This window comes from Nuphar pumila, chromosome 17 (genome assembly GCF_984573655.1).
Source record: "Nuphar pumila chromosome 17, dmNupPumi1.hap1.1, whole genome shotgun sequence".
Taxonomy (NCBI): domain Eukaryota; kingdom Viridiplantae; phylum Streptophyta; class Magnoliopsida; order Nymphaeales; family Nymphaeaceae; genus Nuphar; species Nuphar pumila.
Genome location: NC_143265.1, coordinates 1,723,182 through 1,784,129, shown reverse-complemented (window position 1 = coordinate 1,784,129; position 60,948 = coordinate 1,723,182). Strand labels below are relative to the sequence as shown.

Here is a 60,948-nt window from a genome sequence, read left to right as displayed (position 1 = left end):
ATTTAAAAGGAATTGGCAGACAAATCTCTTATTTCACGATTCTACCAATTGTTTTGTCCCAAAAACTAAATGTAAGAATTGGAAACCTTGATTTTATTACTACAGTTCTATCCAACCTGCTTTCCAAAATCTAAAAATTGCAAGATATCAGAACAAGCAAAGATAGCTTCCCTGAATTCAACATTATAAATGGTGAAACTCTTAAAACTTGGAAAATAAACAGATTCTGAACATTTTCATAAAATAAACTCTCAAAACTCCATTAAATTATGCTCTTAGTGAACATCTAAAAACTGTTTTGTACAAAGCACGTCCAAAATTTCAGGGCCAGTTCAGGATGGATAGAGACTGGTTTTCTTCTTTGACCCCTGATCTTAAAGAGTCCTGTGTAAAAATACAAGTTATGTAACCTAAAGACAGCCCCGACTCAATAGGAAGAACTTTGGTCTTGATACCACCACATCTCATTTCATGTCAAAGAAACAGGGCTTGGTAAGGTACCTGCACATACACAAATAGCAAAAATACAGTTGTATTCAGGAAGAAACAAAAAAGAAAAAAACAGGTCCGGAGCTTTGGTCAGGCATCCTCATCACTGCCATCTCAAAAATGGAAGGTCTGAGTTCACCACTAAAGCTCACTTTGTCTAGGACTATCACAACAAAGTCAGAAGCCACACATCTACAATTTATCTGGACTGGGCAGAAGTTACACATCCACAATTCATCTGGACGACCGATGTATTGACCCCTCTCAGGGATTGCAACAAATGGCTGACATGCTAAGTCCAACAGGACCCAGAAACTAATTTTAAAGATGGTAACAAAGAAGTAACAGTTGTAGCAGGGAGATACCTGATAAAACAATCCCCAGCCTCGCCTCTTATATGTACTTCATGCCTGCAATGCGTATTTGCCTTGCGGTCATATATTGCACCAGGGAATAAGTCAACCCCAGCACTGCCAAAACCCTCACTGTACTTATGTCAGTAATTATTAGGGAGGGCAGATTGAGGGGCACGGTCAATAACAGAATGGCATCTGTCTGTTTCGTGAAGTCCCACATGAAGCGGTTGAAGAGGATGTGATTAGGCAAAGTAAGGGTGAGAAGGGCCACATTTTTCACAGCAAAGAGCCACCCTGGCCCACCAATCTCCAACCCCCATCCTGCATCTTCATGCCATACTTCTTCCCATACCCTGTAGAGAGCAGTTAATACCAAGTAACCAGATATCACAGCAGTCACTGGAAAATAACGCTGCCTGTCCCCAAATCCCGTGAAGTCAGAATCCTGGTTTAGAAGCAACAAAATAGGTGCCAACAAAAATATGGATCGGTTTGATCCACCAGTCAAATAGATGCTCAAGAGTAGGCAGGTGATGAAGCAAAGAATTGTAGCAGCATTACCAACAGCTGGCATCCATGCACCCTCAGCAGCCAACTTCTTCACTGTGAAAGATGGAGCAGCTGAAGCCCTGCGTTGCTGTATGAGCCTGAATTTTGGATTGAAACCAGTGTTTCGGCTTGCAGGATTATGCAAAACGTCTCTTTCATGAACTTTCTCTCGCAACAATGAAGCCAATTCGAATTTTATCTGCAATGCAACTAACATAAATATGGCTGCATACAGTCCCAAAAGCGATGCTCGGGCTCCTTCAATGGCCAAGAGGGTAGCAATTTTTTCTCCTTCACCATCAAGTAAACTAACCACCCGTAGCTGACCCTCTAACAAATATGTCACAGGAAACAGGGCTACGAGGAGAGCAAAAAGCCATGGTAAGAGGTGAGTGCTTGATGCTGATGGAAAGTGTGTAAAGACCACAAAAACAGATGCACATACAACAGTAGAAACAATCAAAGCATGCAGAAGGGTCGCCTGAAGGAAGAACTCTGCACAGATGTAAATGCCAAATGTGGTTCCCACACCAACTGCATAAAATGCCCTCAGTTCCACAATATATTTTATTGGAATAATATCAGTAGCTGCTGCAAGTGCAAGTATGATCGTTGTGATCAGCAACCACTTTGGCCATGACGGCTTCACTGATATAAAACCATAGATTGAACTGTCATCAGCTGATAAATGAGCGGCTCTGATAAGCTCTGATCTGAATGCTAGGGATAATGGAATAGGGGGCTGCAGGAGAACAAAAAGTAGGCCAAGAGCCACCACTAGCAGAAGAACGCGCTTTGCTAACTGCATGGTATCATATTGCAAAGCTGTAAGATACCCACCCAATTGATGCTAAAAGGAAAAGGTTAATGGATACATAAAGATACAAACAAAAACATTTCTGACTTCAAGACTTATGGATGTCAATATGGAATTGCCAATGGCACTGTAGCAGTGAAAATTAATCAGTTAACTTGAAAACAATGAACAATTAATGACAAACTAAATCAGACAATTCAATTTTGGTAGGAAAGCAAGAGATGAGCCCATGATCTCTCCTCTCTTATCTGAGATATAAAGTTACACCCGTGGACACAAATGTTTTGCACAGAACCATTGCAAATACAATAAATGATCAGGAGTTGCATGAGACAAAATTGGGAGAGGCTATATGGCTCGCAGAGAATTAACCAAAATACAAAGAAAAAAATGCAAAGCATACATATTGATCACCTGCTTCCCAATAGTCGGAGGACAAGCTTCCAACCAAACAAATAACCATTTCATGCAAATCAACCCCTCAGGCTTCTGTGCCTATTACGCTTTGCTAAGGAAAAAAAGGACTACCTGATTTAATCTGCTTTACCTTTTTACCAGATCTTGTGATGTTTCATTGTTTTCAAGGATAATTCCATAATGATTGGCCACAGATTCAAAAATTCCACAAACTTGACCATCATTTACTGATACCATAAATATATATATATATATATATATATAATGAAAACTAAGGTGTGACTCGAGATTTTCATGGCTTTTTTTTTCTTAAATCTGACTGTACGGATGCGACCTGGTTTTAAAAGAACCGGCTCTTGAATTATCTGATTGTGGTGCATAAGCAATATCTTTTTAAGGTTTGAAAATCGAAACTCAGAATTTTTACAAATATTCAAGCATCCAAAATCATGTTTTTTTGTCGGAAAAGCATGACCCAACAGTCAATTCCTAGAAAAAGGACCATGCTGAACACATCTGCAGGGTCAGACGTGAAAAAAAAAGTATCGGAAATGCCTAGTTCACATCTGCAGGGTCAGACGTCCTATTTTTATTTATTTTTTACATTTTAAATATGTTTTTCTTATTTCTTTTATATTTTTCACTTATTTATTATATTATTTATTTATTTATTGTCTAAACATGATATTTTTCTTACTTTTTTTGTTATTTTTTATATTTTTTAAGCCCAGAGATTTTTCCTAGATTTATCACCAAAAATATAGTATCACGAGAAATAGCCTCGATGAGATATAGCCGACACCGATATATATATATATATATATATATATATATATATATATATATATATATATATATATATATATGAGTAATGCTACAGTGCTCTGGGAGCACTTACACCCATAGTGACAAAAGTTAAAAACGGCAAAATATCGGCAGTCAAAAACCTGGGAGATTTTGAAATTTTTAATAAATCTTTGCATTTTTCGGCAATAAAAAATAAATAAAAAACAAAAAAATATTTTTATAATAAAATATAAATAAAACACATTTAAAAATAAAAAACTTGGGGGTTTTCACAATAAATATCTGCTAAAATGTAAAATATTGCGATATTTGTCACGGTTTGAAAATCTTGCAAGAAATTGCCGTTTTAAACTTTCAGGCAATTTCTAAAAATCTTGCGAGAAATTGCCGTTTTAAACTTTCAAGCAATTTCTAAAAATCTCACGATATTTGTCACTAAGCTTATCCCCACCTAGTCGAAACCATAGATGTAAATTGCATCTTCTCAATCAAACTTCATAGATGCATTCAACATGGTTTATTTGGTAAGACTCGTGCTTTGGATTGTGTTTTTTTATACAAAAATAAGATTTTTTAAAGTCATGAATTTTAGTACATTATGAGCCATTGATTTTCAAAGGTCTCAAAAAACCACCATGTATGTCACAATCACGTGATTCAAAACTTGCTTTCTACTAAAAACATGGAGATCATATCCATAGAGTCAGATCAACAAAAAAGCTCAAGAAATTTGGAAAATTAAATCTTCTATTAGGTGGGAGTAGGTGCTCCCAGAACACCCTATATATATATATATATATATATGATAAGTCTCTGGTGCGGATGTGCTTATGGTATCAATGAGTTGTAATGAGCAAATATCTTATTGCTCATGTTTTTCTACGCGAATTTAACCATGTCGACACAGGTACTGGTACCTGGACATGGCATTTGTCGTGTCCTATATTATATTATATTATATATTTTCAATATATAATATATATTTTAGATATATAATATATAGTTTAGATATATAATATATAATTTTTAGTATATATTTAGCCATGCCTCCATACCAAGGTTGCCAAACTAGGAAGCAAAAGCGGGAAGCGAGGCATTTTAAAATTTATAGGAAGCGAAAATCAAAGTATCAAATTTGAAAGCGAAATATAAATAAAAAATAAAGCAATATGGTAACTGAATAGGAATCGAACAAGCAAATAAAACCTAAAATAAAATTGATTATTCTTATATTTCATGATTTTTCAGTAAAAGAGTTAAATTTTTGTTAAAATCTAACAATGATGGTTACCAATTTAAAGAAAGTACATGGGAAGTGAGTGAAAGCGTGAGAGGAAATATATGAAAACCTGAAAAGAAACGTGAGAAAAGCATATAGGAAACATATACCATGTGTGTGGAAAGCATAGAAGAAACATTGGGGAATTGAGATTCCCATGAAGTTTCGAAAGTGAGGAGTATCACACTTCCGAAGCGAGTTTCCGGGATGCGTGCTTCCCACCTACCTAAGAAGCTACCAGTAACTCTGCTCCAAACCCACATTTTTTGGAATTGTCGTGTCATCCCTCCATACCCATACCCGCACCCAGGTGACATAGGATATAATCTACATGGTTTGTTTGGTGAGGAACAACTTTTGAACCATCGGACTCTAGTGTGTGAAGGATTTTCGAGTGAGTCAAAAATCAATGGCCAGGAATGCAACAAATTTTCATGACTTGAAAAAATATTTCTATGTTGAAAAACCACTATCCAAGGGCCGATCTCTAACAACTTGACTATGATGAACACATTTGTAGGGTTAGATTGGGTCAAAATAGCTTGCACATGAGTTTTAACTCAATATATATATATATGCAACAATAAAGTCAGACAACCAGCTACCCAAGTCAGAGTAACACAAAATACTATTCCTAAGTAAACTTGATCCCAAGACTTAAAAAAGGAGTGCCTTCTCCAACCATATTACACCTGAAACATCATCATAATTATAATTATCATCATGATGCATGTTTCATGGGGTTGGACCACTATGGCATGATTAAACAGATGATTATTTATGTGATTTATTCTGAAACTTGCAGCCACACAACCCAATGTATGAAAACACCTTGATAGACAAGCTATTTGATATTTTATCAGCTATAAAAGCATATTTTGAGATGAACAATCCCCAAGAACATTGAAATCATGATTGCATACAATTCATCCTTGTTTTCTCTAATTGGATATGGTGGTTGGTGGGCTCCCAAGAGTCTTCTAAGGTATCTGGATATCTTTTACTCTAACAAACACGAGCCATGGTGAGCATTTCTTAAATTAAGGGTTCCAAGCTGTTCACATCCGAATCTGTATGATCTACCCACTTGCATGCAGATTCCAAAGCACTTTTCACATCCAGACGTGAAAAAATCCCTATTCTCACTATGCTACATTGATTGAGACAAGATTGCTGGATCCCCTAGAATATTGAATTCATGATCACTAGATCAAGTCTGCCTAAAAAATGAGTCATCAGGCTATATCAAGAATACGTCTTGATATTCTGCACTCATTAATACTTCAATAACTTAAAGGATTTATCTAATGAGGTAGAAAAGCCTGAAACATGGCAAAATAACTTGAGGCGATCGAAAAGAAATGGTTTTCGAATCATTAATGACAACAAATGCAAAAACATGATGCTTGTACATAGTTGTACCTGTGCATGAGAGAAATGAAAGGCAACAATTGGTATGCAAGCCAAGCCTGTTACAAGAATACACGTTCCCAACAGTAGACCATCAGATGGTGGTCTTCCCATCCACCACTGCAGAGCTTCAAAAATTGTCTCCCTGCACAACCAAGCAGACACAGCAATAATACCAGCATGCGTGAAACCTTGCCATACTGCCATTCTAGAAGCTGATTTTGACTTGTCACTGCAAGACAGGAAAGCCAAACAAACAGAAAATTAAATGAAAGGGTCACTACGAGGATAGACTTAGCTTGCCACATCCTCCAAAGAAGAAACTACGAACCAGACTAATGCAGAAACAAAATGGAGGTTAAAATCTAATAAAGATATATACCTGTAAAGAAGAAGTGGAGGAGAGATGGCCAAGAGAAGGACCAACGAAACCCATACAACAGATGTTGAGGTAAAGAAAAGCATTACCAGTTTTGATGAATAGATACATGTGAGAACCCAAACTGCCTTTGGTCCAATCCTGTGGTCCAGAGACAATCTCCTCACTAAAGCCAGGCCACAGACTGATGTTGTAATAACCATGTAGCTGGGATACGTCACTTCATCATCAAAGCCAAAATAGTACATGCTAGAATAATTATATATTCGGTTCTCTAGGTAGCATAATAGAATTGCATGGCTGACAAGACCAACTTCTGTCACAAAACGGAATTTCAATGGTAGAAGAGAAAATCCTGGAACAGCCATGGCTAGGATGATGCCAGCAACTACCAGCTTACAGAAGGATTGAAGTGCCATACCAGCCAACCAGATACTAAGCCCCCAAAAGTTGTGCTTAACAAACCATGTAACAGTGAAACTAGCCAGGAGGACAGAAGTAAAATATGATGTTAAGCTCTTCTTTGTAAAAAACTGAGCAAGGAAAAAGCCAGATATTGCAGGAATTGGTAAAAGCTGCACAAGGAGAAAAGTGAAACAATGTCACTGTACAACCCCAAGGTCACCAATCAATATAAAAGTGGCTTCCAAGATGTGACCAAACAAAAATAGCCCATACTCAAAAGAGCATTAAGCCTCTGTTTCAGAGCCTCGCATTGAGATGGAAACACCATTTCCATGTGTTGTCAACATAAGGTTTTGCCAAAATGTGGTGTTGAGGATGGAGTTATAAAAAAAATCTGACTGTAAATGGTGTTGAAATGTGATGTTGGGACAGACAAGTCCATTCCCAGTGCAGTGTTTTGGCAACATCTACTCCCAAACAGTTAGAGAGCACGAGAGCACTGGTGGAAACCACAACACACCTCAAATTCAAAGCTTCCAGACAGAGTCTAAATTACAAATTCAAGATGCAGAGTATGCTAGCATAAATAACTTCAAATAAAATACTAGCAGGGGTATCTTCACCTACATATCTGATTATCATATTGACAGCAGGAGATGATTCATTAATTTGCTGACAACAGGCATGTTTATAAGTGGAAAAATAGCTGGGAAAGCTTGAAGTCCAAGGGAAAGATAGAATCTTCGCAGCTAATCTCAGACATGCCAAAATTTTCATGTGAACATTTTTCGCAATTGGTACAATTTCTCCACGTAGGAAAATTTTCTCCACCCCATAAACAGTTTTCCACCTGTACCTTCCAGGTTTTTAATATGATCTTCCATATAATTTTTTTTCCTATTATTTTTCTTTTTTCAGTTCCAAATGAGAACCAAGAGTGCCATCAAATCATGTAAGAAAAAAATGAAAAGAATAAATCAAACCTACATGAAGTCATGAACAACTTGAATGGTCCCTTTATGAAATGAAGTTCACATATTAGCTTTTAACCTATGTCACATAAGTGTGGGTGCAGATGCGGGTACGACATGGCAGTTTGGTTGCGAGATATATATATATATATATATATATATATATATATATATATATATATATAGAGAGAGAGAGAGAGAGAGAGAGAGAGAAACTGAAATATGTTTACCAACCAAATATGTTTGCTGGTATGAACGAGATTCTCATAGTTTTTTTTGCAAAATCTAACCCTGCAGATGCATTCGGTGTGGTTCATATGCTAGGAATCGACTGTTGGATCATCATAATCGGATTAAGAAATGTAATTTTTATGCTTGAATATTTATGAAAATTCTAAGCCATTGATTTTCAACCCTTAAAAGATCCTTTTTATACATCATAATTGGATGATTCAAGAGTCTGTTTCTATAAAACCAAGCGTCTAGATCACATCCGTACAGTGAAATTTTCGAAAAAAGTAAAAAAAAAAACTATGAAAATCTTGGTTCATACCAATATTGGTAATATTTTCAAAATATCGCGAGAAATACTGATATTTTAAGGTAGCCAATATTAAAGGAAATATCTCGTGATATTTTCAAATATCGCGATATTATCATGATATTTTTGGAAAAAACTCTTTTTTTAATATTTTAAGTTTGCATTTCCTACTATTTTTTTGTTTCTTTTATATTTTTAAAACCTTTAAAAAATGTTTTCTTATATTTTTGGAAGAAAAATAATGCAAAACTTATTATTTTCTTATCTTTTGGTTATTATTTATATTTTTTTCAAAATTTTAAACTCCCGAGATTTTTCAACTTTTGAAAATCTCTCCGAGAAATACCCTCTCCGAGATAATACCTTGAACAATATAGGTGACTATATATATATATATATATATATAGTGTGTGTGTGTGTGTGTGTATCTATGTATATACTATAGATAAAACTAGATCTGGTTAGGGTTAACTGAGTCCAGTTTTAGACAGAAATAGGCCCCAGTACAGTTGACCGCACTTGACACTGCAGAAGCCATGTCCAAGTGTTTCATCAATAAAGCATTTCTTTATTTATTTATATTTTTAGATATTTTTTTATAATTTTTTTAAAGTTTTAAAAAAATATTTAAGGCTTACGCCTCGCCTCAAGTTTTAGTGGAGCGCCTCGCTACGCCTCAACGCTTTTCACAACACTGGATACCTTAGAAAGAGACAGAGAAACTCGACTTGAGGCTCATAAGAATGGCACGATCTTCAAGATTGGATCTTTGGCTTTGATACCATGTTAGAAATCATGGGTTCTGTCATTCAATCACAAGAACAAATAGAGAATAGAGAGAAAGAACGCAGTCGTTGTAGAAAACCCCAATTAGGGTCTGCGGTATGAGGCTTATCATTAAGTATAAGCCGGTACAAATAGTAGGGTAGGAAAATACCCATTACACAACAAGCAAAATTACAATAGACCATTAATGAACATGTGACTAAATAAACTCGAGTTGGGTTCAGTCGTGAATGATGACTTCTTTTCAATTCCAAACTCTTAAGCTTAAAGCAATAAAGCATGAATATCATCTAAATAGGAAATTCTTGAACAACAATATGAAATTTTGAATCATTATGATTAAAAGTTAAAAATAAAAAATATAATGTAACCAATTACAAATTTTAAAAGAAAAGGCACAACCAGTGTTGTGAAAAGCGTTGAAGCGCAGCGAGGCGCTCCACCAAAAACCGAGGCGAGGCGTAAAGCGTAAGCCTCAAATATTTTTTTTGAAAACTTTAAAAAAATATCTAAAAATATAAATAAATAAAGAAATGTTTTATTGATGAAATAACAACCAATAAGAAATAGAAAATCTCAAATAAGTACTAAAAAATATGAGATTAACATATAAAAGTAACTAAAAACTGATTACATAACTGGAAAATATATGAAATTAACCAAAAAAAGTTAAAATATACTAAGAAACTGATTACATAACTGAAATAACTGGAAAATATATGAGATTAACCTACAAAAGTTAAAATATATGAGATTATTCTAAAAAATATGAGATTAACATATAAAAGTAACTAAAAAATGATTACATAACTGGAAAATATATGAGATTAACCAACAAAAGATAAAATATACTAAGAAACCGATTACATAACTGGAAAATATATGAGAATAACCAACAAAAGTTAAAATATATAAGATTATTCTAAAAAATATGAGATTAACATATAAAAGTAACTAAAAAACTGATTAGATACCTGGAAAATATATGAGATTAACTAACAAAAGTTAAAATATACAAAGAAACTGATTACATAACTGAAATAACTGAAAAATATATGAGATTAACCTTCAAAAGTTAAAATATATGAGATTATTCTAAAAAATATGAGATTAACATATAAAAGTAACTAAAAAATGATTACATAACTGGAAAATATATGAGATTAACCAACAAAAGATAAAATATACCAAGAAACTGATTACATAACTAGAAAATATATGATACTAACCAACAAAAGTTAAAATATATGAGATTAACATATAAAAGTAACTAAAAAACTGATTACATAACTGGAAAATATATGAGATTAACCTACAAAAGTTAAAATATATGAGATTATTCTAAAAAATATGAGATCAACATATAAAAGTAACTAAAAAACTGATTACATAACTAGAAAATATATGAGATTAACCAGCAAAAGTTAAAATATATTAAGAAACTAATTACATAACTGAAATAACTGAAAAATATACGAGATTAACCAACAAAAGTTAAAATATAGTAATATACTAAGAAACTGATTACATAACTGAAATAACTGGAAAATATATGAGATTAACCTACAAAAATCTTGTTGATCAAGTCTCAAAAAACTTGTTGTAAAAAAAAAATGTGCCTCAGGCTTGCGCCTTGAGGCACAGAGGGCCGCGCCTCAAGGCGAGGCACATTTTTTATAACACTGGGCACAACTAAATAGAAAATAACAATCAAGATCATAAAACAAAACAGATAAAGTTAAGGACATGATGTTGATTGCAATCCTGTACAAATTTCATTATGTCCATGAAGTGTTGTGGTGCATCCGGTGTCATGCCATGAAAACATGGGACACACAAGGTAAGTGAAATGTTCGTGTGACATATATCTGCTATACTGCCTACAGAGAAAGAATGAATAGCAGTCCTAAATTCATCTTATAGACTTGGTTGTGAAGTTTAAACACAATAACTTGATTTTGTGGACAAACAGAAAACCTCACACCTTGGGATAATGGAGATTTTATAATATCAAGGGAAATTTAACCCATGTATAAATAAAAACAATCAATTTCTTTTCTATTATCAGGATCATTAGATCACTAGATTTGAATTTATCAAACAACAATATCTTGAGGTTATCTTATTGAGGCTTTGTCCATATCATCATCTGATGATAATTATCTATGAATTCCACTTCTGCTGGCCTAGGATGAAGTTCCATGAGTCTAAAACTCGGGAAATACAATCCATGCTACTTTCCTCTGTTTTCATTTCCTTTGACTTGGAGCAACAAGAACAAAATAAAGGACTGATTTTGCTTGGATTCAAGTACCATTCTGATTGTCACTTAGAAAAATTAAATTTTCCTTTTTTCTTTTCCCCTTTCCCATAAACTAACAAGACTTTACAGGGAAAAGCATACTTTCTGAGAACATCCACACAGGCTTCTGAGATATTGTTGAACACAATATCTGCAACATAGCCCAAAAATCGGGAGAAGAGAGATTTTGTATGTAGGGTGGACAAAATAACAAACAGACTAGTAGCCTAACCTTGGCAGGAACATTTTCTCTCTCAAGCCAAAGAAGAGTAGCACAGGGCTGCAAAGTGTTCATAAGTTGCACAAGAAGCAACCTCATAGAAAATAACTAGCAGTTGAAAGGATAGGCCATTCTACTCCAAACATAGAGCAATATGGATGAGACATATAAAACCATGGCTGGAGTGGAAGATGATGTGAGACTGCACGTGAACATCAGCAGGAAATAAACATGGTTTAATTTTTGCAAACCTGCCAAATTCCATGGATCAATTGATTGAGATTAGACGATCCAATCTAGGAATGAAACCACATTTTCTGTTTATAACTGTTCATGCTTAGCATAGATAATGCATCTGGTAAAATGTAACAAATGAACTAGACGAATTTACATGTGTTTGCTGTAATATCAATTCCCAGCAACACTTTCTGTGTCATTCATTGTTTAGCTGAAGATGTAAAGTCAGTGAAAAACAAAAAACACAACTTAGAATCTTAGATACCAAGGATAGAGAAAAATAAGAACATCGTAGAAAAATAGTACAGTCAACTACAAGCCTACAAATGTGAACAGCCACACTCATCATCTAAAAGTTCTTCATCAAAGAGGTCTACTCAATCTGGATGTGCACAATTTCATACATTTTCAGAAATTATTATAAAATCAAAAGTTGATTTCAATACATTTTCTTATATATGTGATATGCTATTGCAACAATTTGGTTCTCACAGTGCCATCGCTTTCATGTTTTTTACTTCTCACTTCTCAAGATAACGACTTCATTTTTTCATCAAAGAATGTAGAAGCCAGTTTTCATATGAAAGTTACATCATTGTAGATTCAAAAGAAACTCCGCACAATTGAAGGTTCAACTAAATCAACATTTCTTCTATCACAAATATAAGGGAATTCATGCCTTTTTAGAATACACCACGAAAATGCTAATGACTGAAAGACCATTAGGAAACCTCAGTACCAAAGAGATGTAATCCATCAAGAAAAAAGGGTGGAAATAAACAGAAACAATTGAAGGGGGCATTTGAACAAAATGCACAACTCAAAGAAAAGATCGAGTACCAAATAACTATCGTCTATACCAGAAAAGGGAATCCGACTACTATGGCACCAGCCATACCAACAAGGACGGCGAGAACTGAGAAAGCTGCCGAACTGAATGCATCTCCAATCATCCCAACGGCAAATGCACCCGCCCCAGCAGCACTGCCAAGCATGGCAACCGTCACAAGAAGGTAATTCATAGGTGGCGGCACGTGCAAGTACCGGCCGAATGAGTGGAAGACCACCCGGATCTCCAAACAGATGACAACCACAACGAGCGCGATGGCGCCATTAGCAATTCTGATCCGATGCATCTCGTGTGCGTTCTTGGTGATCCACCACAATGCCCCGTTTGTGGAGGCGTACAATTGGAACAAGAAGGGGACGAAGAACAACAGAAGGAGATCGCAAACGGAGGCGGCCGATGACAAGGCCACGGAGTGATGCGATCCGAGCCTGAAGAGGACCGGCACAAAGAGCAAGACAAGCGTGTGGATGCAGCTCTCCAGGGGGCCAAGGATGAGCGCGTCGTCAGGGATCTCGCCGCCGTGGAAGTGGCTCTCCGGCCGGGATCTGAACGAGGAGCGCCGGGGGAGGGAGAAGAGCCAGTAGAAGAGGCAAGAGAAGCACATGAGGTAGTAGGCAGCGTGGTTCATCCCGACGGAGGCGACGGCCGCCCACGTCCAGACCGCCGAAGCCACGATCGGCGTGCAGGCGAAGAGGAGCCGCTCGAGTGCCGCGATGACGGACGATTGCTCTAGGATTATCCACCGGAACTGGAGCGAGACCCACACACCGACCAGGAAGATGGCGAGGGAGCAGAGGAAGAAGGAGAGGAAGAAAAGCGGCCATGAGGGGAAGGCGGCGAGCTCTCCGGAGAAGAGGACGGCGATCTGGGAGGCAATGAGCGAGAACCAGACGAGGAAGAAGGCGGGCTGCTTGAGGCCGAAGGAGTCGAGGAAGTAGGCGACGACGAGGCCGAAGGTCAGCGTCGCGACGACGGGGACGCCGCCGAGGGAGAGGAGGAAGAGGGCAGAGGGGGCGAGGGCGATGGCGACCCTGGCGTTGTAGATGAAGGCAGAGGAAGGGGAGAACCTGGAGGAGGAGCGATAAGAGGAGGATGGAGAGGGCTTGCCGGAGGGATCACCGCTGTTGGAGAAGCGATCTAGGGTTTGGAATTGCGGGGCGGCCATGGCGAGGTTCCGCGGCGGCCGAGCGAGGGATTCCGTCGGGAGGATCATCGCCGATGGCCAGAAGGGATCGGAGATCTCACTCGCAGAGAGAACTAGGGTTTAGGGTTTCCGTGGAGAGAGACGAAGAGGTCTCTTCCTCCCTCTTCCTCCTCCGTCTTCTTCTTCTTCTTCTTCTGCTTCTGGTTCTTGGCGTCTTTCTGCAAGAGACAGAGGGAGAGGGGTAATTTGGGAACGACGGTGAAATTTTGCAGGCGATGGGGGAATTGCCCAGGAAGGGTCTCTCTTTCCGGATAATTACGAAAATACCAAACAAACATGAAACGTTGACCGCGTTTCGGAACCCTAGCTGTCTCGAGTTGAGTTGTAGACCGAGACTTTGAGGCAAAGGGTTGGAAAAATAAAGACTCGGACTGACTTTGAGTTTGAGTACTTGAGGTTTTAGTCAACTAGTCTGGGTTAAGACTTAAGGAATATCATAGTCAAAGTCCTTATTCTCGAATTCACCAAGTGTTCTCAAGACCTGACTAGTAATACATAGTCAAGGGCTCGTTTATTTGTAAAACATGAGTGTCGAAGCTTGAGATTCAAAGGCTTCGAACACACCCGAATCGAGTAAAAGTGAATGAAGGTCAAGGTCTTAGTATTATGAAGTATGAGCTCAAATGACATGACCTAGTCGGTCTCGTGTACAACCTCAAAAGAAGATAAGGAATCAAGGGCTTAGCCAACTAACCTGTTGGCACCCGAATCTTGTTTGGTATATAGTCCATAAACAATCGACTTTAACCAACCTTGAGCCTAATTGAGACCTTGACAAATAAATACTTCAACTAGGTGAACTCGGGAAAGGTTCGGCCGATTCTACAAGGTGGGTCAAGTCCTCAAGACTTCAATTTGCAGGAGGTCAGAAACTTGGAAAGGTCATCCCAACCCGGTACGAATCGAACGTTTGGGGGGTATTGAGGGGACATCATCTGGCGGGGTCCACATCGTGCATTGAGCGGCATCCGTGTCTTAAACGTCAGATCTGGGTTGCCCGTAATAAGATTGCCCGCCAATGTTTACGGTGTGCTGTTAGGCTATTACAAAGCATCTCAGTTAAGAACGTCAATGGATCCGATATTCAAACCGTATCCGATTATTATTGGATGCGGATATGGTTTTGATTTTTTACTAGTGAATCCAATGGATATGTTAATGGATATCTGAATATGATTACATGTAAAAAAAAAGTTGATTTGGTATGACTTTTTCACCTTTGTTCGAATCCAAATCAGAATCCATTTGGGCAACATACTATTAGTAGGATCTGGTATTAATCACATCCGATCCGTAACCAAAACGCTTACATCCCTAATACGAGGGGTTCAAATGGATCTGTATAGACTGGACCTCTGATCCAAATTCGATGCATTAAAGCTGCCTAACTAATCAGTTGTTTACAAAAAAGTGAGGTTCCAAGTAGGGATCAACGGTAGGGTTTACCAGGAGTCGACCCGTACCAAACCCTATAAGGTTTGGGTATGGTGATAAATAAGAAGACCCGATTAAGACTCGGGCCAGAATCTGAAGGTCCAATTAATACATAGACCCGAGTATAGTTTGTGAATTTTTGTACCAGACTCGGTCCCGACCCAATTTATGATTAAGACTCACAATTTTTCAATATAAAAATGATAAAAAATATTGTTTTACCGGGTCTGGCTCATGTAGTTCTGTAGGTTGGATTAGACTTAGATCCAAACCCGATACCATACCCAAAAAATCAAAACCATGTTTGGTTCCACCAGTGTTCGAACCAAACCTGACCCATTGTCACCCCTAGTTTAAGTAGGACGCTTAACCACTTGCTTTATCTGAACCAATGTTGTCAAAATGGTATCAGTTATCCAATCGTTTGGCCAATGATTTCGGTATCAATTCTCAAGTGAATCGGCTAAAAAATAATTTGTGTTAATCAGAATGTGACACGTGTTAAAACCATTAAAATAATATTAAAATATTAATTTTAAGTACTTTTTATATTATTAAAAAATAGTCTATTCAGCTTAGTATCGTATCGATTTTCTGTCGATACAATTAGGGATGGCAATGGACCAGGGCGGAGGCAGGGGACAAAGTTTCCACCCCTGCCTCGTCTTAAATTTTTGCCCTCTATCCCTACATGGATTTTGATTTTAACCTCCATCCTCATTTCATGTCCTTCATCCCTGGTTCAAATGAGACGAGGCGAAGCAGGGCCCTATTTCTCCCTAGACCACTGCCATGCCTAAAGGTATTTTAGTTATTTTACTAATAGGGATCGGGGATGGGGTAGGGTGGGGGAAGGAGTAAGTTCATCTTGTCTTCATCTCTGCACAAGTTTTGATTTTAACCTTCATTCATGCCTTTATTCTCGTTTCATGTCCTCCATCCCCGATCCAAACGGGGCGAGGTGAGGTGGGGCCCCATTTTCCTCTGGTCCACTGCCACCCCTAGATACTATACGAATCGGCCAACAACATTGATTTGTACTTGCCTGGAGGCCAAAGATGGAAGCCCATTGATGCATGGGGGTTGTGATTACTTTATCATGATTGAGGCACATAAGGTTGGATGATTGTGTTCTCAAGCAGGAGTTTTACCTCTTAAGGAGGTGGGCTCATCTCAATGAAGGTTTTCTTTCATCATAAAAAAATGGCTTAAGATGTAAACTAGCTAAGCAATTTACAAAAAGTTACTAACTTACCAGTTGCTTAACATCTTAAGTCACCTCTTTTTTTATAGTTTATGTTTCAAAGAGACACTTGGTCCTAAAATCATTCAATTCACGCTTGACTACTCAAAGGAAGTGGCTAAAATATCCTTATCATTGATTTATTCCACAAAAGACTATAGAGCATGTTTGGAAGAGAGAAAAACTCTTATAGGAAAAAAAAGTTTTGCTTATGAGAGTTTTTTTAAGGCAGTTTTTCCTTGGTGGCCTCTAAAATGGTGAGAACCTCGTATGGTGGTCATAGGGGACCGTAGGGATACTAAATGTCATGCATATTATTTTTTCCAAGAACATGATGTGTAATTCGTGTTCTCAGCCACAATTGTAGAGAACTCTCGCTACTTTGTCTAAGGGTGGTGTTGTTAGACTCAATTGCAGTTATTGGTATATTGAGCAAGTGTCCTAAATGGATATTGATTTTCTTGTCGTCTTGGCATTAGGTATTGATTCCTAATGTTTTGATTGATGGTGTTGATTCCTGACATCAGTCGAGAGACATGTGGAGGACTAAGTCAATAAAATATAAATTGTATATTAAGATAATACTGAAAACTGCCTTGAACCTCGAGAATTTAACTTGTTTTGAGTATCTGCGAGTTTTATACAAGTGAGAACTTAAATGCACTGCATTTTAGTAGGGGCATGCATCCAAAAGCAATACTTGATAATTAAAATTAAAAAGTCATCTGGGTATATTGCATTGATTCATGCATCCCTAAATGATTAATTTAGCATGAAATTATTGGTTGTTTGAATTGAACTACTTATATTGTAAGCGTGTTCAGAATATATAAAGTTTGATTGAGCCCTCTTAAACTTATATTTGATTTGATTCATGTTATATTCTTTACTGTTGGATTTCGTGAAAGTCTCATACGAGAACTTCGATTATTACCTTATTTTAAAAAAGTTTTTTCAAGTACTGATGCACAGTGATGGAGGGACCAACTGCTGGAGGGATCGAGGGTTATGTTTTTGGTGGACCAGATTTAGATAGAGTTGGGAGTTTATTGCTTTGGGAAACTTGTTGCTTAAATGAGGACTATTCTATTAAATTCAATTCAATTTAAATTTATAGTTTGATGTATTCTATGTGTGGGATGTATGGGCAAACATGGTTTTCCAAAACCATAGATTTGATGTGTTACCCCCACAGAGGAGAGGTGACACTCATTATCTCTCTTGCCAACACTTGGCAGAGAGGGGTGAGTCATCACCTCTCTCTCTGAAAATGGGACACTCAGTAGGGTGTGAGGTCCACAGGGGGGGTACCTCCTCTCCCCCTATAAATACCCCCTCTCTCTACCATGTTTTATTTCCTCCACTTTCTCTCTTTAGATCTCTCTCTCTCTCTCTCTCCTAAAAAACATCCATTTTTCTTTCTAACCCAAGCCCTTCTCTCTAATTTTTCCAACTCCAACCTTTGTCAAAACTCAAAAAAAATCTGAAAAACCCTTCTAGCATCTTCCCTCTCTTCACAGGTGGTCTTCATTCTCTCGAAGGAGTCTTGACAGGCCAGAATCAGCCTCTGGAATGCTTCCAATAGAAGTTCTGCTTAAGTTAGTAGAAATTCTGAAAGTGTTGCGGAAGCATTTCTCAAATCTTCATAAACTAGGTTAGAACTCATATCCTTGTTTTAAAGCCTAATTTGTGTTTGTAGAACCTTCTATTATTCTCCTAGAACTCGTAAGACTTTTCTCTAGAACTTCTATGCAGGGGAAGTTCTGTTAAAATTTTTGTAAATATTTTAAGTATTTAAAATTACATAGCAGTCGTTCTCAAAAAAAAATTCTAAAGATTTTTGAAAAATAGTCATTATAGCAAAAGTTCTAGCAAATTTTTTTTAAAGATTTTTTAATTTTTGAATTATTAGAATCAGAATTCTAGCAAAAAATTTCAGATATTTTGAAAATTTTGAATTATTTTAGTAGAAATTATATCAAAAAATTTGTAAGTATTTTAGAAATTTTTTATTTTTATAAAGGGGATTCTGTAAAAAAACATAAAATCATTTTTAGATATTTGAATCAATTTTTTTAAAAAACCTCTATAAAAATATTTGTGAAGCAAAGTCATGTCAAAATTTTTACAACTCGAATTCAATTTCGAGACCTTTTTCAAACATTTGAGTTATTACAGAGGAAACTCTATAAAAAAATTTAAATAATTAAAATTATTTTAAAATAGTTTTTAGATATTTTTAAAAAAGATCTTCTTTGGTTTTTATAAGGCAGATATTATCCAAAATTTAATAGAAAAATATAATCTAATATAATAAATTTTTTACTAGAATAAATAAAAAATGTTGTGATCTTTTGTTTTATCTCAAAATGTCAGAAATCAATGTAAGTTATTATACCAAAAGCTTGTAATTTAAAATGTTAAATATATTATTGATACTTGTATCAAAATTATAGATGTGAATTATGTTTGCATGCATTAATTCATATTAGTATGTATACCTTGATCCATGTTTGAATGTTTTGAACCATGTTTACATACATTAAATATTGTTTGCAAACATCAATTTAGGTTAGTATTCCTTGAATGCTTGTTATAAAGATTGTTGTTCAATAATAAGATTAAGGTTTAATGAAACCCTACAGGCCTTGAATTAAAATGCTTGAAATTATTGTTTATGAAATGAATTATTCTAGTCCGGCTATGACAAAGGTTCGAGCAACATTTATTGTTATGAAGCATGTTGATGAATGCTTAACATGTGATTGTTGTTGAAAAATATCATTGTACTAATTTTTTTTTTGTACTAGTTGTTAAATGAATTATGCTTACACATAAATTTAAAGTGATTTTTTGCCTTCATAGGCGAATTACTTGTATATACACAACAACATTGAATAAATTGAAAAACCTAATGAAAAATGACATAATATAGTTGTAGCTTACCTTGAAAAGGGTAGGTGGTACAAGCCTCGAGTGACATGTAAAAATATTTTTGGGAGTGATAGATTTCTATGAGTCTCTTGTCACTCGTAGGTTTTAGAGATCAAGGTAAATGACTGCCCCAACTTTTGTAAAAGTTTCATGATGCATCTAAAGCAACGTTACAGTGACTCTTAGGGGAATTCTCCTGGTTGCAAACTGTTCTCTTTGGAATCCGTACACTAGTCATTTGGGATAATTAAAATACACGTGGCATAATAAACTCCCATATGGTCTCGGCTATACGATGATTAGTGGTCTATGAGTACCCACAAGGTTAATAAATATTAAAACAAAAGCCCTAAAATTTGAATACCTACTTGCAAAACAGTGGGCAATGTTGTTATTTGTATGATACTGAATACATTTATGCTTATGTTTATGACCTGAATTTGAATTGCATAAGTAGAGTTAAATCATGATTCCTAAATACGGTTTGATATCTTAAGTTACTTGTAATTGGTAATTACTTACCAAGTTGTCATAAGTCTGACCCCGTGTTCTGAAAAAATACAGGTTCAGGTAAAAGACACTTTGCACAACAATGGATATTTGACATGAGTGGTATAAAAAAATTCAAATTTTCAAGATCTCAGGATTATTTTAGGATTTGTTTTAAATTTTAATCCTAAATATTTATTTATCTGGACCTTGTGTAAAGGAACGTGTATATAATGCTTGTTTGAAATTAATTATGTCGTTATTTAATTTGTGGTTTGTAGAATGTAATCCACCCGAGGTTTTGAACCAAAGATTAAAACATTTTCTGCTATTTCCTTTAAAAGAAAAAGAAAATTTCAATTTTTTTACGTATCTTTCAAGAGTTACAAATCTCAGGGTGTTACAGTACCCCCACGGTATAAGCATGCCATTCTGAGAATAAGCTATATTCTAATAAATCTCAAACTTACCTCCCTTTCTCAAAACCTAGTATTCCTTTTCTTTTTCCCGCAACATATTACATGTGTCAAACCATTATCCTCATTTCTACAACAAGTACAATCATGGCATGAATCATATCATCTGCTAATATTTTCATAGCATGATCAAATATTAGGATAAACATGTAATATGTATCATAATCTACATGCATCTCATTGGAAGCATTAAAACTATAGATTCTTATTCTTAATCACGTAATTCAGTTGATATATTTGCATATATGAAATAATCAGCTCACATATACTTTTAAAGGACATGAAATCACATAACAAGATGCATTTATGAACAAGCTTGCATCTTATTATCTAGGGAGTTATTTGCAAATGTTATCTTACATCGAATATAAGAATTTATCCTTCACCCTGTAGTCGAGTCTCTCTCGAAGTAGTCGGATCTGTTCAGTACATATAGATTCATTGAATTTACCAAACTGACATTTCTTTTATTTATAAAATTACCAAACTACCCCTCTCAAAGATGGTTTATCAAACCTCATTTTTCATGCTGGGTGTTTCACCATAAAAATAGGACTGACAATTTTTTCTCTGCATCATGATTCCAATGCACTAAACCACACTCGATTCCGAGTTCGAGGTGAAGAGTTATATGCCTATTTTATAAAAGTAGGCAAAAACTAGGGCAAAACAATCAATTTTACCTCTCAAGCGGGCCTGGATCTGGATAACAGAATTGTGAGGGATCTACCTGACCCTCTGAGTCTGATTTACTATTCAGGATCTGATCTAGATCGGATCTAAATCATACAAGTAAAACCCCAAAATAGGTATATGTATAATTTGTTTGTTATTCTTAACTAAATAAACCATAATGGCTAAATGGTTATGGGTAATTCCCTACATGTGAGAGCTTGGGAGTTCAAATCCAACCCCACCCTCTCTCTTTCTCTCTCACACACACACACACACACACACACATATATTCTTGAATACATTGAATCTAACCCAAACCTAGCTTGGTTTGGGTTTAGCTTAAATTGAACCTAAAAGGGTTCAATCCCTGATTCTATTTTAAATTAAATAGACTGGATCTAGATTATGGTCTTGTTTAAATCCAAAGTATACTTGAGACAAAGATCCAGTCTGTGATCTCTGTCTCATATACAGGTTAATCAAACTTGATCTAGATCCAATCTAGTCAAGTTCGAATCCCAATTAGACCCGAGACAATGATCCAGTATTTGTCTTATACACATGTTAATCAAACTGGATTTAGATCCAGTTTAGTATAAACTGAATCATACTCATTTTAAATGGACCCAACTCTGATCCAGTTTGGGTTTGGTCTAAACTGGACCCAAACTTGATTTAGTCTAGTTTGATCCGAATTGGGCCTAAACCCACTGTTTGTATTAGTTTGAGATAGAAAATTGAGATAGTTGTTATGTCGATTTTCTATATATATATATATATATATATATATATATATATATATATATATATATATATATATATATATATATATATATATATATATATATAGTTTCGACCATACTCGGTCTGGGTCATACTCAGATCAAGTTGCTTTGAGCGTAGATCCACTAGACCCGGTCTCGATTGCACCCAAACAGTTTAGACCCAGATGGAGTTGGTTTGTGGCCTTTAGATAAAGGCCACGACCTCTGCTCATGGCCTCTCTCTCTCCCTCTCTCTTGGCTGAGGGTTGTCGGCAATCACATGGTTGCCAATGGCTGAGGCATGGGTACCACCCCTTGCCTCACTCCTCTTTATGGCGATAGTGCCAAACAAAGATTGAGGAATGCCTTCTGTCCCCCATCCCCCACTCTTCCTCTTGGCATCATTGGCAGCAACCCTGAGGTTGCTGGTGGCTAGGATAGATGGTGCCCACCCTCTTTTTATTTTTCTCAAGTGGTGTTGATGATGCCGGAGGTGAGACAAAGAGTCTCTCTCTCTCCTAATGTAAAAGAATGGGGAAGTGAGGGCTTAGTCGCTCTCCCTTGGTGATTCAACCTCTCCCGAACTCCCTCTCTCCTTCCTTCTATCTAACACCTTTCCCTTTCTCAGAAAATGAAAGGAATGAAAGAGGCTCATGAGTTTAATAAAGACCCACCATGAGGGGGGCAGGTTGTATGTTGCCCCCCCACCCCTCCCTCTCCCGAACACATGACCCGCCGGGGTCCAAATGAGCACCACGTTGGCGCTGATTTGGCTATCGTGTACGGAGGAATATCTTGGGACCCAAGATATTCCTCCATACACAGCCGAATGAGCGCCAATGTAGCGCTCATTCGGACCCCGAACACACGGCCCCATGTTCCGGGGGAACACACAACCTGCTCTCCATTATGAGGGTCTCTCTCACCTCTCCTCTCATAATTAGGGTCTCCCCTCTCTTCCCACTTCTCCATATGTGAGGAGAAGGGAGTTATTCTTCATTAATGTGGGGGCCTCTCCCTCTTCCCACGTATGAAGAAGTGGGAGGGGAAAAGACCGTCACGGTTTTATACATACACATGTAACGAAAAAGATAGGAAGTAGAACAAAGACACCGTACGCCTGCACATTGCATGGGAATCTCTATTCACGAGGCACTCCAGCTCCACTTTTCTACAGCTCATATCAAAATCTGGTCCCGTTTGTTTCAAGAGCCGAGAAGGGAACCAAGTTTGAAAAAGTTGACCCTTTCATGCAAAAATCACTCCCTTGGATGGGTGTGATCACATTTTTCATATGAAAAACGTTGAACGAGATAAGTGCAATCACATGACAGCATTCCATGAACCCCATAGCAACAAATTATAGACCCACTCAAAATCTGTGTAGCAGGAAGGGCCGGTAGAGCCCATTAATTTTGCGAGGTGGGGAATGGGGTGTGGTACTTGAAGCATTTGGGGCCACTTTATTATACAACTTATTGTGTAACGTAAGTTGAAGTTTCGCTTGGTTGCACCGTAGCATAGTGGCATATAAGGGCGTTATCTCCATAAAAAAGAGGAATTTACTAGCCTATAAAAACATACATATTTGTAAATATCTTCAGGAAATCAAATTTCTTAATTTTTTATTTTTATTTTGTAAAATTTAGTTTTTTTAGTTTAAAAAAATCAATTTCTTATGAAAATAAGTATGGTGGTTTTTTACCCTTTAAAACTTTTGCCACAAAGTACCATATTAACGGGAAGCTTTTAAAAAATGATGGAAGCGTGACGCCAAGTTCTTTTTCATGCTTCCAAAACTTTATGAAAAGTTTGCTTTCAGAAAATGAAAAGTTTGTGTTTTTTAATATGAAATTAGTTTTTTTTTTTAAAACATGATTTTAATGTTTTTTAATTTTATTTACTTTTTTTATGCTCTAACCACTTTAATTGCTTTTTTTTCATAATACAAGGAAAAAACCCTCCCATGACTGACATTGGTTGAACTCAAGTTGTTAAACCCTTTGAGGTCTCCCTGCCCACGGGGAGTACAAAGCAATAGCTTATCACTTTACTCTTTCACTTCTCTAAAGTTGATCATATAAAACGTTGGGTGACATTGCAGCCGGAATCATTAATCGCGTCTTAGCTGTGTCCCGCTTGAACTGAGCTACAACAAAGGGGGTGGGATTAACTATTCTGGCTGCAGTGTTAATGTCACCTATATCTGCCCTCACTGTAACATTGCTAATGTCACCCAGCGTTTCGTACGATCTGCCCTCACACTTCTTACTCTGGTAACCTGGAGTAGCACCCACTATAATTACTGGAGCATCAACTTACCCTACTTTTTCTTTTTTCTTTGTATTTTTTTACTTATAACTTGTTGCTTTGGAATTCACTCTTTAGAGATATAGTAGCCATAATGTATGTAATCAAATTACTATTTATATTTCATCACCATCGTGTTGGCATATTTGCAAAATCAAAACCAAATTGTGAATAAGTATCGGTAGACGCTATGATGCGACATGCAGATGCTCGACGTTCTCCTCAGCCTATCGATGCCCACGATGAGCCCAGGCCTTCAAGTCGATGGTGAGTAGAACCCTGAACCCAAACTGAAACTTCTAGAATGTGAGCAATAGGTTGTTGGCTGCTCCTTATGATTGCTCTCATCATGCAGTCCAACCCCTCCTTTTATAATGGAAGATAAGGGGTAGTTACTGAATGTGGTCTCTCCACCTTCACGTAACCTCCACCCCACTAACACCCACTAACTGCTCACTTACCGTAGTGTCAAACCGGGTCATCCTATGGGTTGGACCCAGATCCAACATGTCCAACATTCTCCCACTTAACTCATTGACACTAAAAATGTACTAAATCGAGGTTTATACCATTATTTTAATTTAATTCTTCATGTGGGTTCACATGCTATCATGTATCACAAGAATGAATCATATGAGTCATGGAGATGAATACTTCTTTATGAAATATCATATTTTTATATACTACAATATAATTCATTTTTAGTGCTTTATCATGCTAAGATTACATTTATGAATAGGTTGGTCTCCAACCCATTCTATTAGTCATTTAATATTGTTATTTTGATATTCTCTCTAACCAAATGAGAGATCCTTTATGCAAAATCAATAATACACAAAGCTATAGAGAATTAATTGATTTTTACAAATATGATCACATAATGTATTGTCATACAAAAGAAAGAATAAAAAAGACTTATCCCCTTTACATGTTGGGAATATAATCTCGGTGCTAGCTTTTTAGTAACAGAATTCATAATCATTTTCTTTGTACCAATTGTATCAATACATATCAAATGATTCTCAGTCTTTTCTTTAATAATACAGTATTTTAACTTCATGTGTCAACACGAGGTTGAACTCTTGTTATTATTTGAGAAGGACACAACTGCTTTATTATTACAAAAGATCTTTAGTAGTCTCTCAATAGAGTCCACTATACAAAGATCCATAATAAAGCTTATAATACATGTGGCCTAAGATAAAATCTTGTATAAAATCAATAATTTATGTCCCAATAAATTTTAGAAATTCCTTCATTGTCCTGTAGTGTGAGATGATACCTCAAATATTCTGAGTCACTCGCGATTGCAAAAGCAACATGCTAAGATTATTTGAACACCTCCAATTCTCATGGATATCCTTTTAAGCGCTTCCACTTCTCATAGACAACCTTCATAATGATTATTTTTTTTTGTATGAGTGAGAGATAAATCACTCTATACGAGATTCATATTGAAAAGGTAAATGTGAGACTCCTTATTATTCACTTTTTCCGAGACAAATATAGTTGAGTTATTATTATTCCACTTTGGTAGAAACGACAATACTCATAGTTGATCCATCTATTCAATTCACAAGGAATTGACTTCAGTTGATGAAACTAGCAGAATATGTAACAAAAGGCAATTCAACAATGTATCTTTGGGTACAAACATGCTTTATGGGCTGTAATACACATCTACTATTACGCCCTGTACGAATTTGGAACACAACGACCTACCTTTGGATAGAATTATTGTTTTATAAAGTCGCACACAATCATAATATCAACTTTAATCAACGCAACTCAAATCACTTTGGTGATTGCATGAGTCGGTCAATCAAGATTTTTTAACAAAATCATATTCGTATTATGAAGCATGCCCATGCACACACGTTAATGCATGTATATTCATGACAAAATATATATTATATCGTCAAAATACAAGTTTATACTTTAACTTATATGCATAAACTAATTTTAATGATAAAATGTCATGAATTTAATTATAATTCATGCATAAAAATATTATGCATAACTTAACCTACATAAAACACATGCATAAGTCATGCTTTCTTAACATTAGACAATTATAAAGCATGAAAAATAACAAAAATATACTCATATGGGTAAAACCTAGGGTCCTCAAGGTGGAACCAATCTAAAAATACCTCAAATCGGTCTAAAACGATCCTAAATCGGTTATCTAAGGGTCTGAACCGATGAAAAATATAAACAAAAGCTCATAAAACCCTATAACTAAATAAGAAAATTCATGTCTTTTTATGGATTCATGAAAACTATCTCTATATCTCAAAACCGGTGAAAAACTAAAAGGAACCGATCAAAAATGACTCTAAACTGGTCCTGAAAAGAGTCGTATTGATCATTGATTCAGTTCAGGTGTAAATAGTACCTAGACTCTATTTCAGATCAGACTTGATCCAATTCATATCCAGATCCAGTTATAATAGATCCTGAGTCAGATATCCTTGGTCCAGAGCCAATCTGGATTCAAACCCATAATGGTCGAGTCTCGGATTGGATCCCAAAACCCAATCTAGACCCAGATCTGTTCAATTACAAGATCTGGGTTGGATCTAGGAAATCAAATCTAGACTAAACCTGGACCCAATCCTAACAGTACCCAGGTCAGACCCAGTTCAAGCAGTACCCAAAGCGAACCCGATCTATACAAGATCCAAGGTAGACCTGGTCCAAACAGGACCTGGATCGAACCCTGTTCAAACAGGATCCGGGTCACTTTGGTGGATCGAGTCTCAATATAAATCCAAATCTCTCAGAATCAGACCCAAACTCGGATTGACCCGATATACCAGCATACCCGATACACCCAAAATGGGTTTGGATCAAACCCGCCACCAGATCGGAATACCCGGTTTGGCCCGGGTTACCAACATAGTTAAGGGAGGCCTTTCGATTTCTATTAAAACCGAAAGCCATGTCGCCCACGTCATCGTATGGCAACCTGCACCGACGAAGGTCACCTCCCCCCGGTGATGCAGCCCAACGACACCCAATGCCACCAACGAGAGGTAAGTATGCTCTGATAATTTTTTTATAGATCTTCAGATTTGTTGCTGGGGATGGCTTTCGCCAGCGGTGACCAAATGGTAAGGCCGACGACCACGAGAGAATGTCTTTTCTAATGTTGAATATCCATGTATTTTGAGATGGCTTTTCATGAATGTATCTTAGCTAAGAGAGCTATTCCAAGGGTAGATTCATCTATACTGGAATCTAAGGCTCTCATTCCTCTATCTGAAAGTGTCATCAGAAGATGAACTGCCAGAAAGGCATCTTAAACCAGTGGATCCCAAATTGAGTGGCACATTTGTCTCTTGGTTTGCTAAAGGTAAGTACCAGAAAATCCCTGCAGAATGGGCTAAATATGAGAAATCATGGTAATAGTGCCGATAATGTTCCCTTTGGCAATAAAAAAAAATGAGATGTCGGCTCCTTCTAAAAAAAAAAAACAAGCAAAGGGGACAAATATCAATTAACCTCATAGCTGGTACACTTGTCTGGGTAGACCTTCTCTTATTGCGCTTTATTTTTTATTTTTATTATCGGCATACTCTTTTCTCTCTCACTCATTGTCACATTTTAACGCAGATATTCTCTGCTAGCTCTTGCAATCTCATCATGTATGTTTGCTCTCTTATCACTAACATTTTTTTATGCATTTGATATCATGTTCTTGATCTACCATGCTCATAGCATTGTGTTGGTTAAATAGGATCACTGTTGTAAAGTCCAGGAAGGGGATTTGTGTTGTTAGAGATAACATATTTCACTCATTTTTTTTTATCTGTCTTTGATGTGCTCAATTTGTGCTTGGGATATTAGCATCAAGCAGCCATCGATCAATTGGCATTAGAGGGTATTAGTATTAACTTAATAAAGTAACTACTCTCTTCATTAGCAGAGTTGATTCCCTGTACTCATATTTATCTCACGGTTGCCAGTTAAATCATCGATCCACAGCTCGTTAGGCTATTCTCAAGGGTTAAATCAAAGTTATATTACATTCCTGTTTGCTACTTTAGCAACTCTTAGTCATCTTCTTTGCCATAGCAGAAGCACAATGCTAAAAGAAAGCTGGTAAAAGCTTTCACAGTCACATAGTAGCCTCTCTCACTAATGCTAATGGAAAGCTCCAAGTCTTGAGCATCTGTCACCCAGCACATAACATCCTCATTATGTCTGCAAATTACATTCCTCATCCATCATTGTTTTCACAGTTCCCTTGCTAAAGGTGCTTCATTATCATCATACCATTACTTAGGAACTCTCATACTACCTGCAATATTATTTCCAGTAATGTCCGTAAGGAGATAAGTTTATGTAACAAGATGGGAATTCTAGTTTTGGGTGTGGTTGAGAACATGAGTGGCATCCAGCAGTTGCTTTCAGATTTTAAGTTTGCAAAAATTGTAGAAGATGGTAGTGAGGAGGACATCACACCGTCAACTCTTAGCTACATCAAAGAAAAAGCACTAGAGTTACTTCTCTCTTTGCGTGCACTGAAGTTTTTTTATAGTAGCAGTGGTGGTACTACTGAAATGTGCATAAAAAGGCATGTACCTTTCCTGGGAAAGATCCCATTGGTTTTGCTACTTTGTAAGGCTGCTGAAAATGGCCGATCCTGTTTTGCTGACCAAAAATGTGGTTCTGCTGCTCCTGCACTCCACAGGATCATAGAGAAATTAATTCCTTTGCTTCGATCCTAGGGGTCTGAGTAATTTCTCTCTCAGTGAACTGTTGATATTTTAGTTGTAATATGTATATTTCTTTTGAAAGATTTATTGTCACGTTTTCCCATCTGTGTTATTACCTCATACAGATTTTGTTATTTCTATTTTTTTTCCTATTTCACTTGGATTTGTAATGTCTCTATATAATATTTTTTTTTTAGGATGACAGGGCCAACCTTAATGCTATTCTAGTGCTCTGATTGCTGTTGTCTTTATACATCAACTCATGATAGGCCAGGGTGAATATTTGTTGGAATAAGCTGCACATCTTGCACAGTAATAATACCTGTACATTCACACTTGCACCGTAGCCTATTCTCCATACATTTGCTGCATTTGTGGAATAAGTTATTCCAACTCTTGGAGTCAGTAGGTTCCAGTTCAGAAGTATTTTTTTTCTATGGCTTAAGCATGTTAGGTTAATTTATACAGTAAGGGTAATTTCTGCATGAGTGTAGCATCTTCATCCTAGTAGTTGGTTAGCAATGGTTTGTTAAACATGATTCCTTTAATGTTACTATACACAATAGCATTGGATCTTCCCATCAGGATTAATTCCTCCACCACATTGCATCCTCACAAGTAAACCATGGACAACTACCATATGGAGATTCATGCATACCTGTTTATGCTAGAGAATAACAAACTAAAAGGGACAGTAACACACCTCCAGTATTTGCAGATATATTACTGCTACAGCTATCATGTACCTACATCAATGCTAGCGCACTGACGCGGTTCTTCTTTTGAGCATCCACAACCATGATCAAGTATTGTTGCACCCCCCACAATACCAACACACTATTGTGGTTTTCTCCTAGTACCTACGACAGACGCCAATGTTGTGGTAGCCGGTTCCACCTTCTCTAGATACCACCTACTCACTGTGCACATCACCCATTATCCCCTAACAGGTAGTACCCTTACTACCAGCCTATCTTCTGCAGCTCATTTTATATATATATATATAGGCACTACATACCAGCCTCCACAGAACCCCTTATCGGCTGTGATGTTCACAACAACACCCACAAAAATATCTGTAGCAAAGTTGTTGTTTGCACAACAACCCCTCCCATATAGTTGCACCCATGACATTCCTATATCAGCCTACCTAATGTATATCCCAAATTCCTTCCATTACAGTATATCACTTCCAATGCCCATAATTATAATAACCTCTTACTACCGGTCAAGCACACACCCTGTCATCACCTCCCCAGCACATACACAACTCTCAACAGCTGTGTGCTACCATTTGCCTACACAGTCCCTTCACATTCAGCATTCCACCTATATACATTTATATATATATATATATATATATATATATGCATGTATATATATACATAGATATATATCATTTTCATCTTTCCACACTTTAGATCTTAAATACCTTGGCATGTGAGCATTTTTTTTATTGATATCCATATGATATGTGCAATTTTTCTCCATTTTCATACTAATCAGGTGTTTTGCAGGGAATATGTGGAAAATGTCATTGTTTGGAATTGTAAATTCAATTTTATATGTTGTAATAAGTTAGGTCTTAAATGAGAATTTATATTTCCAGCTTTAGATAGAATGAATGAGCATGTAAATAATATTTGTTTCATTATTCTCCTTTATTTTCTAAAAATTCACAAATGAGAACACGAATGGCACGTGCACCATTTCGTAAGAGGTAATTAATCCTAAGTTGATGATTTACATCAATGGCCATAGTCAGGATGTGAACAAAACTTAGGATTCTCATCTTTTATGGGATAACACTGGATCCACACTGGATCCTTTTCAAAATTCATCATATTTTCCTCTTTTATCAGAGTTTAGTTTAAAATTAATTTAATACATATATCAATGGCCATAGTCAGGATATATTGAGAGTTAATTTCATTTTAAACTCTATAAAAGCACCAAAATATGTTTTATTCTTCACTTTGAATTTAAATATGATTATTATATAATACATTCAATGACCATAGTAAATGATGTATTATATCTTCAATCTTATTTTAATTCATTTAAAGAATAAAATAAGATTTTCAAATCCAATTTCAAGATTCTTTAAATTCATTCATCATTTAGGATAAAATTGCATCATATTTTTCAAAATTCTTTCTCAAAACTCCAAGTCATCTCAAATGTCTTTCCTCCATCTCTATTTCAATTCATTCTTCTATCTTATTTCAAAAATTTTAATTTCAATTTCAAGAATGCTTTTAGCATATGCAAGCTATATGGATTTCAAATTGTATCAAATGGATGTTAAAAGTACATTTCTAAATGGTTTTATAAATGAATAAGTATATGTAAAACAACCTTCAGGATTTGAAAATGAACAATTTTCAGATCATGTTTTCAAACTAAAACGTGCCTTATATGGATTAAAACAAGCACCTCGTGCTTGGTATGACAGACTTAAAACCTTTTTATTAAAAACTGGTTTTTCTGTAGGCAAAGCAGATTCTACTCTATTTGTGAAAATAGTGAATAATCATACCCTAATCGTTTAAATCTATGTGGACGATATCATCTTTGGATCTACTAACAACACTCTCTGTGAAGATTTTTTTAAGTCTATGCAGAAAGAATTCGAAATGAGCATGATGGGAGAACTCACCTACTTTCTTGGACTGCATGTTAAGCAAACCAAGGATGGAGTCTTCATCAACCAATCTAAATATGCTCATGAATTTTTGAAGAGGTTCAACATGAACTCAACTGCTTCAAAAACTACTCCTATGAGCACAACTACTGTATTGGATAGAGATGAAGATGGTAAGGTTGTGGATACAAAGTTATACAGAGGTATGATAGGATCACTACTTTATTTAACTGCTAGCCGTCCAGATATCATGTTCAGTGTCTGCTTGTGTGCTAGATTTCAGTCAAATCCAAAAGAATCACATCTTAAAGCTGTAAAAAGAATAATGAGATACCTGAAAGACACAGTTGATTTTGGGTTATTTTATTCAAAATCATCTACATTTGATTTAATCTCATACAGTGATGCTGACTTTGCTGGAAGTAAATCTGACAGAAAAAGCACAAGTGGAACATGTCATATGCTAGGGCACTCTCTAGTTTCATGGTTCAGTAAGAAACAAAACTGTGTATCATTATCAACTACTGAAGCTGAATACATAGCTGCTAGCTTAGCATGTACACAGGTCATCTGGATGAAACAAACTTTGAAAGATTTTGGTTTGAAATTCGAAAATACAACTATTTTATGTGATAACACAAGTGCTATAAATTTATCAAAAAATCCTATTTTACACTCTCGAACTTAACACATTCAAATTAGACACCACTTTCTAAGAAAACAAGTCTTAAACAATATAATCAAACTGAAATTTATACCCACAAATAAACAATTAGCAGACATTTTCACTAAACCTTTAAAAAATGAAGACTTTATAAGAATTAGGAGAGAATTAGGGATATGTAAATTAAGTGATTTATAAAATCAACTCACATAACTAATTAAAATTTAGAAAGATTAGTCTACTCGAGTTCACCTTTACAAAATATTAAAATATAATCTATACTTGACAAAATTTATCTTAACCAAAGAATAACAAGTAAAAACGATAAAAACCACTTTATGTGCAATCTTGGTTTACAAATTTGTGTCAAAATCGAGTGTTTGCTTTTCTTACTAGTTTTTTGTCATCATTCACCACCTTTTTTAAAGTTTAAGTCTTTCATATTTCACGTACAGTTTTACTATTTAATGCTTTATGTCATCTTTTATATCATATCTCAAGTACAATCTACTTTTTGTCCTATCATCTTTTCACACTTTTTATGAAAAATTATTATAAGAACTCATTCTCGACAACTTGTCCTTCGTTTTTTTTAACTATTATATGTTCTTCTCATGAGTACTATTAGTACCGTCTTTTTCTCTCTCTCTCTCTATCTCATCCGAATTGAGCCTCCATCCGTGACCTTGACTCCTTTACACATTTTGAATTAATTAATCTTTTTCAAAAACTATGAACTCCCTCCAATCGAGATTCATGTCCTTTAAGCAAACATCAACTCATGACAATTATGACTTTACTTTATGTCATTCATCTCATATCTAACATCAAGTTTTTTTGTCCTTTATGTCCACTCTTATCTCACTCTAAATTCGTATATAGCTTCACGCTTTCTTTATGTCTATTCTCACTCCTCTCACGCATATCTATAAAAATACTTCTTATATATATGTAATCATTACTCCTCACTCATGTATTTATTTTGTCTTCTTCTAAATTTCATCCTTCACGAATTTGGAATAAATCCTCATAAAGTAAAAATTCTTTTTAAAAGTTGTTTGTTTTATTAGGCCATTATTCATCTCTCATGGATATCTTCAAGTCTATGGATCCTAATCGTGGAATACACCTCCTTGTTTTTTTTTCACACATCATTTCTAATGGGCACTCCATACTCAAAGTATGACACATCTCACAATTCGATAAACTCTCCTATAGTAATATTTTCCTATATAGAAAAATTATTGGTGAAACTATGTTCTTCTTGGTACTCTTCCTAATATAATACACTCTCTTCCAAAAATTGATTTGATCTATCATTCACAAGCCCCTTAAGTTATAACTCACGAATTTCTCCATTCAACTAAAATCTAAAATTCATTCATTTCAAATGTCACTCACTTCTTATCATAATTATTTTTCTTCCTTCTATTTAATAGATTGATTCATCCCTCACCAATTCACTCGAATTTCTCTATCTTCATACAAGCTATCACCCTCTCCAAGTCATTATTTTCTTTCAAAAGCTCTCATTCTCTCAAAACCTTTGAAAATGGCCTCCTCTTCAAGATCATCCGACATCAACATGATTGAAGCTTCGGATCTGAGATTTCTAGATCTCATTCACACATATCATTCTATTAGCTCCATGCCCATCCAAACTGGCAAGTTAGTTCATCTTGAAGCTTTTCCATCATTTGATCTACAAACTTCACTGTCCGAATTTATTCATGTCCTAGCCTCTCTCCAATCTATGACCATTTATCCACATCTCATCAAAGTTTTCTACACCAATCTTTCAGTCGACCACAACCACTCCACTATCACTTCCATGATTCATGGAAAAGTCATCTCCTTCAACATTTTTCAGTTAGGCTGCATTCTAAATATCTCTTCCTATGGCATTGAGCTCCCTAACATAGTTCCTATCGACCAAACTGTGTTTAAGAAAATCTTCCTCTCCACTCGCTCAACCCATCTTCTGTGGCACATAAGCAACTTGAAGCCTCATGCTCTGTTGTTGTCACAAATCCTTTCCTCAAATGTAGTCCCTAAGTCACCTTCTAAGGGATTTATTGCCAATGAAATCTCACTCCTTCTCTATGCAATCTTCTGTGTCTTTCCAATCAACTGGTTCAGTGTCATCTTTAATAACATGATTAACTTTCGCTCTTTTCGCTCTCTTCCTTTCGGGTACCTCATCACCCTTATCCTTCAATACTTCGAAATACCTCTTAAAACTGATGTCGTCTACTACTCCAACCACACGTTTGATGATTTCTCCCTTCTTGAGGAAGAGTCCCCTCAACTTAACTCTGACGACGAAGGCCCTCAAGAAGCAGATCCAGCAGCAACTTTTGAACTCGACTTCTTCTCAGCAATTGTCGATGTACAGAACACCCAGGATCTTCTTCTGAAGAGTCAAGCATCTCTGCATCAAGCCTTTGAATCTCTAAAAATCGGCCAAGATGCATTACTTCGAAAGTTTCACCCCTCATCCGGCTCAGAATGGACTTTTTTATTTATTGGTCTGTAATAACTTTTATACTCTGATCCCCTCCTTTTTGTCCATGACAAAGGGGGAGAAAAACCTGTCTCCAATATTGGAGAAAAATACTCTGACATTTTTCTACATTTTTTATGCATTTTTATGCATTTTTTATATTATTATTACTATGCATAATGGCTTTTTTGACAGGGGAGCATATTTTGTCATCATCCAAAAGGGGAAGAATGTTGAGAAACTATATTTTGATGACACACAATATGATACACTATCATATATGATATGATAATATGCCATTCATGAATAATGTTATATTATGACTGGATATGATTTTTCATGTATTTAACGAGTATTTGATGCAAGGTTAATTCACCCAAAAAGGATGAAGACCTCCTGCTCAAGTACAACCTTGGTGCAATCATACTCCCTGAAGAAAATTTTTGTTGAGCCATTCATTCTTAAAGATCATCAAAAGAGATCGGCTACTTCAAGATGATTTTTTTTCTTCTTCTTTAGAGTCATATGTAACAGAACCTTCAGAAGCATGCATATTGCATATTACATGCTTTTATCGTATAAGCCACTCATTCACAAAAGCTATGTTTCATAAAAGTATACGATATTTTCAAAAAGCACCTTTTTGAAATCTAATCATTGTACCTTCTTACAAACTTTTATGAAAAAGGTATTTTGACAAGATATAATAGCTCATGATTTCAAAGCATTAATTGTACCTTCTATCATGTATAAGACAACTTGAAAAGAAATAAAAAAGTAATGATTTCAAGTATGTAAGGAAAAAGACAAACATAAAACTCGGCTAGTTGAACTAAACTAATATTATAATATGTTTAGAAAAGACTTTAGTTACTTTATACAACTCAAGAATGTCGACTTACTTAAAGTCATCATTCCTTCTGTAAAACCTCAAAAACTTTTTTGGAAATGACTATCTTAACCCCACTCAAGAATGTCGACTTGCTTAAAGTCTTCATTCTCTCTGTAGACATTAAGTAGCACATCATAAAGTATTTTTTGATATGACTATTTACAAAATAAAGAACTCAAAGCATTTATTGTACTTACACCCATTTAAGTAAAGAAGTGACTATTTCTAAATAAAATGCTAAAGTACTACAAATCATTAATTTGAATAAAGACAAAACTACATGATGGTTTACAATCAAATGTTCAATGTACTACAAATCATTTATTATGAGAATAGACTTTTTACATAAAATATATCATACCTAAAATACTACAACGAATAGTGTACCCCAAATACTACACTTATAGAAAGAAGACTTTTTCGAAAAATACATAAAGTTGTTTTTGAAATGACTTGACATCTCACATCCCAAAAAGACAATCATTTAAAAAAGGCAACGACTATTTTTTGAAGGCTATATAAACACAAACAAAATAGTTCTTCAAACAAGGACATGTGAGCTTACAACGAGAAAAAATCCTATTCGATATTTGAAAAAGAGAGCCTAGAAAAAGAAAGAGAAAAAGTCAAGAATAGCTCTTTGACAAAGAGAATCATCCGAGTGAAAAGAACAGAACATTCTGAGAATCCTTTATTCGTGCATTCATATCATTCTGAAGGTTCTATAGGAAGTATTGTAACTTTCTGTTATTCACTGTATTCCTTCTTTGTTGAAAGAAGTAGACCTCTGTGAAAGAGAGTGTTGTCCTTCTCTGTTGAGAGAAGAAGACCTCTGTGAAAGAGGGTGTTCCCCTTCTCTGTTGAGAGAAGAAGACCTCTGTGGAAGAGGGTGTTCCCCTTCTCTGTTGAGAGAAGAAGACCTCTAGGGAAGAGGGTGTTGTACTATTTATCCGGTAACTCGGATGTTATAGTGAAAAGCTCAAGTGTTTTGCTTGGGGACTGGATGTAGGTCAATGACTCGACTGAACCAGTATAAATCCTGTGTTTTATGTGTTGTGCCTTATTGCATTTATTTTTTAATTTATCGATCTATTTCATATTTCACTATTCACCCCCCCCTCTAGTGGAATTTCAGGAGGACGAGAAAAAGAAGGAGAGAGAAAGGAAGGCGATGGTGGAGCCGATAGAGAATGAAAGAGAAAGACAGTTGGAGGCAGTGGACCCACCATAAAGGCCTAGGTTGGAGGAAGAACAGGAAAAAAGTGCGACCAAGGTAAATAAATCTGTACTGTCTTTGAAGATTTAATAATATGTTTAGCGATTTTGGTATAACGATTACAGTGTTAGGTATTAATATGTATAGCGATTACTGTGATAGTCTGTGTGTAACCAATATTATTTATAGCGGCTAGTAGAATAGTATTTATAAGTACAAATGGAACTAATTGACAATTGATAGGAATAATATGTTATTTTGTGTTACAGGGAGGTCACATAAGAAGTAGAGCATCAGGTGAAAAGCTCGGAGGTCGGTGTCAATGGCCTGTAGTTCTGTCATGGTATGGTCAGCTGAGTGTATATCAGAAGGACCGATTATGAAATATGCACTTCGGTGGCCTTTTGGATCAACAATATTTTGAAACTTGCTGGAATACCATGACCCACCTGGTGAATAAGTTGAATGATAAGACTAACACATTCAAGTTTGATTCTTTTGAGATCACCATGACTCTAGAAGATGTGGCGAGGATCACTGGCCTTAAGTGCGATGGTAGTGTTATCTTATTACGGCATTCAAACTATAACGCAAGGGAAAAATGCACGGCCCTTTTAGGAATGTCGATGGACGAATGGAGTCAATGTATTTCTGGTGGAATGAAGTCCACATCAATGAAAGTCTCATTTTTCTGTAATAAATGGGAAGTCCGCTCCGCTACTTGTGCATCTGAAACAGCTAACCAAGAGTTGCGCGACTTCCTTCTTTATTTTTTTGGTCTTACATTATTTTCTGATTGTTCTGGTTCGAGAATAAGTTCCATGTGGCTGCATTACGTGGCAGACTTAGACGAAGTCGACAACTATGCCTGGGGTGCCGCTATGCTCGCACACTTGTACAGTCAACTCCACCGTGCGAGTAATGGTACGAAAACAGTTGGGGGATTTTGGCCATTTGTTCAAGTATTTGTTGATTGCATAGTTAGTAATTGTAGACTAATTTCATTGAAGGTTGTAGTGTTACTAAGAATATTGTTTTTGTTAGGCTTGGGCGTGGGAACATATTATCCCATTGCGTCCACGTGGTACCCCTGCGAGTTGTGGTTTTCCAAAGATCAGTCGCTGGGCTAGAATAAACGTCACAGTTCATAATGCTAAGTCCATTTTAGATGTGCTGCAACTGAATGAGGTAAACGTTCTAAAATTGTTTATAATCGTGTCAGCATTTATCATTGAGTATTATAAATTATTGTAATGTTTAGCATTCTTAAGTAATCATCGCTGCAGAATTGTCTTCCGTAGTACATATCGTTGTCGCCATATCATGCTTAAGTAAATTGTAATATATTTATCACTTGTTATTAAAAAGAATTACCAATGTACAGGTTTTGTGGAGACCTTATGGAGATGGAGAAGACAATGACCAAGACGTTGTTGCAGAGGCTGCTAGATTGTCTGACCGCGATTTGTGGCTGTTTTGTAATTATGAAGCCGAGTTGCAGCATGATAGTCGAGTTCTTCTGCAATCTGGCTTGGGGCAGTCTATCCCAAATAAACCTTTAGAAGTGAGAAGGAAGATGAATAGTGGTGGGTGCAGGAACGTGAATTGGCGCGAATGCTACAGGGACGAATTATTCATTTGGAACTCAGGTGGTGTCCGTGACGTATCATATGATTCTAATGGACGATAATTTGATCCCTTCTATTTCGAAAGGTATTGGGAACCAATGCACCGAAATCTGACGATTGATAAAATTGAGAACCCATGCCTCCCAACTGCCCCCTCTCATGTTGCAGGCCATCCTCTACAACCAAAATGTTGTCTCTCTGGTTACAACAACAATTCCCTCAGTAACAAAACTTGATGAAGAGCGAACACTTGCTACAAAAGAGAACATTGTCTCTACCGCAAGGTTCGATCTTATGGAGAGGGAGAATAAGAAATTAAGGACATAAGTTAGCAATATGGGGATACAATTAAACTCAGTGGTAGAGATGATGACCAGCTTTTTTAGTAAGATGGACGCAACCTAGAGGCCACCCAGGATAGACGGCCAATGTGATCATCGCAAAATTTTTTCTCTCGTAGTGTTCTCTCTCTTCCTTCTCTTTCCCTTTCCAACCTCTTATTTTCCTCCTTTTTGAAGGGAGAAAATAGAAGACGGAAAGTGAAGAGAGAAGAGAAAAGAAAAGAAGAGAAGAGAAGAGGAACTCTTTTGCGGGTCTCACTTGACCTTGATTTTGAAAAATATTTTGAAATAACTCGCCTCCGTTTTTGAAATATTTGTGGGAAAATTGGAGACGGGATCCACTCGTCGGTACGAGGTTCGACCGTTCCTGGCGCCTTTACCAGGGGTAATCGAACCAAGGGTCGAATTAATGCCTTTTGCTTTGCTAAGAAATTATCTAAGTATTTATCCTAAGTCTAAAAATGCACAATGAATCATGCTGGTGCAAATGCAAAGATGTATGTTTTTTTAGAAAATGTTTTGAAGAATCCCCAAGTGAATCCGATAAAGTGAAGAAATGTTTTCTAACTTAGAACTTAAGATTAAAGTTCTAAGTTTTAGAATAATCAAGAGCTTGGGAAAATAAATCTGGAATTTGGAAATTGATCTTGAAGTCTTGAAATAAAAAGAGAATGAAGGAAATTTTCAAAGTCATAAATGGACTTTGAATTTAGAAGTTTTGAACTTGGATGAATATTTGGAATGGAATTGAATTCCAATTTTGAACTTTTGATTTTAGAAGGAAATGTGGGAAATCTAAAGGAATTGAGGAATGGGATTTGTAACAGTTGGAATTTCAAGATGAAATCCGAATCCAAGTTCTGGATTCTGAATAGAGTTTTGAGTTGATTTTTTGGATTTAGGATCCGAAATAGGAACTTGGTTTGAATGAAATGGAATTGGCTTTAAGAATTGGAATTTAAAGTGGAATTTGGATTTTGGAATTTTGAATGGAATCGGATTCAAGATTTGGAATCCAAGATGGTATTTGGATCTGAAATCTAAGATCCAAGATAGGGTTGGACTCTGGATCCTAAATGGAATTTTGGATCTGAAGTTTGAGATCCAAAGTAGAATTGGATCCTGGATCCTAAGATGGAATTGGATCTGAAATCTGAGATCCACAATAGAATTGGGTTCTGGATCCTAGAGTGGATTTGGATCTGAAGTCTAAGATCCAAAGTGAAGTTTGAGTCTGGATCCTAAGATAAATTTGGATCTGAAGTCTGAGATCCAATGTAGAGTTGGGTTCTGGATCCTAAGATGGATTTGGATCTGAAATCAGAGATCCAATGTAGAGTTGGGTTCTAGACCCTAAGATGGAATTTGGACCAGAAGTCTAAGATCCAAAGTGAAATCAGAGTCTGGATCCTGAGGAGGAATTGGATCTGGAGCCTGAGATCTAACATGAGTGTTGAAAAAATGGATTTGTAGTTAAATTCTGAAAATGAATCAAGAATCTCAAAGTTAATTTGAACTTTGATTTTGATTGAAAATGTGAATATAAAATAAATTTGGAATTTCAAAGTCAATTTGAACTTTGAAATTTGATTTGAATTTGAATAAAAATGACTTTGAAATCTCAAAGTTCAATTTAACTTTGAGATTGAAAATGAAAATTGAATTTTGAAAATGAAAAGGATGAATTGGATTTGATAAGGATCGAAGATAGATTGAAGAAGATATTAACATCACTTGGAGTTTTTGAAAATAAGAAGCTTTGAAAATATGATGCAATTCTATCCTATATGATGAATGAATTTGAATAATTTTGAAATTGGAATTTGAAAAGCTATTTCATTCTTTAAATGAATTAAAATAAGATTGAAAATATAATACATCCTTGACTATGGTCATTGAATGTATTATATAGTAATCTATATTAAAATTCTAGTAAAGAATGAAACACATTTTTGTGCTTTTATAGAGTTTAGCATGGAATTAACTCTCAATATACCGTGACTATGGCCATTGGTATATATATTGAATTAATTCTAAGTTAAACTCTGATAAAAGGTAAAATATTTGAAGAATATGATGATTTTTGAAAGGGGATCCAGTGTGGATCCAATGTTATTTCGTAAAAGATAAGAATTCTGAGTTTTGTTCACACCCCGACTATGGCCGTTGATGTAAATCGTCAACTTAGAATTAACTTACCTCTTACGAAATGGTGCACGTGCTATTCGTGTTTCACCATTGTGGGGATTTTGAGAAATAAAGGAAAAAATGCATGGAATAAACCATTCATGGTATTCTATAATGCTCATCCATTCTACCTAAAGCAGGAAATGTAAATTCTCATTAAAACCTAGCTTATTACAACACATAAAATTGAATTTACAACTCTGAGTAATGATACCTTTTCCATATTTCCTGTAAAACAACCAGGTTAGTAATGAAAAGAAAAGGAGAATCATATGTATATATATATGGAAATCAAATGATGAAAATATATGTATGGTAAAGAGGATGGAAAATGGCATATGTATGTAAATACATACGTACATATATATGTGGGTGTATATACGTATAGGTAGATATATGTATATTAACAATTTGGAAAGTATATAGAGCTATACATGGATATATATGCATATATATATATACATATATATACGCATATACATATGGATATGGACATATATATACATTTGTACATGAATATAGAACATCACATGAGAAGTCACATGTGAAAAAGGGATTCAGAGTTTTGCTTTCGAAGTGAATGAGAAAATGTATTTTTTTTTTACACAATTTATTGACTGTGTGGTGAATGGCATACCGTGCACTCACACAGTGGTTCAGCAAAAATTTAACAAATGTACAAGCATTAGAGGAGAGGCCTGGGCTTTGGTGGTGGATGTATGAATCATAGCAGCGCAGGGGCACTGTTATGAGTATGCAAATAGTTACAGCAGTGATGGGAACTGCTGTAAATGTGTGACAGGTTGCCGCAAATGGAAGGGCTTGGTGAGGGTGCAGGGCACTGGAGCTGGATTGTAATAAAGTAAAAGAAGGAAAAAAAAGAAAAAAGGGTTTTTACAATAACAAATGCCATGACACAAAACCTGTTTCCTATCAGTAAGCTGTGAAGATGGAGAAATCAGGTGCTGGAGAGATTGTGGGTAATGGATAGCAGTTGGTGCTGCTGAGACAGTTGTGCAGACATAGCTGAAGGTAAGTGAAGTCATAATAGTATGCAACTAAGTGTATCGCTCAGTGAGCTGGGGGTTCATGAGTATTTAACAAGAAGATATAGCAGAGAAATGAGAGTTGCAGCTGATAACTAGAACTTTGTTTGAGTGGCAGGAACCAATGGTGACAATACCTTTTGAAGAGTAATACATAGACTAATGCTAATCAAAACCATGGTGAAAGAGAACAAGAATGGTACCAATGTTGCTAACTGACAAAAAAAATATATCAGATCTTGGTGTCATTTTTTTTTTTAGTTTTCAAGCTAAATAAAACTTATGATTCACATCTACAACATAAACCACCAAGGCTAATGACTTTGCAGGAAACAACATGATCGATAATGCAACAAACACATAATTGATAAGAAGATGAAAATATAACAAATGGGTTAATAAATGAGATAAATAATCAAATGACAGACATAGATATACAAACCTGGAGCTCATTGGGTGAGTCAAATGTTGTTGAACAGGCTATCAAGGCTGGAGACATACGTCTAATCGAAACAACCATCCAAAAATTGAAGGGAAAGATATATGAAACATACTCATTTATTCAATGTGAAGATGAAGATCACACAAAACCCGCGATTTTCCTGCTCTGTTTTTAATGAGGACTCTAACTAAATTCCTATCTAGACACCTCCCATCTTGCTGGTCCTGGAGGGTATCAGCTTGGGTAATGCAAATTCTCAATTGCTGTTGATCCAAGAGGCTCCAAAAAAAAATAAAAAAAATAAAAAGACATCCAGGCTCATAGCTGAAAGACCAATGATAGATTGGGAGGGGTTATCAAAAACCATAATTCCAATGATCTCCTAAAGCCTTGCGGTTTCAGGACATCCATTTGATCGACAAGATCATCCTCTACAATGTTCAGGATTCAATATTTCAACCATCACCATCATTGGGCCATGGCAGTTTTGGCTGAAAGGCCTTCAACAGACTTTATCCATGGGTCCTTCATGACTCTTAGAAGTTTATTGGAACACAGCCAAAGTTACCAAACTTCAGACCCCCAATGGTTCAACCAGCTCCGACAACAGAAAATATTTCAATAAAGCCCATCGACTTTGATGGATCCAGAACACATTCTCTTTCTGGCCTCAAAACCAATAGAGATTTCATAACTACAATTTCTGTTATAAAGGGACCACCAAGGTAGATGCAGAACCGATGTAGTATACAAAAAGGAAGATAAACACAACATTTAGAATTATCAAAAGAAGAGGGAAGAGGAAAATAACAGAAATATTCAACTCAAATCCTATGATATGCTTGCAGAACTATGACCAGAATTTGGGTTATTCTAACTAAACAATGAAATCACCATGAAGAATTTATTGTGAGCTCAACAATAGAGATACAAATCGATAAACCAAAGTATATACAGAAAAATTAAATCAGGTGCTCAAATAAAACGCAGTTGACATTATGAAATGAGCCAGAAATGAAATGCTGGTAAAAATTTTCTGAAACTAGAATGGAACCAGCCACTAAATGGGGATGTTCTGATAATGGCAGAAGCATGTATGTATGAAACAGAGACACTATAATCACTAAAACCTAGAGACTAGAATACAAGGATTTATAACCAAACTACAATGATCATGACGTACACAAAAACCCAAGTATAGTATGGCAATAACATGGTGAAAATGGGTATGCAACAAGTAAATGTGAAGGTGGGTAATGAAAATCATAGATACAACTGAAAATAAATTTTAAACACTTACCTGCCGCATGGATTTTAGCCATCTGAAGAAGCCACGGGTGCGACATACCAAGATTAATCATAAGAGCAACTAAACTAATAGTTGGCACAGACTGCCATAACGTGTGATACCTGCAGGTGGACATCTCAGATCTTTGGCAACCTTGATGGATTTCAGCATCTTTTCAAAAATTTTAAGACAGGTATCAACATTATCTTATAGTGAAACCACGCTTCCATGCTGAACCATAACGAGTTCTATAGTAAAAGAAACAAATCAGGACAATGATTCTCTATGGAATGAATAAACGATTTACAGCAAATACAAATAACAATCAAAACATGATAGTGGTAGAGGATAAACCATAATTTTCTGATTTCAAAGATTAACCCATAGTACTGAAACTCCATTGCTCTGAGCGACAAACAGGGGATCTAAAAGGCTATGATATATTTTAAGCACTTTGTAACTTATATTTCACGAACAATGGTTTTGGGAATGATATCCATGCCATTATGCCCTGCCTAAAGCCAAACACAGAGAACTCTTTATTGATCTGTGAACCTTTCCCTTCAGGATCCTGTAATGGGTCTTCTGTATGATTTGTTCTGATTGGATCCTTCAAAGACCATCAGGCGGCCACTCGAATATTGAACCAGCTTACCTTCCGAAGGGATTTTAGCATTGGTCCCATTATGCCTTTTTGGAAAACATGGCCGGATATGATGGAAACCCGTAGACTGTTAGGAGAAACAAGTCTAACGATGGCAACCATGTTGTTGCTTTCAAGAAGTGGAGCAATTTCATTAAATGCCAAATCATACAGATACTCAAAGATCAAGGTGATATTAAACAAACAGATAGCATTAGCAATTGCTTTAACTCGTCTTTGGGGAAAAATAACAAATGCGGGCACTGTGTATTGTTATAGACAACAATCACTGCAGTTTCAAGATGGCATACGCCAAAGCCAGTAATTCGCACAATGATCATTCGTAATAACAAAGACTGATCCAGAGAATTCATAACCATTTTACTATCTGATCTCAGATCCTCAAACATGGATTTCTGCTACCTTCACATTCTTCAAGTAATGATGGACGAAGTCTAATCGTATCAAATGCACTTCAGAATCAACATGTAAAGGAAGATTACACAGGAATGTAACAAAATGTAAGAAATGAAATGCAACACAAGGAATGATAAAAACAAACGCTAAATACCGAGTGAATAAAAAAAAATGGAATGCAAGAAGACCATCGGATGTCATCCCGAAACCAGAAACCGATCATAAATATAAAAATCAGATCAAAACAGGAAATCAACAAGCTGAATAAGAAAAGGGAATAGGAATTAAATATAAGGATATACTGAATTAACTAATGTTCGGATCATTAAAAAAAAAATATATATATATATATATATATATATATATATATATATATATATATATATATATATATATATATATATATATAAGTAAATTACAAAAATCAAAGGGGAATGTTGGAATTAAGATGTTCCGATTGATGTTGCATAAGCGTAGGTCGGTTTTGCCATAAGCAAATCGACTCTACGATGGTTGCATTAAAAGAGAAAGAGCAGAAAAATAAAGTTTAGAAAACAGAAGGGATAATGCTTACCTTGATTCTTAATTGTAGGATTAATCTGGAATGCTAGAAGATGGATCGACCGTAGCCTCGTTGGAGCTGTAGGGTTTCTAAAGGGGCAGAAGAGGAAGGGGAAATCGTGGCCTCCTGCTTTAAGCGCAGCTTTGGCCACCGCCGTTGGAATAGAGGCTCGGATTTGATCCTTTGAAAAGGGGAAAAATCACCATTGCCGGGTGGGTATTCATGGCTTGGCAGGGATTCTGCTGAGACTTCTTTCAATAGCTTAAAGGGGGCCTTATGCTGTGTGGATGATCGCTGTTGTTATTACTAAACCATCCTCCCTTCGGCAATACCCAGAAAGGGAGAGAAAGAGGGAAGAGCCGATGGAAGAGGCATAGTGGGAGAGGGAAGAAGGAGTTGGAAGGGAGAAAAACGATATAGAGAGGAAGAAGGTGGTGGGGTAGAAGACGGTCGATGCGTGAAGAAAAAGAAAGGTGCGGGGGTGAGAGGCGATAACGGATGGTGAAGGAGAAGAGAAGGCTGTGGAGGGGTGAAAACGATGATTTTAGGGTTCTCCTATGCGATTCCTTTATAGGGGAAGAAGAGGAGGTCCGAGAAGAAGGTTGTTAGAGATCGACAGGAGGAAAGGGTGTGATGGGCGATTGGCAATGGAGGAGAGAGAAAGAGAGAGAGGGGAATGGAGGGGGCGGTTAGGGTTTCTGAGGGAAAACCCTGAGAGAAAAAATCGGGCGAGAGGAAAAAGAGAGGTTTTAGGAGGGTTATTTGTAAAAAAAATTGGTTTTTCCAAAAAGAGGCTCCCTTAACAAAAATTTTCATAAACATGGTTTAAAAAAATGATTTTTTTAGCAAAATCGATTTTAAAAAGTTTAAACTCATTCATTTTTCTCGAAATTTTCCATTTTTTTGGTTTTTTTTGTTTTATTTTTCAATTTTTTGTATTTTTAGAATAAAATCCTAAAGTTTGTGAGAAAACAAAGGTTAAAACTAAAAATTTATTTGTGTTTTTGCAAAAAATATTTACAAGAAGGAAATTTTCTAAAAATTTAAAAACTATTTTGAGAAAATTTCTTCAGAAATGGGTTTTGATCCGGATTTTGAGAAAATATGGATTTAAAGTGCTGGATTCGGATCCGGAGTTGATTTTGAATATATCAATATGGATTTTAATTCAGAGAATCTGAAGAAATGACTTGATTTTCTCAGAAAATGGGGTTAGGGGCAAAAATGGTCATTTTTACAAGACTTTGAAAATTTTGGGGTGTTCACAGATGCCCCTCTTTGCTACTAAGCCGGTTGAGGGCCGAGCTTAGTGGCAAAGACAACACTCCAAATTTTGAAAATGCCCAAGTCAGCAGGTCTGAGCTGGGTGTGGAAGAATTATTTTGGAAATATGGCTCTTCAGGCTTAGAACCTTATCCTGAATGGTTTTGGGGAGGCAAAAGTCCTCGAAAATGATATGATTGGGTAGAAAATGAGGAAATCGTGATGGGACTTTAGATGGAAATTCTGAAAATGGTGGGAAATGAGAATCTTATTCAGGTCTCATGGGTGAGACCAGATACTCTTTTGGAATGATTCAGGTTTAGCCCTTAACCTGGATGGGACAAAGATATATCAAGATGAATTTGATTTGAGGAAAGGGATACACGGGGACCTTGATGGGACATTTTGAAAAATGCCTTGTGAAATGAAGCCCGAGTATGATCCTTTATTGGAGGAATATATGAAGCATGGGTTCCTTGATGGAAAGAACCATGATGGGACTGGAAGAAACCATCTCGTCGAAACGAGGAATCTCATTGGAATGTGACTCAGGTTTAACCCAAACCTGCAAGGAAGACACCTCGCGAAGCGAGGTTCCGGGTTAACTCTTAATCTGGATAGAAAATCTACCATACGGGTTTCTCAAAAATGGAGAAAGCACGATGGGACCTTCGGAGTTTGGACGAACAAATCCGAGAGGGGTTTTTGCGAAAGGAGGAAATATAGGGTCCCTAAAGCTTTGAAAAGGGGAAGAAATTGGGCGTCTCATTGCCGAGACTGAAATAGCTTTTGAAATCAAAGAATCTTTTGCAAATGGTTCAGGTTTAACCCTTATCCTGAGTGGGGGAAATCTACCATACAGGTTTCTCAAAAATGGAGAAAACCATAATGGGACCTTCGGAATTTGGACGAACAAATCCGAGAGGGGTTTTTGCAAAAGGAGGAAATATAGGGTCCCTAAAGCTTTGAAAAGGGGAAGAAATTGGGCGTCTCATTGCTGAGACTGAAATAGCTTTTGAAATGAAATGATCTTTCGCAAATGGTTCAGGTTTAACCCTTATCCTGAGTGGGGAAAATCTACCATACAGGTTTCTCAAAAATGGAGAAAACCATAATGGGACCTTCGGAATTTGGACGAACAAATCCGAGAGGGGTTTTTGCGAAAGGAGGAAATATAGGGTCCCTAAAGCTTTGAAAAGGGGAAGAAATTGGGCGTCTCATTGCCGAGACTGAAATAGCTTTTGAAATCAAAGAATCTTTCGCAAATGGTTCAGGTTTAACCCTTATCCTGAGTGGGGGAAATCTACCATACAGGTTTCTCAAAAATGGAGAAAACCATAATGGGACCTTCGGAATTTGGACGAACAAATCCGAGAGGGGTTTTTGCAAAAGGAGGAAATATAGGGTCCCTAAAGCTTTGAAAAGGGGAAGAAATTGGGCGTCTCATTGCTGAGACTGAAATAGCTTTTGAAATGAAATGATCTTTCGCAAATGGTTCAGGTTTAACCCTTATCCTGAGTGGGGAAAATCTACCATACAGGTTTCTCAAAAATGGAGAAAACCATAATGGGACCTTCGGAATTTGGACGAACAAATCCGAGAGGGGTTTTTGCGAAAGGAGGAAATATAGGGTCCCTAAAGCTTTGAAAAGGGGAAGAAATTGGGCGTCTCATTGCCGAGACTGAAATAGCTTTTGAAATCAAAGAATCTTTCGCAAATGGTTCAGGTTTAACCCTTATCCTGAGTGGGGGAAATCTACCATACAGGTTTCTCAAAAATGGAGAAAACCATAATGGGACCTTCGGAATTTGGACGAACAAATCCGAGAGGGGTTTTTGCAAAAGGAGGAAATATAGGGTCCCTAAAGCTTTGAAAAGGGGAAGAAATTGGGCGTCTCATTGCTGAGACTGAAATAACTTTTGAAATGAAATGATCTTTCGCAAATGGTTCAGGTTTAACCCTTATCCTGAGTGGGGAAAATCTACCATACAGGTTTCTCAAAAATGGAGAAAACCATAATGGGACCTTCGGAATTTGGACGAACAAATCCGAGAGGGGTTTTTGCGAAAGGAGGAAATATAGGGTCCCTAAAGCTTTGAAAAGGGGAAGAAATTGGGCGTCTCATTGCTGAGACTGAAATAGCTTTTGAAATATATGATCTTTCGCAAAAATTTCAGGTTTGACCCTTATCCTGAGTGGGTCGTCCATACGAAATTCTTAAATGAGAAAACCGTGATGGGACAAGAAGAGATACTTCTTCTGAGGCAACTCTTTTTGGGAAATACAAACAACGCTAGGTTGCATCAAAGTGAATATTGAATGTTTATTTAATACTTGGAATAGCTAGAAAATTTTGCCAATAAGATAAAATCATAGTAGAATCAGATGCTTCTAAATGTGCACGTTTATGCAAAGATATTCCCTCTTTTACCTAGAGTATTTCCCCTAATGAGGTTAGCTACTCGGTTTTAAGAGTCAAATTCAAAATTTTAGCACTGATGATTTTCTTCAAGGAAGCTATCCATTTCCCTGATATGAGAATAAAAGAAATATTCTTAATTTCATAAAAGCAAGTAATGAAAAGATATTGATAAAAGAATTTTGCATGAGAAAAGATGACTTTTGGCAACTTTGGCAGTTTGATATCTGGGTGTCCTCCCATGATGATCTTTTGCACTCTTTTTGAGTCATTGGGCTTTCTCGATTTTTCTCATCATCCTTCATTTGGATGGGTCCTGACTTTTCTCTCCTTTTCACGGAAGAGGACGTCACAAACTCCTTCATCTTGGAGATGTTCTGATCCTTCTTTTATCTCAGGGATTCTATTGATGATGTTGGCTAAAAAGGTCTTTAGATAATAGCTGGAATCAAATATATTTTAGGGTTTGTCGGTAGGTTCATCACACTCGCCTTCATCTTAACGGTGATCCGAACTTTCCCTGGAAGGATCCGTCACAAACTCCGTCATCTTGGAGATGTTTCGAATCTTCTTTGGCCCCGGGGGTCCACTCGCTTAATTCGCCTTCATCTTGACGACAATCGAGAGATCCCCTTTGCGGATATTTGATTGCAACTTTTAAACGAAATGAGAAGACATGGGTTAAGTGGATTCTTTCTATAGCTCGAGATATTTCCATTGCCTGATTGCCAGAAAGTTATTTTTAAAACATGCACTATAGCCAAGATCAATATCAATTCGCTTCTGGCTTTTTAATATCATTGAAGATTTCTTTCATTGATCATATCGAGGACGTTTCTTACATCCTTTTGGTTGATCAACAGGAAAAGATTTGAATTTTACCTCTTTTTCGCAAAAAGTTTCACCTTTTGGAAGGAAATGCAGGAGGTAATCTAAGAAAATTCTTTTTGTACAGTAAGAATATTTAGAATCAACAAATGCTTTTAGCAAATTGGCAAAGTCTTCACGAATTCTTTGTGAAATAATCACTCAATATAGATTTTGATGAGACCTTGAGTCGCAATCTCTTGATTTTGGAAATACATGACCATCAAAAGCTGGAACCTTTGAAATACAAGACCAGCAGAAGCTGGAACGTTTGAAATACATGACCAGCAGAAAGCTGGAACGTTTAAAATACATGACCAGCAAAAGCTGGATCTTTTTGGAAATACATGACCAACGAAAGTTGAATCTTTTGGAAATACATGACCAGTGAGATGCTGGATCTTTTGGAAATACATCAGATTTAAGTCAGATCTTGAATTTTTGTAAAAGGAAAGAATTTGATCAGAACACTGAATTTAAAAGGTTACCGATGCAAGGATCGGATTTTCTAAATGAGCTCAGTAAGATGAGCTAAGAAAGTAAAATTTGATGAGAAATTTTGAATTTACTAGACCGTCACACCCTAACTGCGTGGTGGTCTGTTTTCAGGATTTATCTACGTATCCTGAATTGGGAAAGAAGGAAAGAAATACCTCGTTAGGAGGAGGCATCAGGTTTATCCCTTAACCTGAAGGGGAATAAGAAATGATGGATTTCCAATGCGAGGATTGGATTCAAAAGGAAGTCCTGGTCGGAACTCAGAACTTCGAATGAAAGAATAAAGGAAGAAGCCCGAGTGAAAACTCGGGTTTTTGACAAGAGATTGAGTTTTTAGAATTTTTTTCGGTGCGAGGACCGGACCTGGGATTGAGAATGACCATTTAAGGGTCTGAATGATCTGATTGCCCCCTTATCTTGATTGGAGAGGAAATAAAATTTAAAAGAACAAATGAGAAGAGATAGAAATTGATGGGAGATTTGACGAAAGAGAAGAATCAAGGATTTTTTTTATGGAAATAATTCTCACAGGTAGCATTGTTGCTCCTATGAGGGGTTTCAGGATTATCCCTTATTCTGAATGGGAAAGGAATAAAAAGTTGGTGAAAAAGCTTTAATAAAGAATCGAAAGAATTTAAAATTTAATTAAGAAATAAAATTGATAAAATTGGATGAAGAAAAAGACTTAGCAGAGATTAACGAAGCTTTAAAAGAAAAAGACATTCAGGACTATCCCTTATCCTGAAGAAAGAAAGACCTCGTAGGATGAGGTTTCAGGTTTATCCCTTAACCTGAAGGGGAAGAAAAAAGAAAGAGGGAAAAAGAAATACCTCATGGGAAAAGAGGCATCAGGTTTATCCCTTAACCTGAAAGGGTAATTTTTGAAAATAAGAATCAAGGAGAATTAATAAAATGGATAAATAATAATAAAAATGAAATAAAAATTGATAAAACTGATAAAAATGGATAAACAAAAGGTTGATAGAAGTTGAGAAAAGAATTTGATCCTGCCTGCATGTGGGATCTTTAAAATGAGAGAAGAAGATGAGAAAATCATTTTTTTGGAAAGAAGGATTAACCACGAGAGCTAATCTTTGAAAAAGGGATCATTCATGAGAGATCATCATGAGGGTTAATTTTTTGAAGCAATGATTTGTAAATCAATTTGTAGAAAAATATGATCAACCCGAGGGTTGATTTTTTGGAATGCAATGATTCAAAATCAATTCTTAGAAAATATGATCAACGTAGAGGTTGATCTTTGAATGCAATGATTTGAAATCAATTTTTTTAGAAATCATAATCAACACCAGGATTGATCTTTGAATGCACTAAAATCAAAAAAATTTAGAAAAATGAGATCAGCACCAGGGTTGATCTTTGAATGAGATCAAATTTTTGGAAAATGAGATCAACACAATGGATTGATCTTTGAATGTAATGATTTGAAAACCAAATTTTTAGAAAATATGATCAACGCAAGGGTTGATCTATGAAATGTAATGGCTTGAAAGACCAATTTTGGAAGATATGATCAACACAAGGGTTGGTTTTTGAAATGCAATGATTTGAAATCAATTTTTAGGAAAATATGATCAACACAAGAGTTGATGTTTTGAATGTAATGAAATCAAATTTCAGAAAATGAGATCAACACAAGGGTTGATCTTTGAATGTCATGGTTTGAAACCAATTTTTAGAAAATATGATCAACACAAGGGTTGATCTTTGAATGTAATGATTCAAAGTCAAATTCTTTGGAAAATATGATCAACACAAGGGTTGGTTTTTGAAATGCAATGATTTGAAATCAATTTTTAGGAAAATATGATCAACACAAGAGTTGATGTTTTGAATATAATGAAATCAAATTTCAGAAAATGAGATCAACACAAGGGTTGATCTTTAAATGTCATGGTTTGAAACCAATTTTTAGAAAATATGATCAACACAAGGGTTGATCTTTGAATGTAATGATTCAAAGTCAAATTCTTTGGAAAATATGATCAACACAAGGGTTGATCTTTGAAATGTGATAATTCGAAATCAGTTTTCAGAAAATATGATCAACGCAAGGGTTGATTTTTGAAAAAGGTTGTAATAAAATATATGAACTAAAATTTTCATGGTTTTTGAAAGACCCTCATAGGTAATATCATTTCTCTCATGAATGATGTCAGGATTGTCCCGATTTTTTGAAAAAGAAATTTTAATGCCCCAATATAGCAAAAGGAAGAAAGTATTGAATATCAAAGATATAAAGGAAATCGACATTTCATTGATAAGCAAAAGTTGATGACGGAACTGAATATTTACAAGTATTTTAACTAGAAAGAAATCACAAAGACTGGGCTGACTTGCCCCTATAAAGCGACTGACAGAAAGGGATGAAAGCGAAAAACTCTTGGCATTCTCAATTCTCTGAGTAGTATGGAAATGGTTCGGGCGGAACTGCAGTCTGCTCTTCTCCTTCCTCTGGTACCAGAAGCTCTTTATCAATGTAGTCCTGCACAATGTTTTTGAGGACGAAGCAGCGCTCCGTGTCATGCCCCCTTGCTCGATGAAACTTGCAGAAGCGATCTTTCCATTTCCCCTTGGTGACAGAGGGATCATCCTGCTTTGGGAGCTTGATCATTTCTTTCTCAAGCAGATATTGGAGAACTTCTTCAATCGGCTGACCTAGAGGGGTAAACTGACGATCATAACCCCAGCCTTCATGCTTTGCTTTCTTCGGCTTGTTTGGCTTCTGCTGAACACTGACCCTTGCCTGGTAGCTGGACTGAGCTTGCATGTTCAGGAGATCTGGATGCTTTTCTCCTTCGTTTTTGACAAAGAGATTCTTATCGAGGCAATCCTGAATGATATTCTTGAAGATGAAGCAATGCTCAGTGTCATGCCCTGTTACTTGATGGTATCTGCAGAACTGGTCTATATATTTTCCCATGACTGTGGAAGGGTTGGCGGCTTTTGGGAGCCTGAGTAATCCATTGGCCATCATATATTCGAGGATTGTGTCGAGCGGTTGATCTAAAGGGGTGAAATCTCGATCCTTGCTCCAATTTTTACGCTTCGGTTCTTCCTGCTTCTTGCCTTTCTGCTGAGGACTGTATTGAAGAGGTCTATCATGGTTTTCACAATATTTCCCAATCTGGCTTTTATGTTCTCCCAAGTAGCTGCCCTGGTTGCCTTGATGGCTGCCCCTATTGGCTTTGGAATTTCCTACACTGATATTGATGTGCTTATTCATGGGGAAAGTGACAGGTGCCTTTCCTTCTGTGGGAGCTTTTCCGCAATTGGCTTCAGCTTGTTCAGTCAAGATCTCAACCATCATCTTTTTGAATAATTGATATATCGCGGGATCGATCTCACTTTTGCTGTCCTGAGCCCCTCTTTTGACAAACTTTTGAGAATTCATTCTTTACTCTTTCCGCTTATAACTGGGATGTTAGAGCAGTGTAATCTCCTGAGCTTTGCCTGTCTCAACTGATAACGCTGATACTCTCTGTAGAGCATAAATGGGTCTTTTTAGAGAAGATCCAGGAAGAAATTTTAATAAAGGAGGAAATCATAAAATGAAAACATCCCATTACGAGGGATTGGGTTGTCACCAAAATTTGTGACAACCGCATTTGTTTTTTCTGGAAAAGGATAGACAAGTAAAATGTGAATAAAGATAAATTTTGAAAAGGACATATCCTGACAAAAAAATGTTTTATTGTAAATGAAGGTAGGAAATGGAATATAGAAAAGAAAATTTTTGAAGAATTGCAGGCAGGATCAAAAAAGATTTAGAAGAGATTAAGAGAAGAAAAAGGAAAATATACCTGGGTTTTAAAACAAAGAGGAAATTTTGAATAATAATATACCCAGGGTTTTGGAAAATATAGGGAATATAAAATATCATACAATCATAGATATACAAACAAGGATGCACAAACAGCACTCCCTAAAGGCTGACTCTAAATGCAATATTTGAAAATGGCTTGTAGGACCTTAATCCTAACTCTAAGGTTCAAATCATCTGATTCCAATCAAGATACGCCGATATACTCAAGTCGAAGCTCGAAGTACGTGGCATAGAAATATTTCTCCGGTTCTAAGGTAATGGCTTCCCAACATCCTTGAGCACCTACCGATATACCTCGGACTATGGCCCTTAGGTACGTGGTAGGGGGGCGCGAACCCAAATAAGTGGCCCAGTTGTGAGGCTCTCTCCCGAACTATGGTTCAGTGAGACAGCCCAGCAACGTGAAGACCGGGACAATATAGGTAAGGGATGTTTTTGAAAACATGTTCAACATGCAAAAGTCAGATGGCTCTAATGCAAGTCCTAAAGAGATAGATCTAAATGAAAGGAAGCATACACTTGCATACATTGTTTACATTCAATCCCTAAAATTGAGGAGAGTTGTATTTAAAACCAAAGTCTAATGTGAACATGAATAATCCCCTCAATATGGTCCTACCAAACCATACTTAAATCCTATATGCAATGATGTCAGCTTAGGACAAAATCTAGGCTTCTAAGGTTTGCATGAAAATGTAGCTGACATATGTAGAATAAAGACTTAGATAATATCAAAGCAAAAGAAAAGGCATAATTCGACCGGACGAAGACGTGTCCCATCACGGTCGCCAAACCTGTGATCATCGCAAAATTTTTCCTCTCGTAGTGTTCTCTCTCTTCCTTCTCTTTCCCTTTCCAACCTCTTATTTTCCTCCTTTTTGAAGGGAGAAAATAGAAGACGGAAAGTGAAGAGAGAAGAGAAAAGAAAAGAAGAGAAGAGAAGAGGAACTCTTTTGCGGGTCTCACTTGACCTTGATTTTGAAAAATATTTTGAAATAACTCGCCTCCGTTTTTGAAATATTTGCGGGAAAACTAGGAGACGGGATCCGCTCGTCGGTACGAGGTTCGACCGTTCCTGGCGCCTTTACCAGGGGTAATCGAACCAAGGGTCGAATTAATGCCTTTTGCTTTGCTAAGAAATTATCTAAGTATTTATCCTAAGTCTAAAAATGCACAATGAATCATGCTGGTGCAAATGCAAAGATGTATGCTTTTTTAGAAAATGTTTTGAAGAATCCCCAAGTGAATCCGATAAAGTGAAGAAATGTTTTCTAACTTAGAACTTAAGATTAAAGTTCTAAGTTTTAGAATAATCAAGAGCTTGGGAAAATAAATCTGGAATTTGGAAATTGATCTTGAAGTCTTGAAATAAAAAGAGAATGAAGGAAATTTTCAAAGTCATAAATGGACTTTGAATTTAGAAGTTTTGAACTTGGATGAATATTTGGAATGGAATTGAATTCCAATTTTGAAGTTTTGATTTTAGAAGGAAATGTGGGAAATCTAAAGGAATTGAGGAATGGGATTTGTAACAGTTGGAATTTCAAGATGAAATCCGAATCCAAGTTCTGGATTCTGAATAGAGTTTTGAGTTGATTTTTTGGATTTAGGATCCGAAATAGGAACTTGGTTTGAATGAAATGGAATTGGCTTTAAGAATTGGAATTTAAAGTGGAATTTGGATTTTGGAATTTTGAATGGAATCGGATTCAAGATTTGGAATCCAAGATGGTATTTGGATCTGAAATCTGAGATCCAAGATAGGGTTGGACTCTGGATCCTAAATGGAATTTTGGATCTGAAGTTTGAGATCCAAAGTAGAATTGGATCCTGGATCCTAAGATGGAATTGGATCTGAAATCTGAGATCCACAATAGAATTGGGTTCTGGATCCTAGAGTGGATTTGAATCTGAAGTCTAAGATCCAAAGTGAAGTTTGAGTCTGGATCCTAAGATAAATTTGGATCTGAAGTCTGAGATCCAATGTAGAGTTGGGTTCTGGATCCTAAGATGGATTTGGATCTGAAATCAGAGATCTAATGTAGAGTTGGGTTCTAGACCCTAAGATGGAATTTGGACCAGAAGTCTAAGATCCAAAGTGAAATCAGAGTCTGGATCCTGAGGAGGAATTGGATCTGGAGCCTGAGATCTAACATGAGTGTTGAAAAAATGGATTTGTAGTTAAATTCTGAAAATGAATCAAGAATCTCAAAGTTAATTTGAACTTTGATTTTGATTGAAAATGTGAATATAAAATAAATTTGGAATTTCAAAGTCAATTTGAACTTTGAAATTTGATTTGAATTTGAATAAAAATGACTTTGAAATCTCAAAGTTCAATTTAACTTTGAGATTGAAAATGAAAATTGAATTTTGAAAATGAAAAGGATGAATTGGATTTGATAAGGATCGAAGATAGATTGAAGAAGATATTAACATCACTTGGAGTTTTTGAAAATAAGAAGCTTTGAAAATATGATGCAATTCTATCCTATATGATGAATGAATTTGAATAATTTTAAAATTGGAATTTGAAAAGCTATTTCATTCTTTAAATGAATTAAAATAAGATTGAAAATATAATACATCCTTGACTATGGTCATTGAATGTATTATATAGTAATCTATATTAAAATTCTAGTAAAGAATGAAACACATTTTTGTGCTTTTATAGAGTTTAGCATGGAATTAACTCTCAATATACCGTGACTATGGCCATTGGTATATATATTGAATTAATTCTAAGTTAAACTCTGATAAAAGGTAAAATATTTGAAGAATATGATGATTTTTGAAAGGGGATCCAGTGTGGATCCAATGTTATTTCGTAAAAGATAAGAATTCTGAGTTTTGTTCACACCCCGACTATGGCCGTTGATGTAAATCGTCAACTTAGAATTAACTTACCTCTTACGAAATGGTGCACGTGCTATTCGTGTTTCACCATTGTGGGGATTTTGAGAAATAAAGGAAAAAATGCATGGAATAAACCATTCATGGTATTCTATAATGCTCATCCATGCTACCTAAAGCAGGAAATGTAAATTCTCATTAAAACCTAGCTTATTACAACACATAAAATTGAATTTACAACTCTGAGTAATGATACCTTTTCCATATTTCCTGTAAAACAACCAGGTTAGTAATGAAAAGAAAAGGAGAATCATATGTATATATATATGGAAATCAAATGATGAAAATATATGTATGGTAAAGAGGATGGAAAATGGCATATGTATGTAAATACATACGTACATATATATGTGGGTGTATATACGTATAGGTAGATATATGTATATTAACAATTTGGAAAGTATATAGAGCTATACATGGATATATATGCATATATATATATACATATATATACGCATATACATATGGATATGGACATATATATACATTTGTACATGAATATAGAACATCACATGAGAAGTCACATGTGAAAAAGGGATTCAGAGTTTTGCTTTCGAAGTGAATGAGAAAATGTATTTTTTTTTACACAATTTATTGACTGTGTGGTGAATGGCATACCGTGCACTCACACAGTGGTTCAGCAAAAATTTAACAAATGTACAAGCATTAGAGGAGAGGCCTGGGCTTTGGTGGTGGATGTATGAATCATAGCAGCGCAGGGGCACTGTTATGAGTATGCAAATAGTTACAGCAGTGATGGGAACTGCTGTAAATGTGTGACAGGTTGCCGCAAATGGAAGGGCTTGGTGAGGGTGCAGGGCACTGGAGCTGGATTGTAATAAAGTAAAAGAAGGAAAAAAAAGAAAAAAGGGTTTTTACAATAACAAATGCCATGACACAAAACCTGTTTCCTATCAGTAAGCTGTGAAGATGGAGAAATCAGGTGCTGGAGAGATTGTGGGTAATGGATAGCAGTTGGTGCTGCTGAGACAGTTGTGCAGACATAGCTGAAGGTAAGTGAAGTCATAATAGTATGCAACTAAGTGTATCGCTCAGTGAGCTGGGGGTTCATGAGTATTTAACAAGAAGATATAGCAGAGAAATGAGAGTTGCAGCTGATAACTAGAACTTTGTTTGAGTGGCAGGAACCAATGGTGACAATACCTTTTGAAGAGTAATACATAGACTAATGCTAATCAAAACCATGGTGAAAGAGAACAAGAATGGTACCAATGTTGCTAACTGACAAAAAAAATATATCAGATCTTGGTGTCATTTTTTTTTTTAGTTTTCAAGCTAAATAAAACTTATGATTCACATCTACAACATAAACCACCAAGGCTAATGACTTTGCAGGAAACAACATGATCGATAATGCAACAAACACATAATTGATAAGAAGATGAAAATATAACAAATGGGTTAATAAATGAGATAAATAATCAAATGACAGACATAGATATACAAACCTGGAGCTCATTGGGTGAGTCAAATGTTGTTGAACAGGCTATCAAGGCTGGAGACATACGTCTAATCGAAACAACCATCCAAAAATTGAAGGGAAAGATATATGAAACATACTCATTTATTCAATGTGAAGATGAAGATCACACAAAACCCGCGATTTTCCTGCTCTGTTTTTAATGAGGACTCTAACTAAATTGCTATCTAGACACCTCCCATCTTGCTGGTCCTGGAGGGTATCAGCTTGGGTAATGCAAATTCTCAATTGCTGTTGATCCAAGAGGCTCCAAAAAAAAATAAAAAAAATAAAAAGACATCCAGGCTCATAGCTGAAAGACCAATGATAGATTGGGAGGGGTTATCAAAAACCATAATTCCAATGATCTCCTAAAGCCTTGCGGTTTCAGGACATCCATTTGATCGACAAGATCATCCTCTACAATGTTCAGGATTCAATATTTCAACCATCACCATCATTGGGCCATGGCAGTTTTGGCTGAAAGGCCTTCAACAGACTTTATCCATGGGTCCTTCATGACTCTTAGAAGTTTATTGGAACACAGCCAAAGTTACCAAACTTCAGACCCCCAATGGTTCAACCAGCTCCGACAACAGGAAATATTTCAATAAAGCCCATCGACTTTGATGGATCCAGAACACATTCTCTTTCTGGCCTCAAAACCAATAGAGATTTCATAACTACAATTTCTGTTATAAAGGGACCACCAAGGTAGATGCAGAACCGATGTAGTATACAAAAAGGAAGATAAACACAACATTTAGAATTATCAAAAGAAGAGGGAAGAGGAAAATAACAGAAATATTCAACTCAAATCCTATGATATGCTTGCAGAACTATGACCAGAATTTGGGTTATTCTAACTAAACAATGAAATCACCATGAAGAATTTATTGTGAGCTCAACAATAGAGATACAAATCGATAAACCAAAGTATATACAGAAAAATTAAATCAGGTGCTCAAATAAAACGCAGTTGACATTATGAAATGAGCCAGAAATGAAATGCTGGTAAAAATTTTCTGAAACTAGAATGGAACCAGCCACTAAATGGGGATGTTCTGATAATGGCAGAAGCATGTATGTATGAAACAGAGACACTATAATCACTAAAACCTAGAGACTAGAATACAAGGATTTATAACCAAACTACAATGATCATGACGTACACAAAAACCCAAGTATAGTATGGCAATAACATGGTGAAAATGGGTATGCAACAAGTAAATGTGAAGGTGGGTAATGAAAATCATAGATACAACTGAAAATAAATTTTAAACACTTACCTGCCGCATGGATTTTAGCCATCTGAAGAAGCCACGGGTGCGACATACCAAGATTAATCATAAGAGCAACTAAACTAATAGTTGGCACAGACTGCCATAACGTGTGATACCTGCAGGTGGACATCTCAGATCTTTGGCAACCTTGATGGATTTCAGCATCTTTTCAAAAATTTTAAGACAGGTATCAACATTATCTTATAGTGAAACCACGCTTCCATGCTGAACCATAACGAGTTCTATAGTAAAAGAAACAAATCAGGACAATGATTCTCTATGGAATGAATAAACGATTTACAGCAAATACAAATAACAATCAAAACATGATAGTGGTAGAGGATAAACCATAATTTTCTGATTTCAAAGATTAACCCATAGTACTGAAACTCCATTGCTCTGAGCGACAAACAGGGGATCTAAAAGGCTATGATATATTTTAAGCACTTTGTAACTTATATTTCACGAACAATGGTTTTGGGAATGATATCCATGCCATTATGCCCTGCCTAAAGCCAAACACAGAGAACTCTTTATTGATCTGTGAACCTTTCCCTTCAGGATCCTGTAATGGGTCTTCTGTATGATTTGTTCTGATTGGATCCTTCAAAGACCATCAGGCGGCCACTCGAATATTGAACCAGCTTACCTTCCGAAGGGATTTTAGCATTGGTCCCATTATGCCTTTTTGGAAAACATGGCCGGATATGATGGAAACCCGTAGACTGTTAGGAGAAACAAGTCTAACGATGGCAACCATGTTGTTGCTTTCAAGAAGTGGAGCAATTTCATTAAATGCCAAATCATACAGATACTCAAAGATCAAGGTGATATTAA

The 60,948-nt window shown here is 36.2% G+C and overlaps 1 protein-coding gene and 1 pseudogene across 1 annotated transcript; one reads left to right on the top strand and one right to left on the bottom strand.

The window, feature by feature from the left end:
• Positions 1 to 233: 233 nt before the first annotated feature.
• LOC149811329 (uncharacterized) lies at positions 234 to 14,156 on the bottom strand. The gene is made up of 5 exons (XM_089993846.1): positions 12,826 to 14,156; positions 6,507 to 7,078; positions 6,137 to 6,356; positions 855 to 2,196; positions 234 to 501 (listed from the first exon to the last, which is right to left on the bottom strand). Exons 1-4 carry the CDS (start codon positions 14,026 to 14,028, stop codon positions 883 to 885), a joined length of 3,309 nt encoding a protein of 1,102 aa, XP_089849972.1. The 5' UTR covers positions 14,029 to 14,156; the 3' UTR covers positions 234 to 501; positions 855 to 882.
• A 14,546-nt stretch (positions 14,157 to 28,702) lies between these two features.
• Positions 28,703 to 29,080, top strand: LOC149811328 (cytosolic Fe-S cluster assembly factor NBP35 pseudogene; annotated as a pseudogene).
• Positions 29,081 to 60,948: the final 31,868 nt, after the last annotated feature.

What these genes read in the sequence shown, in the direction of transcription:
- LOC149811329 (XM_089993846.1), bottom strand. Translation starts at nt 14,028, where the DNA reads ATGATCCTCCCGACGGAATCCCTCGCTCGGCCGCCGCGGAACCTCGCC. An exon ending in CCTCCACTTCTTCTTTACAG is followed by an intron (nt 6,357 to 6,506) that starts GTATATATCTTT and finishes CCTGTCTTGCAG; the next exon opens with TGACAAGTCAAAATCAGCTT. An exon ending in TTCATTTCTCTCATGCACAG is followed by an intron (nt 2,197 to 6,136) that starts GTACAACTATGT and finishes GATACCATGCAG; the next exon opens with TTAGCAAAGCGCGTTCTTCT.